The sequence below is a fragment of the Euphorbia lathyris genome, chromosome 7, assembly GCF_963576675.1.
Source record: "Euphorbia lathyris chromosome 7, ddEupLath1.1, whole genome shotgun sequence".
Lineage (NCBI taxonomy): Eukaryota > Viridiplantae > Streptophyta > Magnoliopsida > Malpighiales > Euphorbiaceae > Euphorbia > Euphorbia lathyris.
In genome coordinates, this window is record NC_088916.1 from 9,612,375 (window position 1) to 9,684,463 (window position 72,089).

Sequence of the window (72,089 nt, forward strand, 5' to 3'; positions counted from 1 at the left end):
AGAGTACCTCCTCGATGGCATCCGCCTTCTGGAGCTTGGCGATCTCTTCCTCTATCACCTTTTGCCTTTCCGGACCATGGTTTCTCCACTTCTGAGCCACAGGAACTGCATCTTTATCGATGTTGAGCTTATGGGTGATCACATCTGGGCTAATTCCTGGGAGAACTTCGTCCTTCCATGCAAAGACATCTTCAGCTTCACAAAGTACTTTGGTGATTGAATCTCTGATCTTGCCTTGTAGCCCCTTAGCTATTCGCACCTGTTTCTCCTCTGCCATAAAGTACATTTCGGTTTCGCCTAAGGCCATTGTGACACGCTCCTCTTCATCTTCTTCTTTAGATTGAGGGCGAATCATTAAGGATGCCGAATATGTTTCTTGGGCCACCTTTTGACAACCTTTGACCATCACACCTCCCTTGGCCGTGGGAATGTAAAGTGTCAAATGGCGAATAGAGATAAGAGCTGCAACTTCGGAGATAAAAGGTCGTCCGAGGATAATGTTATAAGCTAATTGTCCATCCAAGATCGAGAACTCCAAATCTCCTCTCCAAACTTGATCATTATCAACAAGCTCACAATCCAAAGTAACTTGGCCTTTCGTCTGAATGGTATGACCTGTCACTCCCAAAATGTCAACCACCGTCGGCTCCACCTGGATGGGATCAATCCGGAGTCTGGCGAATGCTCCTCGGGTAATGACATTACATGAACTTCCCATATCAATCATTACCCTCTTCATTTCCCAACCTTCAACCATCATGGTGACGACCAGTGCATCTGCATGGGGTGGAATCTCAGGACATGCGTCTGAGAAAGGGCGATTTAATGATGTCATATCAAGGGCGGTCGTCTTCGCCTTTTTCAATGCTGGCTGATAACCAGGTCCTCCTGCTACGACATTGATGGTACCCTTTCCTTTCTTCTTTGGGTCCTCCTTGGATCTATCATCTTCTTTTCCTTCAGCTTGGATGAACCGATCCAATTTACCTCTTTCAATGAGTCGTTCAATTTCTCGAGCTAACTCCCAGCAAGCATCCGTATCATGGCCATTTTTCCTGTGATACTTACAATAATTTTTAGGATTTTTACCTTTATTGGTGTACTCCCCCCCTTTTGGCTCGGGCTATGAAATGCTCCGCTTGTGCTGGCTGTTCTCAATCCACATAAGAACTTCACTTTTAGAGGCATTGAGAGGTGTGAAGGAGGTGACAAACGTTGATTTATTCCGAGAATCCCTTCGTTTGTTCCGAGAAGAAGAATCCTGACGTTTGTCCTTGTCCCGGTCCCGAGGACGAGATTCGCCTCTGTCCTTTTTTGGTGATGATGGCGGACCTCGGCGAATGTCATCTACTTCTATAAAGTCTTTACAACGCTCCATTAATTCTGCCATGCTGGTGGGCTTTTTGCGAATGAGATCCTATTGCAAACTTTTACAGGTAGTGTTTCTCACAAAACACTCCACGGCTACGGAGATATCTACGTCAACGATTTGTATACACAATTGGTTGAAAGTGTCCACATAGTCTCGGAGGGATTCATTCGCCTTCTGTTTTAATTCGAAAAGCCTTCCAGATTTCACCACTGCAGGAATACAACCAGCAAACTTAGCACAAAATTCCCTGCTTAATTGACCGAAGCTGTTTATTGATCCTGGGGGTAGAGATTGAAACCACAAATAAGCTGGACCTCCTAGCGTGGTGACAAACATTTTGTAGAGCACGGGCTCGGTGGCTCGATTGAGCCTAGCCAAGATTCGATACTTTCGAACATGAGCCTCCGGATTATCTTTGCCTGTGTATATTGCAAGATTAGGAATCTTGAAAGCTCTGTCGGTTTCCTCTGCCTCGATCCAGGCTGCAAAAGGCGAATCCCTATTGGCGAATGGATTGTGCCTAGCATTTTCTTCGTTCATTTGGAGTACTAGGGCCCTCACTCTATCATCAAAATTCTCCGGATCCGCCCTGGGGCGACCCCTTCGTGGCGATCTTCTTGGAGAAGAAGAAGAAGAAGAAGAACTTGACTCAGACGATGGATCTGATGGCGAATGTCTTCCTGCATTACCACGTCCGCTCCCTCCTCTTCCTCCACCATCTCCTCCACCACTTCCTCTGCCTGGGGGAGTTGGACCATTTCCTCCTTGCTGGCCTCCAGACGAGGTGTGTCCAACAGTTCCTAAAGATGGATGTGGCGGTGGTCCACCTATATGAGATGTTTTTTCTGGCCTTTTACTTCTTCTACGACCAGTAGATGGAGGTGATCTGCCACGGCGTGGGGATCCTGCTCGCTTATTTTTATCCTTTTTATGCTTTTTACGAATGGGCTCCTTAAATCCGCCAAGAGACGAATTTGTCCGCGGGCGTCTAGGTACATTTGGTCCATCAAGATTAAACCTTGGAATCTCCGATCCGCCAGGAGGGACCGTATCATTCCTTCGACTTCCCTCGCCAGGAAATAACTCCCTGATAACCTGTCGTCCGTCACCTGATGCCGTAGTAGTTATCATGGAATCAATATTATGAGCTTGAAGGAATGAAGAGCTATGGGCACCTGGTCCCAGACCAATGTTTAATGGAGGTAAGGATGAGACAGCTGATGTAGATACCGTACTCCAACGAGGAGGCAGAGTCATGAACGCCCGGAGGCGGTTCCCGATTTCAAGCCCATACCGTGCTTCGATGTCCTGAGCACACATATCGATGAAAGAAGCAGTGGGCATATTTCCATCGATATTTGTTGTAGGAGCAGTTGTGTTAGTGCGACCAACACTGGATGGTGTAATTATTGGTGATTCAATCCCAGAGGAGGGATTCTGTCCTCCATCGGTCATGATGTTTCAGTGTGAACGAAAAACCCTTTATTTGATCAAGGATTCCACGCTCACCGCACCAATTGATAACAAGGGAGAAACTTCTGATCGGAGCTCGTCCCTGTAGGGGGCGTCGTTGGGTTCGACGGGGGAAACTCCGATGCTAAAGTCAGTATAGAGTATGGAGAAATAATTGTATTGACAAAGCTTAGAGAATATAGGAATGTGTGTGTGTGTACCTTGGTAGCCCAGGATAGTAGGCTATATATAGTTGAGAAGTTCGTAACCTCTAGGTAGCTAGAGAGTCTCCATTAATGCTCATTTAATGGTGGTTACATGTTATTCTTAACCTGGCGGGTAAAACAATAAATGATTCATTTAATGATCCTTTATGGCCGAACCCGCGGCCAGCCGTTACCAAGGTGAATGGAGAGATTCGCCTTAGAGATCCGCCAGCGGATCTCCTAGAGCTAGTCCAGGGAGATCCGCCAGCTGACTTCCTTTGCTACGTGGCATACTTAAAGGCAAATATCTCTTTTGGTCCTCATGATAATATCTCGATGTTATCAGTGAGATTGTTACTCTTTAATTTAGAAATCTGAATTTCTATGAGCTGTTTGCATGTTTGTTAATCTATAAAATCAGACCATCATTGGAGGTTCAGGTGAAGGTTTGGCCAGACTTTTGCTTTTTTCATTCATTGAACAACGTTAGGAAATAGGATTTGTAATCATCTGAATATCTTAACAACGATTAAGCGCATGAACATGTGATTTGGTTTGAATCGGAATCGCTAAGAATTCGGTTAACTTAGATTGGGTCCTTCTAATTCCTAATGCTTTCGACGGATTAAATTCTAAGCGCTAAGCTAGAACTGTCTGATTGAATAGGAGCTTATCTTTAGGCGCTCTAGGATTTGCTTTACAATTAAGGAAGGATTAGGTCGGGAATGAATAAGGAACGGCTATAACCAATCCAGATCATGTTAATTAAGATAATGTCTCACCGTCAATGATCGATGGGAAATAATTGTTTGGCCTGCGGAATCTCCCTTAACTGAAATTCCAACATATAATTTTACATTCAATTTCAATTTGACTCTGCAATTTTTATTTATTCATTAATCAACAATTTCAATCCCCCCTATTTACTTTTTGTTAATTGCTTGGTTATATTTGTGATTAGATCAGTATTAATCCTTTGGGTACGACCTTTACTTGCTCTTTTACAATTTATTTTCGGCTAAGTGAAGTTATAATTATCTTTGGTGGATTCGACACCCATCAGGCTCCATTTTGATCAGCGGAAGCTGAGCTTGGTTCATCCTCATCGAGCTGAGTTGACTTTCCTGCAGGGTCAGCTTCATCGAACTCAATATGGACAGACTCTTCTACAACCTGAGTTCGTTTATTATACACCCTATATGATTTGCTGTTAGTTGAGTACCCTAAAAAGATCGCTTCGTCAGCTTTAGCATCAAATTTTGCAAGATTATCTTTTGTGTTGAGTATAAAACATTTACACCCAAAAGCACGAAAGTAGCCAATGTTGGGCTTTCGTCCTTTCCAAAGTTCATATGGGGTTTTCTTAAGAATATGTCTAACTAAAGCCCTATTGAGAATGTAGCATGCTGTGTGGACAGCTTCACCCCAGAAATACTTAGGAAGCCTATTTTCACTCAGCATTATCCTAGCAATTTCGACAATTGTTCTGTTCTTCCTTTCAACAACCCCATTTTGTTGTGGTGTTCTAAGAGCAGAGAAATTGTGGTCAATACCACCGGCTTCACAGAATTCATCAAACTGTTGGTTTTTTAATTCTCCACCATTGTCACTTCTAATATGAGCTACTTTTAGGTCTTTGTCATTTTCAAGTTTCTTAATCAATGTTGTGAACATCTCAAATGTTTCATCCTTGCTACTCAGCAAGATGATCCAAGTGTACCGAGAGAAATCGTCTACAATGACTAAGGAAAATTTCTTACCTCCCAAGCTGAGTGGCTGGACAGGTCCGAAAAGATCCAAGTGTAGTAATTCCAATGGTCTCTTGGTTGAGACAATATTTTTACTTTGAAATGACTTCTTAGTTTGTTTACCTTGCTGACAAGCATTAAACAATTGATCTTTTTCAAATTTAAGTTTGGGCAATCCCTCAACTAGTTGCTTTCTAGCTAATTTGGTAAGAAGGTCCATGCTTACATGACCAAGTCTTCTATGCCATAGCCAGGAGTTATCCTCTTTAGACACTAAGCATATATTTTTAGAAAACTGTTTTTCTAAACTCAGCATGTATACATTGTCTACACGAGGGGCAGTTAAAATCAATTCGTTTGTTTTTCCCTCGAGTATTTGACACTGAGTATCATCAAATACAACCTTTCTGCCACTCTTGCAAAGCTGAGCTACACTCAACAGATTGTATTTGAGACCTTTAACTAAGGAGACTGACTCAATAGTAGGGTTACCTCCGATAGTACCTGAGCCGACTATCTTACCCTTCTTATTGTCTCCAAAGCTTACACTTCCACCTCGTTTAAGCTCTAGTGTGATGAATTGAGTTTCATCACCAGTCATGTGCCTTGAGCATGCGCTGTCTATATACCACGGTTTTGATTTCTCCACGCATCTCAAGCTCACCTGCATTTTAGACTATTCATCTTTAGGTACCCAATTCTTTTTGGGTCCTCGTTTGTTAGCATAAACAGGTGCAAAGTCATATTTTAATTTGTGACGACATACTTTTATAGTGTGGCCACTTTTACCACAGAAGTCACAGTGAATTACCCTTTGAGGGTGATCTTGAGTGTGGTCAGCATTATTGTGCTGAGCATGCCAACATACCTTAGTGGTATGTCCTTTCTTTCCGCAGAAGTCACTTTGGACAATCCGCTTATTGTACCAACACACTTCTCTTGTGTGCCCCTTTTTCCCGCAACAGTCACACTGCGTGAACTGTTTATGCTGACTAGTACTTGAGTACTCAGCATGGGATTTATTTTTATTTGAGCCTCTTATTTGGCTCTGTAGGGTAGTGACATCCTTTTTCAGTTTCTTTGAATCTGATTGGACCTCCGAGACAAACTTATGCATAAGTTCTATGTTACTGTGCAAAGTTGAATTGTCTTAGAGAAGATATCGGAGGTCACTGAGCTTGACCTCTTCAATCTCATCACACTGCCTGCTGAGTGCCTTTACTTTCTTATTGCACTTTTTAGTTAGTGCATATAAATCACTCAGGGCGTTTATCATCTCATTTTTAAGCAAAAGTAAGGATGTTACCTCATTATTGTGTTCTTCCTGGTCAGTTTCATCAGAGAGGGTCAGCTTTCTCAGAATAAGTGCGGTCATCATCATCGGCCATTAAGTATATATTTGCTGTTTCATTTGCATCAGCTTCTGATGAGGTTGACTCATCACTATCACTCCATGTGGCTACCATAGCCTTTCTGCTGCCCTTCTTGTCTTTCTTCAGCATGGGACAACTTGACTTGATGTGCCCAGTTTGGTGGCACTCGAAACATGTGACAGGCTTTGAGTTGTCCTTCTTATATTTGTTGTCGCTGGGCTCAGCTTTGTATTTGTCATTTCTTTTGAATGGCCTTTTGCTGTTCCTATCATTCTTCCTGAACAGCTTCTTCATCTTCCTGGTGAACATTGCCATTTCCTCATCATCAGATGAGTCAGCTTCGGTGGAGTCAGTTTTCATGACAAGTGATTTTTGTTTCTTGTCTTCTGACTTCTCTTTTTCTTCAAAGTTTTTCATTGATATCTCATGAGTCAGCAACGATCCGATCAGCTCATCGTACTTATACGTAGTCAGGTCCCGAGCTTCCTCCACTGCAGTCTTTTTGGCCTGCCAGCTTTTGGGAAGACTTCTCAAGATCTTCTTCACCTGTTCTTCCTCGGTGAAGTTCTTTCCAAGTCTTTTCAGCTCATTTATAATGTTGGTAAATCTAGCCTTCATTCCCAAGATGTCCTCATTATCATTCATCTCGAACAACTCGTATAATCTTATATGCTGATTTACTTTTGATTCCTTGACCTTGCTTGTGCCTTCGTAGGTTACTTCAAGCTTTTTCCAAATCTCCTGTGCTGACTCGCAACCTAAAATCTTATTGTATTCTGCAGCATCTAAAGCACAGTGAAGCATATTGATAGCCGAAGCATTGTTTTGAAGTTTTCTAAGGTCATCTTCTGACCACTCAGTTTCACTCTTAACAACTTTCTTATTGTTAACCGTTTTATATGGCACGTATGGGCCTTGAACTATTGCAAGCCATGCACTCATATTTATGGCTTGGATAAAGTTCTTCATCCTATCCTTCCAGAATGTATAATTAGATCCAAAGAATAGGGGAGGCCGACTAATTGATAATCCCTCAGGGAGTATCTGTGTTGTTTGATTCCCGGGAAGGAAACGAGTGCTGTTCTCAGCCATTTATTCGAGATCAGCTCAAGATTGTTAGATCTTTGAGTTAGTGAGCTATTATGGCTCTGATACCACTTGTTGGTCCTGTGTGATTAGTTCCAAGGGGGGGGGGGTTAGGAACTAATGTAACTTTTTCGTTAACTAATCTTGCTGACTTGATAATTTTAGTGAGTTTATCAACTCAGCTTTGGTCAGCTTGGCCGATCTTAGTGTAAGACAACTTTAGTCAGATGTTGACTAAGACTGTTTCACTTGTGAGTTGGGAATTGACACTTTTGTGATCAGCTTCCAACTCAGCACTCTAATTTACTCAGTGTTAGCTTTAAACAGTTTATATGCTGAGTAAATATAACAAGCAACACAAGCACACACACACACACACACACACACACACACACACACACACACATATATATATATATATATATATATTAAGAGAGTTAGAAATTACTCAGTATGACTTATCCTGGTTCGGCCTCTTCGCCTACGTCCAGTCCCCAGACTCCTCCGGGCTTTTAGAATCCAATACTGAGCTCTTTAAAGGTAGATCACAAACCCTTTACAATCAATTGAGTATGCAAGAGTACCGTCCTCTATTCGTCTACTCAATCCTACTGAATGTTATAACCGAACACTCAGATTTTATCTACCACTGAGTACAAAGACCGAGCACTCAGCTTGACTCTCTCAATCTTAACAATTGATACAAAAACTGTTCTTTCTAGAAGAAGAAGAACACTTTAGATGAATACAAATTCACTCTAGCTTTTACACAGAATAAGAAAGTTGGTGTAAGATCTGTCTTTTGTATTTGTGTGCTTTGGCTTTAGCTCTTTTTGGCTTTCTATGATCGGCTGTCTATTGTACTTGTGCATTTGATCCAAAAGTGATCTTCGTCCTTTTATAGTTGAGATCAGAGGTTCAAATGATTTGAATTTGGATCTTTCCGTTGAATCCAAACGGCTCTATCTTCAGACAACGTTCTGGCTAGCTTCAGTGTGCAGGCCAATCATGTCGTCTGAATCAGGCAGATGTCAGGCTTGTCTTTTCTGCAGGTATGTCTTCTAGTGGCAGTTTATCTTTTAGCAACCTGCCATTTGACCCATGTCTCTCGAAACCGTTACCTTGCAAGATTCCAAGGTTTCTATTATTGGTGCAGACAGATGTCAGAATTTGTCTTTTAGTAAACGGACAAATCATGCTATCCTGAAGAACACTCAGCTTGACTCTGTCGTGGCTTCTTGTTCTTTCTTTCTTTCTGAGTTGCCTTTACTTAGCTTCTGTGGTCAGCTTGGTCTGCATGCCTTATTTGTATAGAAGACTTTATTCTTTTGATACTGAGTTGCGTTCCACTCAACTTCTTTATCTAGCTTTATCTTCAGACTTCTGTTCCGAAGGTGACTTATCTTCTACGATGCTGAGTTGCTCTTTACTCAGCTCGTGCTGTGCTGTTTGTGTTGACTGTGTCCTGTCTTACTTTTTATTTCTGTTTACATCTATATTTATACTCAACATTGAACAAACATATTAGTACAATTAAATCAAAGCACTTAAATTTAATTACCTCTTAATCATGGATTAAATAATTTTGTCAAATCAAAATCATGTGGAAAGGTGTTTCAACACTTTCTCCCAAGCAGCTTAATGATTAGGGCACTATTCCATTGAGTTGTTAATTGTTGTTTCAGGGATGAGTCAAGTGATACTTTGGGTATAAAGGATTCGCCTCATCAACAGTAATCACCACTTTCCTATTCTCACGAAGGTTTTCACGAACCTTGGAATAACACTTCTTTATTCGGCAATAGGTCTCTCCAGTTCCAGCGTGGTGGCTCCGCACTAGGATTCAATCTTGACCACGAAGGCCCCTGTGGATCAAAAGAAAACGGATTCGGGGGGTCAGCCGGTGGCCGGCCAAAGACGGGCAGCTGAAGGGTCTCCATTGGGAGACCGAATGATGATCGCAAGGTTAATCGCCAAGAGGATTTATCATAAGATCCTATTATTTCTCCAAGATCCTATTTTTTCTCCAAGATCCTATTTTTTCTCCAAGAGCTCTTTCCTTAAAGAAAGAAAGAAATCTATCAATATTAACACTACATAGTTTATGTTTGAAAATGACCCAAACCACATGGTTTATTTTGTACCTTTTCCTAATTTTAGTTAATGCATTAACATATCTCTTCTCATCTCCCCTACATACTTCTATTTATTTAATATTAAACAACTTACAGAGGATGTCTAAGTTTGATACGGATTGAAATCAAAATGAGGATTCTCTAGGAAGAGGATTCTAATCCACATGGAAGGGAAAATTGATGGAATAAAGGCTATGCGGGTCATCCTTGTTAGGACCTAACAAAAACCACCTCATCTTGAACCCTTTAAAACTATCTTTTTTCTTATTTAGTAAGGTGGCCAGTTTCTTATCCATATCCTAAATAATGAGGTAATCCACGACCCTTAACTTGGGCCTCTAGAGGCGATGAAATATGGCCCCATTCAACTCAATATTTAAGTCATGAGAAATCTTGGCAGAAGAAAGCAACTCCACCCAGGAGTTCGGGAGATCTAGGAAGGACAAAGGTCAAATTCCACCAGAATATCCTCCACGCTTCTCATTAGCGGAAATCACAGTCCGGTCTCCACATGCTGGGTATAAATACCAAAGTAACCTTAGCAGTCAGACCCTACTCGATAGGTTGTGGAGGGGGCACGAACGTCCATCCTTTGCAGATCGGGATAACCTTCAACGAGCGATTTAATATTCACTGGGGTCAGCGTAGACAGCTGCTCTTCAGCATGCAAATAAACCTTCTCCGCCTTCTTCTTCCTAGGAGACTTGTCGACTTTAAAGGCTTTCTTAGGATTTGATTTTTTAGGAGCCATATAACCAGAAAAGGAAAACAGAGAAAAAGAAGGAAGCAGAAGAAGCACTTACACTTAAAAGTCGAAATCATTAGGGAAAGTTCCAACAAAAAAACGAGGTAAGAAAGAAAGCTAGGAGTAAAAAGAAACCCTCAACAAAACCATACCATTTTATACTGTTCGAAAGACAGCCAAAGCGATATGTGTTATTATTACTTATTAGTAATGATTAAATAAGCATTAAATGCCTCTGACATACACCTTTACAAATCGTAATATCGCGTCGTGTGGAACACAAAGAGAAACCGCCAACAACTCAAAAAGCGCCCAAAAGTACAAGAAAAGATGCCCCAACAGTTGAATTTATGAGCGCAAGAAGAGGGGAAAATCAACCATTAAGAACCCGTATAACCTCCTTATTAGTTCCCCATTTCCCAAAAAAGTTCCAAAATTCAAATCCCCTCCATCAACTTATCAGGAAATCACAAGTACAACACTTTCCGAAGTCAATGCTTTCTTATCTTAAAGAACGATAAATTAGACCTGGGGGACATCTGATATCAAACAAATATAACTATGTTATGTGGCATCATAGAAGTCCGAACCTACTCTCAAAAGATAGAAGATGTAGCATCTCTTTAGCTAAATACAACACAACTACTGCGTGCTAGAAGCTTGACTTGGGAAGGGTCGTCAGACCCAGTTAAGAATCCAACTGTTGCCATAATCACATTCGATCCCGAGAATCACGGGCCAAGTGGACTTGAGGTATATCAAACCTCGATATCATGGCTCACCCACTCCACAATTTGTAACCGTATTCTACAACTCAACATCAATATAAATAGAGTAAAAGGTAAATAGATTCATTCACTTTTACATGAAACTTATGTTACAGCTTTTTTATTGATTGTGATCATTCTCTAGTTTTTTTCACAAACTGACTTAGGCATCAGAATGATTCATCGTACAAATGGCTCCCCTTTGATCTTGCTTCTGTACAATTGCAAGTTGACACGTGGACTTTCAGGCATCAAATATTAATTTAAAAAGATTGTACTATATGTAAGATTCTTTTTCTCCACCAAAATATAACCATAAATGTTCTCTCTCAAAAAAAAATTTAACCATAAATGTTTTTTGTTATGTAATGAGTGGTTTTAAAGTATAATGAGCAAATAAAATTGAAATTTCAAACAAAATATTAATAACAAATTTGAACATCCACCATAAATGAGATGGAAAATAATATATTTTTTAAATAATATATATATTTATTAATTAGTTGGTAGGTAAATACAACCAAAGAAAAGCAAAGAAAAGAAAATCCCAAGTCAAGAAAAGAAAAAAAAACTAGAAATTGTTAGAAATTCACAAAAATAATATAAAAATAATGAGGTGGAAAATGGAGCCCTATAAATAAATAGTTTATTCTCTCAAATTTCTTTGCAAGAGCCTTTTCTTCTTTGTTTCTTGTTTTCTTAGTTTCTTGGAATAATATCTTTCTTCTTCTTCTTCTTGTTTAGAGAGAGAAGATGGATAAAAATATTAGTGAGGAGAAGGCTCTTGGTTATATTAATTTTAATACCCATAATAATAATAAAAGATTAGATAGTCTTGAAGAGAGAGTTTCTGTATTTTTTGATGAAGAATATTATTTTTTTAATAATATTTCTTCTAAATTAAATTCTAATCATTTCAATGATTGGGATAATGATTCTGTTGATACCCAAAAAACTTTGTTCTGGGAATCACAACAAGCTTTGCTTCAGGTACATATTTCTTTTATTTTTATTATTTTCTTTGGGGATTAAGTTAATTAATTCATTTTTTTCAGAAATTAATTTCTGGGTTTGATCATATATACCTTCTTCAATCATAATCCAGAAAAAAAAGAAAAAATCTCAGTTTTCATCCATTCTTATTAATAAGATATCTAATCTTGATTTGGGGATTGTTATTATTATTTTGATTATGATTATTATTGTTTTTCTATATATTGGAGTAGGAAAAGATTGGTTAAAATGGAAATATTATTGAAAATTAAGGAAATATTAAAAAGAAAATTAAGGAAAAATTTGCAGCAATTAATTTTATTGGAATCTGAGAATAAAAAAAAAATATAATTTCCTAAGGGTTTTCTAATCTGATCAAGCCTGTATGAACTGGTGACATGTATAGTAATTTTAAATATTCATATGATTTTACACTTCTAAAAATTCATGTATTATTTGTTAGATTATTTTAATTTTTTTTTTGTTCAATTTGACACATTTATCACATTTAATTAATTATTTTTTTTTTTATTTTGTTAGCTAGAATTTTTTTAAATAATTGAGCATGATAACTAAAAGAAAACAAAATAAGGAAATTGACAAACAAATAGTTTATTTTTGGATGCTAATTGATAGGGAAAGATTTTTTTTAATGTATATTTTTGAGGTGAATATAATTAATTGCAAGAGCTTAATTTGGGGAAAATTTTATGCACCACAAACTTTGGTATATATAGTAATTGGACATAATTGAACCATGTGCATGGTTGCACACCACAATTAATGAATTTATTACCTTTTTTTTATATACCCAAAAAATTAAATAGAAATTACATATAGATTATATAATTAAATTGAAATAATTAATTAAATTTGAGGATACCAAATTTAAACGATTTATGGAGACAACTCAATTGAAATGATACTGTTATTTCTATTATCATTTTGTAATATAACATGATTTTGACATGAACTCGAATAATTGCAGGAAGTTTTGGAGCGTTACAGTATAACAGGTTCAAGATTGAGGCAAAAAATAAACAGAATAATAGAGATAGCAAAAGAAACAAATTTTTGTAGCTGCTTTAAACCCAATTTATCTAATGATTGCATTTCATGTTTGAGAAGAAATGTTGTTGATTTTCTCTGTCAAGGAGGTTTCAATGCTACTCTTTCCACTTCACTTTGGAAGCCAACTACCAAGTTTCCAGGAGGTAATAACTTTCTTTTTCTCTTCTCATAATTTCACCTTCATATATATACAACGGCGGAAGGAGGAGGTGCACGGTTCCAATGCATCCCGGGTTACCAGAATGCACCTTAAGTGGCGGCCTTTCGCCTAAAAAGAGGGTCTAGGGATGTTGGAATTACACCCCTTATTACTATTAAGCTTGTCAATAGAGGTAGATTGGGGATGGAGCGAGCTATTCTATCCTTATTTATATCGGAGATAAATTTCTCTTTATTCTCACCCCAACAAGTAGTAGTGAACCCATAGGGAACCCGAACGAGTATATTTAAATTTTTAAATAAAATAATGGACAACAATTATAATATAAAGTCATAGTAAAAATGAAAAATACAATTTTCTAATAAATATTCAATAGCTTATCTATTATTCTATATAAAATTTAAAGAGGAAATTCCCTATATTTTAAATTAAGTTTTTCTTTTAATGAAATTTCAAGTTTGGATATGTAAAAAGTATATTGGTATTTAAATTTGAATGTGCAATTAATATGTTAAATTAGAATTTAATTGGTATATAATACTTAAATTAGATATTAGTTGGTATATGTATGACTACTATCCTCATGGATTACCTTATTGGTAATGGATTGGAGATCCCCATAGAATTGGATAACTATTACCATCTCCGATCCATTATCAGATAATTGTTCTTTCTATTTCCGATCTTATAAAAATGGGTATAAGGGATCCCATGGGTTGAGGATAACTATTACATGATATCTTCGGAAATCAAATAATTTTTCTCTCCATCCCCGACCTTATAAAATTGAGTATTATGGATTTCCCAACCCTAATGGTGTGGGATTTAATGGTATGGGTATTGTCCGCCTCGTACCAAAGAGCTAGCAAGCCCAACTTTAGGAAGCAAAGTCACAGGACTTCATTGCACAAGTGTTAATTGCTAGCAACTACTTTCAATATCGTAGTACCAGCCAACTAGTCATTAGAACAATTTCGGAGAAGACAAAGCAACCACTGCTTTGAATTGCAAATTGAATACTCAAGTAAGATCACACATCAAATAATATGCATGTTTCATGAACTGGAACAAAAAGTGGCCATATCAGTAGTATTCTACGGTTGTTAATACCTACAAAAGGTATTAACAACCGTAAAATACTGTTGATATGACTGCTTTTCGTTGCGGTTCATGAAAAATGCATACTATTTGCTATGTGATCTTATTTCAATATTCCATTTGCAGTTCTAATCGGTGGTTGCTTTGTCTTCTCCAAAATTGTTCTAATGACTAGCTAGCTAGTACTACGATATTCGATATGGTTACTAAGAATTAACACTTATGCAATGAAGTTCCGTTTGGACTTTACTTTCTAAGGTTGTACTTGACAAGCCTAGTGTGACTAAAAATAAGACGGATATATTGAAATAAAAAACGAGTTCAATCTATCGAAATCGAAATAATACGGGATGCGATGAATTTGTTTTGCAGGAAAACATGATTACATAGAAGTGAAAGTGATGACAAGTGGAAAAAAGAAGCAAATAACATACATAATAGAATTGGAATTCAAGGGACAATTTGAGATAGCAAAAGCAAGTGATGAATACACAACATTAATATCCCAATTACCAAATTATTACATAGGAAAACCTGATTTTCTCAATGCAATTGTTGGTATAATATGTGATTCTGCTAAAAGATCAATGAAAGAGATGAAACTTCATATGGGTCCATGGAGAAAAAGAAGCTTTATGCAAATGAAATGGTCTTCGTCGTCATCATCTTCTTCGTCTTCTTCATCCGCCATTGATGAATCTTCTACTTCTTCTGCTTCTTCGTCTAAATTTTCTCTACTTCCAAACAATCACATCCCTACAGCTCCAATTGTAATTGTCACTTAACATTTAATCGGGGATCGAGCAACTATACGAGGTCACTGTTTCTAATGCACAAACCAATTTTGACTCTCTCAATGTAGGAATTACAAGTTTTATTTTGCTCTTTGTGCTTCACATTTTTATTCATTACTCGTCTCGATCTTTTATTTTGCGACGTTTGATCCTTATACTTTAATTATTGTGCAAGGATTTAATGTTACAAAATAAAAGTTTAGGGATACATTTGTTAAGTACATGGGCTAAATAGTTCATTTTCCTATATATTTTTTTTCAAGTATTTATAAGAGAATATACACAAGTAAAATGAGTGTTGTGATTTGCATTTTGCGGCTATTGAGTAATGTTATATAAGGTTTTGTACTTGATGTTATGTGTAATACTAATAAACTTATATCTAAACAAACACTATCAATTTTTTCTTTTCAAAATTTAATATGCATGTGTTAAATATATTATTGTGAGAATTATTAATGTAATGAAGCAAAATCTTTTCTTAAAACTTGTAGCTATTCATCTTTATAATGTGTTTGACTATGGGCTTTTTTTTTTAACTAAGAGCGTCTCTAACGGCCTCTTAGTTTGACTCTTAAGTTAAAATTTGAAAAGGAAATGTTAAAAATCGACTCCATCAGTCTCATCAAATCACTAAGAGCCTCTACATCATCTCTATTAATAGAGAAGATCTCTCCACTTTTAGTACCTCCTTATTTCATTTTTTATTAATAATTTATTATTGAGGAGTTTCTCTCGTCTCATTATTGGTAAATATAATACAACAACAACAACAAAGCCTTAGTCCCGAAATGATTCGGGGTCAGCTAACATGAACCATCATATAAAACCGTGAAATCAAGTCGTGTCAGCAACACAAATTCGCTCCCTCCACTCCGTCCTATCAACTACCATATTTTCCTCAATTCCCAGTAAACTCATATCACTCTCGATCACCCTCCAAGTTTGCTTAGGTCTTCCCCTACCCCTCACCACTACATCCCTTTGCTACTCTTCGGTTCTCCTAACCGGCGCATCAAGCGCTCTACGTCTCACATGGCCAAACCACCTTAGTCGGTTTTCTCTCATTTTATTCTCAATAGATGTGACCCCTACTTTTGTCCTAATTATTTCGTTACTCACCCGATCCTTTCTCGTATGACCACACATCCATCTCAACATACGCATCTCCGCCACCGACATCTTATGGATGTGGCAGTGTTTCACTGCCCAGCACTCCGTACCATATAACAATGCTGGTCTAATTGCCGTCCGATAGAATTTCCCCTTCAATCTATTAGGCATGCCGGGGTCACAAAGGAAACCCGTAGCACTCTTCCACTTCGACCAACCAGCTTTAATCCTATAAGCAACATCTCCATCTACTTCTCCATCCGTTTGGATAATAGATCCTAAATACCGGAAGCAATCCGAGGCCTGAACAACTCTCCCATCTAGGGTGATTGTCACTGCCTCCCTACTCCTATGGCCGCTAAACTTACACTCCAAATATTCCGTCTTACTTCGGCTCAACTTAAAGCCTCTAGATTCTAGAGTTTGTCTCCATAGTTCCAACTTTCTCTCCACTCCTTCTTTCGTCTCATCAACCAACACAATATCATCTGCAAACAGCATGCACCATGGTATACCATCTTGAAGTGAACTTGTTAGTTCATCCATAACGATGGAAAAAAGAAATGGGCTTAGTGCGGAACCTTGATGCACTCCAATCGTAATAGGAAACTCTTCAGTCTTTCCAACACTAGTACGTACACTCGTGCATGCTCCCTCATACATGTCCTTTATGATGTCAATATATTTTCGCGAAATGCCTTTCCTTATCAAGGCCCACCAAAGTACTTCCCTTGGTATCTTATCATATGCTTTCTCCAAGTCAATGAAAACCATATGCAAGTCTTTCTTCTTAGTTCGATAGTGCTCCATTAATTGTCTCATTAGATGGATGGCTTCCATAGTTGATCTTCCCGGCATAAAGCCAAACTGGTTTTCCGAGAACTTCACCGTCCTCCTTAGCCTTTGTTCGATCACTCGCTCCCAAAGTTTCATAGTGTGACTCATTAATTTGATTCCCCGATAGTTGGCACAATCTTGGACATCGCCTTTGTTCTTATACAAAGGGATTAAGATACTTTTCCTCCATTCTGATGGCATCTTATTGTTTCTCCAAATTTTGTTGAAGAACGTCGTCAACCATTTGATTCCTCTTTCTCCCAAACATCTCCAAATCTCAATAGGGATGCCATCAGGTCCTACTGCTTTCTTCAACTTCATCTTACTTAATGCCATTTTGACTTCACCTTTTTGAATTCTTCGCAAGCATTCATGATTTATCATATCGTGATGGATACTTATATCTCCCACATCTTGTCTGCGATCTCCATTAAATAAGTCATCAAAATAGGACCTCCATCGTTCATTGATATCCTTATCTCCAACTAGGACTTGCTGGTCCACATCCTTCACACATTTAACTTTTCCGAGATCTCGCGTCTTCCTATCTCTCATCCGAGCAATTCTATATATGTCTCTTTCCCCTTCTTTCGTATCCAATCTGGTATACAGATCCCGATTCACCTTTGCTCTAGCATCTCGTATGACCTTCTTTACTTCCCTTTTAGCCTCTTTGTATTTTTCGTAGTTCTCATCACTCCTACATTTCCCCAATATTTTATAGGATTCTCGCTTACTCTTTACTGCTTGTCGGACTTCTTCTATCCACCAAGATGTGTCCTTACCCGGTGGCATGCTACCTTTAGATTCCCCTAGAACTTCCTTCGCTACTTCCCTTATACTATGCTCCATCTTAGTCCATATCAAATCTATATCTAAATCCATATTACAAGTCCAAACATCTTTTTTGGTCATCTCATCCACAAATTTTTGTTGATTCTCTCCTTGCAATTTCCACCACTTAATCTTAGTCTCTACTTGTGGTGTTTGTTTTCTTATACATTTCCTACTTCGAAAATCAAGCACCACTACTCTATGATAAAATAATAAATATAATAACAAATAATAATTTTTATGATAAAATAATAAATAAGAAGCGAATAAAGAATAGTATTGTTAGAGATAATATGTATTAGTCACTCTTAAATTACCAAGAGTCAATTATTTATATTATTTTTAGAGAGTCGACTACAAGTCTCTTAGAGATGCTCTAAATCTAGTTAATTGGTTCAAGATTAGTCTAATACAAGTTTAGACGGCTCATCTTCTAATTAAAATCTACTACATATACTAAAATTCAAAATTGAAAATCCAATTTACATGACTTAATATCCTTAACCACTCAACATAGGTTTTTTTTTTTTTTTGTGTGAGTTTTATGACAATATATTATTAATTATAATTCAATTAAAAACTCCATAAATAGGCTGACAGGTTAGAACTGAGAAAATGAAAAGAACAAGAGATATTTGAAAAACAAGAAAAGACATTCAAAATATTCTGTTTTTCTGGTTGTAAATTAAAGACAGGTCAATTTGGATACTGATGGAGGAAAAGCAATTTGTCTATGTAGACTGATTCTAGAATTTGCTTTACAAGATTAAACAAAGTAATCATAATTACATGTAATGAGTATTGCATTAGTCAAAGTATAATTCATGGCGTAATACATCATTTGCCTGCTGAACTTGTCCAAAAAACTTGATTGACTCTTGAACTTTTAAAATGCCCGATAGCCCTCTTAACTTGCTTAAAATGTAATCTAACTCGGTTGCAAAGAAATAAGCTACAAACAAAAAGTATGTTTTATGCGCCTTGGGAAAAGTAAAACGATTGGTAAGAGGTTCTAATAGCAGAGAGGACAGATTTACAATTGAGCAAGTACGAACTTCATTTTTAATATATTTTAATCTATTATGTGAATTATGTAATACCATTCCAAGATGCGTACAACACACCTTCCGTATGCAGCTTACTTTTTTTGCAACCGAATGATTAATTGATTACATTTTAAGCTAGTTGAGAGGACTATCGGTACACTTTGAAAGTTCAGAGGGAAAATGATGTATTAAGCCATAATTCATTAAGAAAAGTTTTTCTATGCAACCACACAACAGAGACGGAGAATGTCATTTAAGTGAACACATACCTAACAAACATAACCTAAAGATAAAAACTCCCAATAGTACACATGATTTGCACCACTTCCTAAATTTGTGTTCAGCTATAAATGACATCAATTATGCAGAAATTTTTGCGTACCTAACTGGCAAAAGGTATCCTGAAAGGAATAATAATGTTATTATTGATTATAATAATAACATTAGTATTATTAGGGATAACATCCAAAGTTTCTTTTAATGTTTCCGGGGAAGTGCAACATAAGATATAGTAAAATCTCACCCTCAACGTTTCTAACGTGGAGCAATTTTAGACCAGAGTTGAAATGTAAAAAAAAACCAACCTATACGGGCGGGATTGGTGTAAAAAACAAACACACAAATTTTTGTCTATTAACTACCCCTTATATAGGTAGAAGGGTGGTCCCTGACGGCCGAGGGTGCTTCGGCACCTGTAACCCAAAAGTTAAGTTTTATAGGTTTCATTACTTAGGTCCAAAATTGCTCCATGTTAGACGGCCCGAAAGTGTTCCAAGTTGGAAACAAAGTATAAAATTTTACTATTTCTTATGTTAAGGGTACATCTGCACTTCCCCTGAAGTGTTAGGGGAAATTTTAGACATTATCCCTTAATATTAATAAAAGAAAGCGAGGAACACCTTTAGTTCAGGCTTTGAACCCCTGAAAAGACGATGAAAGAATCTTGAAGAGCCCATCTGGATTATCAGCATGTACCTATCAAAACAGTACTATCATTATCATCTGCACATGAAATGTGTAATAAAAGAATTCGAAAATTAAGATATTTATATGTCAATGTCATCAGCACCACATCATAAAATTATTAAGCAATCAATACCTCCCCTCCCACCTAAGCAAATAGAAGTCGTAAAACTAACTAAATCAGTTTCAGATTGCAGGAAGTTAGTTCAAGAGTTGATTTCTCCCCCTTAATGAAAAATCCACTTCTTATATTATCTCAACATGTAGTAAGGATAAAAAAATTTAAGGGATAAGGTCCAAATTTAACCTATCGTTTTTTGGGAAATGCAGCAGCAGATTTACTCATAATGAAATTGTACAAATTTACCCCTAACATTTCCAAACAATATCAAATTTATCCCTATCTAATGGAAAATTTACGGATTAGTTTGACAGTCATTTGACCATCATATCAGACCTTCCAAACAAGTTGTCGATAAAATAAAACAGTTTTGTGCATTTTTTATAAGTTTGTTTGTAACTGTGTTAACAACACATTATACATTTTTTTTTTTTTTTTTGTGATTAACTTATACTTAATTATTGACATTTTAGTATGTTATTTTGCATTAGTAACAGTAAAACCAGAGCCGGCTCAAATTTTTAATTACATAAGGGTAAAATTGATCTTGCTTGGAAACTATAGGGGTAAACCCTTAGGGGTAAATCTGAACTTCCCCAAAAACGATAGGGATAAATCTGGACTTTATCCCAAACTTTAAAGCCACTGAAGGGCATTCCAATCTCAGGAAAAATTTGACATTTTTCTTGTTTTAATCTCTAAAAGTCTTGGACTTCAAGCTATGACCCCCACAGCCCCACCTACTTTCTATTGGCAGGTGGTCTTAACTGAACTAAACCCATTTGGTAAAAAAATCGTATGAATGTAGGAAAATTTATATATTTGATGAGCAATGACTGTTATATCTTAAACAGATATAAGCCTTGATAGGACTATTAGTAATAAAGCATGTAACAGCAAAAATACCCAGTGGCCGGCATCTTCGAGGACATGCATTTCAACTCCACCTCCCTCCTCGGAAGCAATATCCTCAGCAGCGTGAATTCGCTGCAGATCTTCAAGTGCCCACCTATGCAAACTCCTCTCTGCCTTTAAAAAATTGACATGGACGCCTCGAGGCAAATTTTCAACAAATTTCCTACATTCATACAGTTGAAAGACCAAAGCAATCACAAACTTCAGCTAGAGTTTTGGACAAAAAAAACTACATGTGATACAAATAACACTATCCACTCAAGGTTACCATAAATTTGTTTCTTCATAAGATCTGTACATTTCTGAAATCCCCTCGAGGTCAAACACCCATGAAAAGCCTGATGATGGACCACCAGATGCAATTGGTTGAAGATTAGTTACCACCCACTGAAACACAAGTACAAGGAATATAATTCAAATTAAGAATTTGATTGATAACACTGCATTAACATAAGAAAATTATAAAATAGCTCAAAGTAAAAAAAATAGCTACTAGAGGTGAGCATCTTTTTGGTAGTACTAGTACTTAATGAATTGCCGGATTTTGGCAGCCTGTCACTGCAGAGAATGTTACTAATCTATCAATGTTGCCAGGAAAATGGATTTATGGTCATGGTAGAAGATCATCTTTGAACTCGGTTAATGTCTGTCAAGTACTCAGTGGACTATGTTTCATGCAAGTCTAGGTTGTTTTACTATCTATCTTGCGAAATTTTTGTGCATGCTTATACCAACATTATTGAGTTTTTAGTCCCCATTTTTTGCCATTTGATGGGAATTTTATTGGTTTGAACTTGGATGGAGAAATTGGAAATTGATGTGCATTTCCTAGCAAATGAGTCACTTGTGAAGAAAAAGCCTCAGGTGGCCCATCCCTAGGAGCCAGACCAAGGTGCTCAGTCAAGCTGTATGTATGCATACTAAAATCGGGAATTCTCAAGCCTCTCAGTTCCAATGGCATACTAATGGGCAGCCAATACGAATAATCTAACTCTCCAAAATTCAGGCCGGACTGCTATAAGTGCAAGCTGAGCAACCCACACCTCTCTAAGCCCTAATTTTTGCAATTCACTGTTAGATGGCCGTAACCTCCAGCCCCTTCAATGGACTTCTGCAAGTCAATACTTTTTTCAATGCACTTTCACTTTCTCACCAATCTATGGTTAATGCAAGCTCCAAGCGAAATATTACGAGAAAGACAACAAAACAAGCATTTGATCCTCACGTACCAAATGAACAGGCTTGTATTTTTGTGTTGAGCACACAAACAAGTGATTGTATGAGGTAGGGTTCATAAATCACTAGAAAGAATTAACGTTGGTTTCTAGTGTACCTTATCATTTAAAGAGGTGAAGATGTAGCCTAATTAAATATATATTTACATACACATTCAGTAGAAGTAATAAGCTATAACAATTTGACATTTAATTGTTAAGCATTTTTAGTAAAAATTTAAAATATATTAAATATAAATTGACAAGAAATCCTACTTGTATAAGGTTTTATCAACTGAAAAGAAATTATGAATTCAAGTTAAAAGAAAAAAGTGCATGCATATGACTAAATGCCTATATACAACAACAACAACAACTAAATGCCTATATATGAGAAATTATACTATGCTATGAGAGTTCCAAGTAGGCATCCTACTTGGAATTAACAACCAGTGAGAATACATCATTTGTGGGCCCCACAATAAGATAAGTAGGGCCTACACATTATTTTTAAAATGTGTTACAGGGCCCACAAGTATGATGTCTACGTCGAACTCTCGTAGCATAGTATAGTTTCTCCCTATATAGACCTAGTACTTCAACCAGCCTCATTCTGTTCAGACCAAATAAAACAGGCCCCTTAGACAGTAGGGAGTAAAGAGAAACACAAAATCATTAGAACTATTCAACTCTATTTTTTTCCAGGCCATTACAGCTATTACATACTGTGTCACCGTAGGCGAAATTTGTCATGGATGTTCCATGACATGAGCCACTGCACAATTGAATGTATACTACAGCATGGAAATAAGGGAAGGAATATGTCTTTGATAAGAGTCTCTAGACTTGGGTTTGTGACTTGATTGTAGGACCCAGCCTTGCGTAAGGCTAATTAAATGTTTAAGGAGTGAATCAAGCACTTAAATAAAATCAAATATAAATTGCTGGGTTTGGAACTCCATAGCAACTTACATAATCCCGATTTTTTAAAGAAAGAAAGAAAGAAAGTGATCAAGTCATTGTAAAATTTAAAGCAAGAAGAGAGTAGCCCCCCAGGAATCTCCATTCATGTTGACATGCAAAAATAACCTTTTTATCTTTTATATAATCTTTTATTTCAGCTTTGCTAATTTAGCTTCTTTAATGTTAGCTTTGGTAGAAGCAAGGCAGTTATTATGCAATAATTGAAATAAAAGATTATATAAAAGATAAAAGTTTTACAACATACCTGAGCAACATCATTAGAAAAGCCTGCTTGAAGAAGAGCATTCACAACCTCTCGCTTTGAGGAGACCTTCCTTAAAGAAATACATACATGCATATAAATATGCAAAATCATGTTTGAGCATAAAAATAATGACAGAGAAGAGAGACAGATTACTTTTACATTTAAAGATGAATCACATCTATGCCTATAAGATAAATACAAGCCAACAAATGAGAAAAGTAATGTAACTTGCTTGGCAACAGCACATCTAATGCAAACATTCACACACATGAGCTGAACTCCTTCCACACCACCAGTATATTAAATTTGTGGGAACCTAGCCTACCATGTACATCCTTACGGAAGGTAGTAAAACATAGCTATATAACTCTATAATCCCTCCATCCAAAATCCATCCAAATTTCTGTTAACTTTTTTTTTAATGGTCAAAACCTAAGGAATGGTGGATTCATTTGTCACTGGATTTGTGTGTATTAAACTAGTTAGCCCTTCTATTTTAAAAAATCAGGTAAATATTTTTAATTATTAGTATATTTATAATAAATATTCTCTCAAATAATCAACCATCAAACATTATTTCTAACATGTACCAGAGTTATTATTAAAAAAAAAAAACTCCAAATAGACATCCATAACAATTTATTGATAAAAGTTCATATTGCACAATTATATTTATAGCATGTGTAATTAAAATTAAAAAAAAGCAGCTAATAACATAAAAAGTAGTTCAAAATAGTAATATATATATATATATATATATATATGAATTGTTATCTTTTATGGTATTTTTATATAAGTAAATTAACTAATTTATATTTTTTGAAATAAAAAAAAATGCTATTAACATGTATCATAAATATAAATGTGCAATATGAATTTTTCATAATAAAATATTACATATGCCTATTTTTGGAGATATTTATTTTTTATAACAATGAGGGGGCGTTTGGTTTGGGGGTTTCAGGAAAGGGTAAGGGAAAGGGGAGGCTTCATTCCCTTTGTTGGTGTTTGTTTTGCTAATTACTCCCTCCGTTTTTTATTATATGACGTTTTGGACTTTTCAATTTGTTCATTTTTATATGTCGTTTTGTATTACCAATGCACTTTTTACAATACTTTCTCTAATTTGCCCCTATTTATTGTAAGAGAGATATAGTTATTAATGCAAATTATCTTAATTAAGTCATAAAAATTAATAAGAGAGAGAAATTTTGCATAGAAAGTAGAGATCCAGGAGAAAAGTATTAAGGGTACATTAGTCATTTTAATAGTCTCATTAATATTGCATTGGTCTTGATGAAAAACCTTAAACGACATATAAAAAAGAATGGAGGGAGTAAATGATTCCCTTTGCCCTTTTTTAGTTTTGGATTTACCCCTAACTCCTCTAACCCATTCCCCACTCCCCTCTAAGGTTTTCTATTCCCTTTCCCCTCTCTTTCTAACCTACACTCTTTATAAAATTCTACTTTACTCCCTATTTTATTTTTTATTTTTATTTTGGTCTCTATATTTTTTTATTTTTACATTTCTTTATCTTTGGATTAATTTCTTTTGTTATATATTTTTAATTTTTTTACTCAAAAAATATTTTTTGACTAAATTTTACTTTTTTTTATTTTTGTTTAATCCTTATATTTTTTTATCACTAGATTAATTTCACTTTTGATCCTTATAATTATTTATTTTTACCTTTTTACCCTGAAAAATAATTTTGACCAATTTTTTTTTCTTTTATCATATTATTCAGTTTTAATATTTATTTTTAATTATTTTAAAATAATTATTTTCTTTTTAAATATAATATTTATGTATTTTCTTTGATTAATTTTAACTTTTATGAACTTTATATTATTATCAATAAGGGTAGCAAGTGAATGACGTTTTGGATTGTTTGGGATTATATATGAAGTTATTTCACGTTTTATAGAAACTATAGTAAAAGAGTTGAATTTTTTTTGATTATATATGAAATTAAAAAAAAAATAGTTTTGATTCCCTATTTGAACCAAACATCCACAAAGGGAATAGGGTGGAATTGCATTCCCTTTCCTAAACATATCCAAACACATAGGGGTATGAATGCTCATTCCTTTCCTTTCCTTTAGTTTCCCTTTCTTGATTCATTTTCCCTTACCCATTGTGAACCAAACGCCCCCTGATAGGTTAGAAAAAATATTTGATAGTTGGTAGTTGAGGGAAAAATTATTATAATATACTAATAACTCAGAGACAAATTAATTATTAGATGTCTTAAATTACAAGGACTAATTGTCATATCCTATCTTTTGATCATAAAAAATAGTTGATTAACATATTTCTGAATGGGTTTTGGATTGAGGGATTAAAGAGGTTACAGAGACAAAAGTTAGGGACTATATAAATATTATGAGGAATAGCTAGTATAATATGTACAAACATAGCTAATGCTTATTTACACTATATACATATATAATCTTTATATAAGTTTCTTCTTTGGATATTAATTTTTTAATAATGCTTTCTCTATTACTTTATATATTTAACATTTTTTATTAACAGAAGAAGCCAACATTTTAGTAGCAAATTCTTCTGTTGTATACGGAAATTACATGTACTTAAAAAAGTTGCTACGTGTACAATTAAAAAGGAAGTTCATAATTACGACCCTAAGTTTTAATCTTCAACTTGAATTCAATCTATATGTAGTATTCTCTTCTTCTCCGTGCTTGATAGGTAATAAAATCATGTATGCTGAAGCATAAAACTAGACTAATATAAATATAATAGGACTCAACTTAATAGATTAGACAAAATAAATAAAGTCAGCCATCATTGACTCAATATCCTAATCAAAACCATTACTACGAATGACCCCTATGCGACACACATTATAGCATCAAGATCCAATGAAATGGCTCATAAAAAACAAAGCAAATGATACATCCAAAGAAGGATGATCTAGATTCTGAAAACACACCTCCTTTGGCAGTTTGCTAAGGAAAGATATCAATTCTGCTGGATGATCCTCTCCATCTCCACCAGCTCGAACTTTGCCAGGAGTAGCATCGAGAACCCAAGCCTGCAGTGCGTTAAAAATGATAAGGAAAAAATGAAAATCAATGGAAACATAAATCTTGAACATTCTTCAATTGTTAACAATGTAAAATCATGAGTTCCAGCAACCACAAAAACTTTCGACCTAAACCAACTTAAGTTTGCATTCCTGATACGCCAAACTATGCCTTATCTAAAGGAAGTTGGGTGGGTTTTACAGATCCATTTCCTACATTTCCCCAATCATCTGTCCCTTGCATAGTGAAAGAAAAAATATAAAATTGTTAAAGCAACCTTCTACAATTTTCTTGATTTTCGATACATTAACACACCTACAAAAGAATAAGAATCTTGATGGGTCCTCTCCCAATATGGGCTCAAGGCTCAAATAAAACTTCACAATTGAAGGTGGAGTTAAGGCTATAATTTCTACCAGCAAACAGTTTTTGCATGCAACAGAGGTTTCAGAATCTCAGTCTCCCGCATCAAAATTTAAAACCCTCAAGTTGACTGTAGGTTTCCACTAACATCCATAAAGTAAATAAAATCCATTAACTGACAATTCAAAGCAACCCCCAAACTCTAAAACCTTTAGGTATCAGGCATAACAATCTTACTCTAACTGGACGTGCAAGAGGCTTAGCAGCTTGTTCCACCATGCTCAAGGCAACTACATAAGGAGCCAAATAAGAAGTTTCATAATATTAAATGTGTAAACTAACATACAATTTTCTGCTACTTCTAAATGACAAGTCTCTTTACAAGATGAAATACCTTTTCCTCCAAAGCTGTGGCCAATCAGAATCCGGGGAGTTAATCTAAGTCGTGCTACCTATTGCAACCAAAAATAAAAGGGAAAAAAATTAAGAAAGCAAGAATATTAATCTCAAGTTCATAACCACTTATTTATCATTAAATATGTTTAAAAATCTAGACAGTGCAACTGCCAAAGGATCAATTGTCTATAAAATGAAATTGTTTCAGCACCAGACAATGGTAGCAAACCAGTTACCTACAGCAAATCACCACATGAATGAAATCCACAGAAAAATAAATTATATATGTAATTCAAACATTTACTTTGATAAAGGGCGGCCCGGTGCACTACGCATCCCTGCTAAGCAAGGGTCCGGGGAGGGGTCCCACCACAAGGGTGTATTGGGGGCAAGCCTTCCCCTGCCATTTTTTTGGCAAGATAATCAAAAGAAATTCCAGAGTTGAAAAAAGTTCTCTTTTATAAAAACTGTACGTCATTTAAATAGAACAAAAATAAATTTAAAAAATTATTGTATTAGGTTTTGGCGCAACGGTAAACGTTGTTGTCGTATGACCGAGAGGTCACGGGTTTGAGTCTTAGGAGCGGCCTCTTGCCACAAAAAAATTGGCAGGGGAAGGCTTGCCCGGACCCTCACTTAGCAGGGACGCGTAGTGCACCCCCCCCCCCCCCCCCCCCCCCAAATTGTATTAGGTTTTGGATTATCTCTCGTATAAAGGGGAAGCATTTCAATAAAAATTATTATGAATTTTCAGTCAAAAAGAGAATTAAGGGAGTTTGGTGATCTCTCACAAAAGGATCAAGGATTTTCTTGTGAATAGACATGTGAGATCCTATTTGCGGCCCATGGTGCTTAAGGTACTAAGAAATAACTCTCATAACCAAACACAAAACTATTGTAATAGCTTGCCAGCAAATCCCTACATAAATAAGTTCTCTGCCAGATATTTCTACAATGGTTATTGTCTAATGCACCACATTTGTGGCATTTTCAGTTTCCTGTGAAGTAATTAGCATGCCCAGTCTACTAACATATTGCAAAAAAAAAAATAAAAAATAAAAAGCGTATAATGCCCTGACAAGAAACTCAAAAACTTGCATTGGAGGTCACATAACTCGTCAAATTTCGTACAAGCTATTGAGAAGATTCATCACAGCAAAACTTAAATATCCTAAAATGATTGGGTAGACTTCGGCTTTATCAATCTTGCATTAACAACTATTTCTAGATTTTTGTGCAAGCATTGATAGTTCATGAATTTTATTTGCAGCCATATGCATATCCAATGTATAAACCCAATCAAATGGGAAAAAAGATGTGACAAGACCTCTAGGACGGATAATCAACATTACTAGGTTAACACACAGATAAATTGGTCTCAGGACATATCAGATCTCATTTTTTATCCAACACAAAATGACAGGAAAAAGTAACATATTCAAGCATAAAAATTGATAAGAGATATAACGGTTACATACTAGCTTTAAGACATCAAAAGCTGTTGAGGCCACAGTATGGGGCCCCCTCTTCTTCAGTGCTGCCGAATCACCATGACATCGCAGGTCTACTAAAAGAAACTACATCAACACATAGGCCAACAATTAAAAACACACTTGTGATAGGCAAAACAACGAGAGATTAGATGATTTAATGTCCAACTTAAGTACTTCTATTGATCAATAGACATGTCAAAACTAACTTGAGCACAAAATAGTCACTGAACTGAAACATTTTTTTTTTCCAAACTGTTCTTGATCTATGAAGCACCAATACGGGTATGGGTATGGGTACGGCAAAAGGCATTTTTTCTAAATATGAGATACCGGTACGGCAGGGATACACCAAATTTTATATATATATAACCATAAATAATATTCATAAGTAATTATAAACCTCAGATCACATTCATAAGTCATTATAATCATTTTCACGATCTTCATCTACAAACATTTAATATTGATTAGGTTTTTTTTTTTTTTTTTTTTTTTTTTTGCAAATACAAAGGCGAGTGCAGGCTGGTTTAGTTAGTTACTTTTTTTTTTTTTGGTTCGTAAGTGTAACCACCGCCGACAGCAGTGGCTATTCACTTTCACAGATGGTTTGCACCTCTATGGGTGGGACTGCTGGCCACGGAAATTCTTATATTAGGGATTTATATTTAATTTTTTTATATATTAATCCCTATTTTCCTGAAGTTATCTTAAAAAACCTAAAATTTCTCTAATTAACTCTGAAACGTATCCCCATAATTCAAATTCAAATAAAAAAATAAAAAGGGGATACTTGTTTTTCCGTATCCCGTACGTATCCCCATTTTCCAGGCGTATCCATATCCCCGGAGTATCCGATACGCATATGTCAACTTCTTCGAAGTATCAGTATTTCATAGTTCTTGATGTATATGGCATTTTGACATTGGAAAGCATGATAAACGTTGTTCAAGACTTCAATAGTATATCCATGCACATACTCTTATTTCTATCAAGAAATAGGGGAAAGCATGTAATACCAAAATTGAATTGCAACAAACAGACTGAAAATAATTTCATGCTGAATTATTGAATTTGGCTCAATATTTCAGTTATTACTAAAAAAATTTGTGAAGTTCAATTTGTGTATTAATAATCTTGGCATTACTAACAATGTTACTGTATTCATAGATTACTTTGACTAATATATTGATTAATATGTATGGCTTAGAAGGAAGCCAAAATGTTACATGATTTGTTAATATTCTCTTATAATCTTTTCAATTTCAGCCTAACCTAGAATATTTTTGACTTTAAGAATTAAGTAAGGAGATAAGAAAACCTATATAAGCCTTCAATTGTTACATCAATTCTCAAAATGAATAGTTTGTTTTGCTTACCTTTAATGCTGGCAGGAACACTAATTTCTTTAATTTTTCCAAAATAGTTACACTAATATTTCAATAAAAACTATTACTTTTTACATTGTATAAGAATCTTAAAAGTTATACTTTTGAGGTCAGTACTAGAAAAAATAAGAATAATGTTTTTCATACAAACCCACCCAGGTAAGTTTTGTAGGTTTACACATAAAATTTGATTCTGAATCACCAAATTGTCAGGAATCCTTGCCCATGTCATAGGTTAGCTAAAATTCATAACATAAAAAAATCTTTTGAAAAAAAGGTACGCAATTAAGAGGGTTTTTTAAGGTCCTAATATATTAATAAATTAGTAGAATCTGGTTATTTTGCTTTCCATTTTTGAGACAATAAATCTGAAAAACTAAAACTGACGTTTTACCAATCAACCAAAAATGATTAAAATAAGTGAATTTAATTGGTTTAGATTGATCATTTGGTTGAACCATATTGCATACACGTACACCCCTATGAAACATCGATTGGCAGGACACAGCCTGTCAACTCAACCAAGCTTAGCAATAGAAAATGCATACATCATAAATGTCAGAAAATTCAATTTCACTAAAATAGAACCTGCCACATTGGAAATTCCTGTGCTAATCTTCGAGTAAATGTTCCTGTAAAATTTAAAATTTGTTATAGCACATTGCAAACTAGTTATTTTACAAGAGATGTAAGCACACACTGTCACAAATAAATTGTTTCAAACAAATCAATGTGCACATGAGAAACTATGAACAGCTCCGAACATATTTATACAATACTAACCCCAGTTCTTCCGACTACCCAGAATCCCATGCAGAAGCACAGCTGTTGGTGGATCTGGCATTGACTTGTCCATTGCAGAACTCCATTGTACCTGCATACTAAATCATATCAGGTTAACAGTTTTGTTCCATGGAAATCACAAAAGATAACTAAAAGAAATTTCTGTATTATGAATAGATAAATCCATCATCCACAATCCCATGCCTGATTCCAATGAATCTAGAATACTTGTGATCTGCTAGGCATAAATCCTGATTTTTAACACTATCTTTTGCCATTCCAAGACATTAAGATGGCATAATAAGATGTGTCACGTTTTACATATTTTTACTTCATCTAATTGACTAATTTGAATTAGGTCACTGTTATAAGTACTAAAATTTCCATTAAATTGTTCTTGTCGGCTTAAACACCAGACGGCTAGAGTAAGAATCTTTCAGAAAATTTGTCATCAGGAAATACATTATTAGACCCCAACACATGAAATCAAATATTTCAAAATTATTAGTATATAGAATGCGGAACAGAATGTCAAGGTATTACATAATGAGAAAATCGGCCAAACTTACAAGTGCTCCTTGCACAAGATCATAAGCCTGCAAATGAAAACACATTAAGCAGGTACAAGTGTTAGACCAAACCTTGTGCTATATATAGCTTCTTATGAGCATAAACTATTATGTCAATAATTTCATAGATTATGCTATAAATTACAAATAACTATATCTTTTACCAAGAAACCTGATCGCTGAGCAACATTGCTGCCAGGAGCTAGCTTCTCATCTACCAATGCCATACGTATACTTCCATTTTTAGTAGCTCTGCTTGAGTGACCAATAGTTAACTGAAATGCGCTACTCTACAATTATAAAAAATACTGTTTCTTAAGAAAAATAGCCGAGATTGACATGCATTATTATCATCAGACACCTAAATATGAAATTAATCTAACCAAGGACCAAATTTAACTCAAAGAAAGAATAATAACAAAGTAAACCTGGTGAGGCATGGAAATTCTGGTGATGGCTCTCCAATTTAAGCCGGGAGTCAAAATCCGGTCGTCAAAATTGACGGCCGTACCACCGCAAATGCAGGCTGTAAAATTGGCGATCGCGGACATTGCTGTTGTATATATGCAGCAATAACAACGGAATGCGATATGCGAAGGACGAGAATGGAGAAGTTGTAGGATCCCCCAGACGAGTAATTGAGAAGAATTAGGGTTGAGTTACGATCGAAAGAAGAAAAAAGAAGAAGAAAATGCAGAATGATGATGAAAAGGAGAGAAAACGTGGAGGCGGAGACAGCGAGGTTGAGAATTGGTGGCGTTTGAGAAGTTTCACCAGCTCTCCCCTGTGGTGGTCAGCTCAGCTGCGACAGTTTTGAGTGTCAACCTCTAGTTTCTTACGTGGGACTCGGTTAAATGCACAATTGGTCACTAAATATAAATATGTTATCTCAAAATCATCGCTCAATTTTAATTTGTGTCAATAAAATCATTTAACTTTGATTTGATTTTATCGTAATTAGGTTTTTTTGACGATTTCACTGATTAAAATGGACCAGAATACTGACATGAATGATACATCCACGTGAGTAAACTCAAATCTCTAATTGAAACAACACATGATATCCACATGTACACTAGCTAACAGCCGCATATCAGTTATTTTTATGTAAAAAACACAAAATTAGTTTTTTCATAAAAATAACCCACCCGAGGTTACAACATGTCGTTTTGGTTAGAAATTTAAATTGACTCACACTGGCGTGTCAGCTATGGTATCATTATAATGCATTTTAACCACTAAAATCGTCGGAGTGGTCTAATTAGGATAAGATTTAAAACTAAGTAGTTTTATCAAGACAAATTGAAGTTGAGTGAAAACCGAGTGATTTTATCAAGACAAATTGTAGTTGAGTCATGCTAACGTGTCAGCTATGATATCATTATGATGTATTCTAACTATTAAAATCGTTGAAGTGGTCTAATCAGGAAAAAAATTCAAAATTAAGTGATTTTATGGAGACAAATTGAAGTTGAGCGACACTTTTGAAACAACATATAAGTTTAGTGACCAAACATTCATTTAACCACGGGACTTTCATCATTCAACTGAAATTACTATACCGTCCCCGCTAATAGAGTTCTCTTTTTCCCGTCTCTTTCCCCTTGCGTTTTACTTTATCTCTTTTGCCGTTTTGCGTTTGGCTCTCCCATCTGCATTCCTTCTCTTTGCTCTTCTTCTCCCTTCTTCTTCAACCTCGACTCTGTTGGTCTCGGCCTCTAATTCGAAATATAACCAATTCCTTTGTTCCTCTCTTGCTCCAACCCTTGTTTTACCTACTCCCTCAACTTTGTATCAATGAATTTATGAAGATAATATGGGAAGAAGAAATTAGAAAATCTGTTAACTCTCGGAGAGGCCATGAACAGCAGAGATAAATGAATCCGGTTTAGCCGCTGTCCTAGAAGGAATTAACTTGCTTCTGCCATCAATTGAGTAGTAATTAGAAGGATTTGACTGCTTGTAGCTTCTTCTATTCGCTGTTAAAGTAATTTTGCCTTGGCATTGAACCTGGTATGTTTTTACTTCTGTTTATTCGGTTTTGAGTTTTACGTGCTTTTGGATGCATCATTTTCTTTTCTTTGTGCACTCGTTTAACTTCTACGGTTTTCTCAGCACTTTGTTTTGGTTGTTTTTTTTTTTTTTTTTTGAAATTGAGTATTTCTAGTAGAAACCTAGCTGATAATTTGTTTTTATTTCTTTGTTTTCTTTAGTGGTGCTTCAATGGAGCTGCATCGTATCCTTCATTTCATTTCATTTTGTTGTTTTATCAGATACCAATTTTGTTTTCTTTGATTTTCTGTTTTACTTTTTATTTTATTTATTCAATTTTTAAAGATGATGGTTAAATTCTATACTATACTATAGTGTTGTCTTACTGTTGATTTGTTTGAAACAATTATAGAGTTTAATTTTGTTGCTCATGGGTTCAGTTTAGCAATTGATGCATGCATAATTGTTTGTGGTGATGATTTGATTTGTCAGTTGTGCTAAATTTAATTGTTCCTTAAAAAGATAATTCTGTAATGAAGGAAGGAGTTCAATTGGGCATTAATTTAGACATATTTTGAACATCTTGGAGAAAACTGGATGATTGTGATAATAATCAATAAAAGCTTAAGAATTTTTCTATAGGGTGTCATGTTGCATAAAATTTTGGTAGCTGAATTCACTTTATTAAAATATTTTTAAGCATATTTGGAACATGTTCAGCAGTCAGAACTGCTTCTGAGAAAGATTAAAACTGAACTTGGTCATGCTGATTTTGCTCATTTGTTTTATTTGTTGCTGCGAATATACTTATATATATATACTGGCTTATTTTAGAAGTTGTTCTTTTGAATGTTTTCCAAATTTGATTTGTCATTGGTATTATTTTAATATTTTCAGGTTGTAGAAGTAATGCAGAAGATTGGTGCCTAAGATAAGTTTATTGAGTTATACTTGATTGGTTTTAAGAAAAAGAAACCGAGTAATCTGTTATCTATTTTCTTCCTTCCCTACGTGCGTGATGCAAATGTGTGCAAGCCATGCGTTCAACTCACTTACTATGCCATCATACACAACCTATACATTTATAGTGTATGCCATCTTCATCTCGTTTTGTACTAAATGTTCTTTCTATTAGTCAAATCCAAAGGTTCATTCCTCGAAAATGGAAACAAAGTACCAAAGAGGTATTTCCTCAAAGCAATATTCCCATTCCTGGGAATTGTGTTACTGTCAATGAACCAATGATAGATAGCCTTGTAAATTCTCTCAAGAACTTTGCACGAGAGGGCCATTTATTAAAAGCATTTGAATCCTTTGCTCTTATCCAGCGCCATGTCTCCTGCGATACTGCCTCCAGTGTCGTTCTACCGTCCGTCTCTTTTCTTCTCTTATCCTGCGTCAACAATAAATCCTTACCACAGGGTAAACAGCTCCATGCTCTTATTATCTCTATGGGATTTGAGCAACACCCAGTTTTGGTACCCAAGCTTATTACTTTTTATTCAAAGTTCAATATGCTAGTTGATGCTCATACTGTAACTGAGAATTCAGACATCTTAGATCCTCTTCCTTGGAATATTCTCATCTCGTCCTACGTTAGAAATGCACTGTATGGAGAGGCTCTTTCTGCTTATAAACAGATGAAAAGTAAAGGTATCAGACCTGATAATTTCACTTATCCATCTGTTCTTAAGGCCTGCGGTGAAACAATGGATCTAGCCTTTGGAAGAGAGGTTCACACGTCTATTATTGCTAGCAATCAACTGTGGAGCTTGTTTGTGCATAATTCCTTGGTTTCCATGTATGCAAAAACTGGTGAATTAGATACTGCTCGTTGCTTGTTTGACAATATGCTAGAAAGAGATGCTGTCTCTTGGAATGCTATGATCTCTGGTTATGCCTCCAACAGAATGTGGAATGAAGCATTTGATTTGTTTGAAAAAATGCGGGTTGAAGGTGTTGAATTCAATGCTATAACTTGGAACACCATAGTTGGAGGGTGCTTGCAGTTGGGAAACTTTAAAGGGGCACTTCATTTGCTTGCTCAGATGAGAAGTTGTGGTATTCATTTAGATTCAGTGGCAATGATTATTGGTTTGAGTGCATGCTCCTACATGGGGGCCATTAAATTAGGTAAAGAGATTCATGGTTCAGCAATTCGTAGCGATCGTGATAGTGCTGATAATGTTAAAAATGCACTGATCACTATGTATTCTAGATGCAAAGATCTTGAACATGCTTATATTATGTTTCAATCAATTGAGACTAAGAATATAATCACTTGGAACTCTATGCTTTCTGGTTTTGCCCACATGGACCGATCTGAGGAAGTCTCCTTCTTATTCAGAGAGATGTTGCAGTCTGGCATTCGGCCAAATTATGTGACTATAGCAGGTATTCTTCCCCTCTGTGCTCGGGTAGCTAACTTACAACATGGGAAGGAGTTCCATTGTTACATTTTGAGGCGTGCAGAATTTAAGGACTACTTGCTGCTATGGAATTCACTTGTTGACATGTATGCAAGATCTGGAAAGGTTTTAGAAGCCAAACGGTTGTTTGATTGGATGAGCATGAAGGATGAAGTTACATATACTTCCTTGATTGCTGGATATGGAATACAGGGAGACGGACGAGCAGCACTAAAACTATTTGATGAAATGAACAGATATCATATTAAACCAGATCATGTAACTATGGTGGCAGTTCTATCAGCTTGTAGTCATTCAGGTTTAGTAACAGAAGGAATTAGGTTATTTGAAAGGATGTATATTGTGTACGAGATAGCTCCTTGTTTGGACCATTTTGCCTGCATAGTAGATCTGTATGGGAGGGCTGGATTGTTGTATAAAGCAACAGAAATTATCAAAAGGATGCCTTACGAGCCAAGCCCTGCCATGTGGGCTACTCTTTTAGGAGCCTGTCTTATACATAGAAATACTGAGATAGGCGAATGGGCTGCCGAGAAATTGTTGCAAATGAGGCCTGAAAAACCGGGTTATTATGTGTTAATTGCTAATATGTATGCTGCTGCTGGTTGTTGGAGCAAGCTAGCAATGGTTAGGACGTATATGAGGGATTTAGGTGTGAGGAAGGATCCTGGCTGTGCCTGGGTTGATGTGGGCTCTGGGGTTTCGCCTTTTCTGGTGGCAGACACGTCAAAATCATGTGGAGATGAGCTTTACCCATTGTTGGATAGGTTATCCGAACTAATGAAAGATGACGAATATGTTGACAGAGGAAATTTTGAGTTGGTTGATGATGTGCTAGAGGCAACAGGATGAGGCTAGATCATGGATTATCAATCTACTTTTCATATGTGAATTAAGATTGTTGATCTCGTTCGTAGCAGCAATTAGTTGGGTGATTTTAGAGAGCCCTTATGAATACATAGGTTCACATTTTGCCTCAAAATGCAGCATAGGAAGGAAGAAAAAGAAGGTTAGAAAGATGATGTTTCCCTTTTGATGTATACTGTTGAAATTTCAATTCACATGTGTACATGAATAAACGGGCTTCATAATCTGTACAAATTGTTTGTTTACCTTTTTCTGTCTCTCTTCCTGCATTTCCTTCTCATGGTGAGTATTTAATTATTTATCCAATTTCTGTAAAAATGCTTTGGTTTCTTGAATTCTCTTTGCTGTTGCCTTTATTTTGCAATTTGCTTCTCTCTGTCATCCAAATTTACAAAGTGAGTTGCAAATATCAGAACAATGGTAGGGTGAGATATTCAGATTTGTTTACATAATTTCTTGAGAGCAACTTGGTGTTATTTTGGATTATCTGAGCCTTGGCGCAACGGTAAACGTTGTTGTCGTGTGACTGAGAGGTCACGGGTTCGAGTCTTAGGACCGGCCTCTTGCCAAAAAATTGGCAGGGGAAGGCTTGCCCCCAGTACACCCTTGTGGTGGGACCCCTCCCCGGACCCTCGCTTAAGCGGGGACGCGTAGTGCACCGTGCCGCCCCTTTTATGTATACAATAAAGTAATGAAACAACAGTTTATCTGCTAGACGTAAGGGGAGGAGTCGGCCCGTAGGTGAACTCAAAGGCATGACATTGAGCAGACTTCAGTAAGCAGTGGTGAATGGAACATATTAGTGATTGTTGGAGATAGACCCCAAGTCGGTATAAGGATTATTAGGAGACACAACATATTCAAATTTCACAACTGCTTCCCAAATCCCTCAATCTCCGCCCTATTCTCCGTTTCACTCCCTCTAGACATCTACCTGGACTGTTTCTTCTTTGCCCATTCCATGAATTGTTTCCTACTTCGTTAGGGAATATTTAAAAAAGCTGCATTCCAGCTTCGTCTTCTGCTCCGGTGTTGAAGATCGAAGCTTAGGGAATCTTGCCTCCTGCAATTAAAGTTAAAGGTCAGCAAAGATAACATCTTTTTCAAATTTTGAGTCAAGCATTTGATGATTTGAGGAACAAAAACAATTCAATGGACATGCTTTTTTTTAATTGTTTTCATCATCACCTGCACATAAGGAGGATCCCTGTGTGCTGGTATCAGCCGGGACACAAAGTATCGAGCTTGAGAACCTCCTTCCTGTTATATTTACTAAAACCGATCAGTTCTATAATTTAGGCATCAATAATAAACAATTACATAGACAATTATGGGCAAGAACCTTGGATGCAAGGATCCTAGGAGCCAGAAATCTCAACTCAGCGAGCTCTTCCGCTAATGTTCTGCAAGCAGCTAAGCTGCTTGCACTTCTAACTTCATCCGCAGCAAGTTCAGTGCCCTTTCAGTACAATAAGGCAAGGACACATGCAGTTCAAAGATCCATAAATGGTAGGGGTAACCTCACTATTCAAATTGAGAATCCACTTGCACATCATTGTATTATATTTCGAGTTTCTATTACTTGGGATTTTTCTTAATATCGGAGATTTGTTGTTCTTAGGAGTAGCAGTGACAAATATGATGGCCCAAAAATCCAATTCAATATGTTTGCTGGAATCCAGTCTGTTCCGCTGGTGCACTTGCTTAGTAAGAGTTCTCTTAATAGTGAGTTTTCTTACTTATTAGCTTTAAGATTTTAGGTTAACATTCAATTTCCCTGTCTGTTTATTTTCTGTAATCTTTTATGGGTATTAGTTTTGAGAACGGAGATATATCATATTTAATCTGTTTGATTTGATGAGGTTCCCAAGATTTGCGGTCTTTGTGTTGAGTTTTCTACTTCTCTTATTTCTTTTTTTTCTTTTTTTTTGAACAGATACTTCTCTTATTTCAAATGTCCATCTATTGGTAGTAAAAGCTGAAAGTTGAAATACTTTAATAAATCATATTTCAGTCTTGATTATGGATAAATTAAACACAGAATAGAGCTCAATTGGATTAAATTGAACACGCAACGAGATGAAAATGCTATCAATGGGTACCCCTCTAAACTCACCCAGTTTGAAATGTATTCATTTACCTTTTGAAAGATTATTTCAGTTTTTGAAAGGCAAAATGAAATTAGGTAACTCAACTTAATGAGGTGTATTACTAATACCTATTCCCTAGCAGTAAATTAAGAGCTTTCGGACCCGTTTGGTTTAACTGTTGTTTGTTGTTTTGCTTGATGTTTGCTGTTTTGAAAAAGCTGTTTTTGTAAAAAGCTACTTTTTATGTAGAAAAGGCAAACAGGAGTTCCTAACGAAACACCTAAAACTCTCCCTTTTCGTGTCCTTAGGAAGTAACTATATGGTTTGCATTGTACCCTAAACACACTTATCCTCACGCCAGAACCTGGGGAACCGAGAAAACTCGAGATTCAGATGGACAGAAAATTCATCTGAGTGGATGGAGATTTTTGTTTCTACTTGATGAGTTTGTAATTAAGGTGAGTTGTGATTTCTTTTCATTTGAATCTGTTTGATTTGGTAGATGGCCTTCTGATTTCTGATGCACCATTTCAACTTTCAACTATTTTGATTCTTCACATTGTTTCTCGGATAACCACTGCTGTATTTTTGGGTTAATTGGAGAGTTTAATTATGTGAACAGCATCAACGACTGGGGACTGGTTCGCTAGAGGACTAAGTTGGCAGATCAGAGGAGGGTTCAGCCATGAGAATGGGCATGACTTGGCGCTAATGGTCAGTGATTTTCTTGGAAACGGAGGAAACAATGGCCCTGCTTCCTGGTGTAGTAGCCACATCGGATCTGGTCTCTCTAATCTCCATCATCTTGCTCATAAAATTTTGGTATCTTTACTTTTAAAAATATTATATGGTGGTATATAAAATCATTGCAATTCAAAATATTCAGATACTTCTGGAAAATTGACATCTCGTTGATGCTTTGTTTGTGTGTAGGTTTATTCAAAATAAATATTTTTATTTACAGGCTTTGATCAAAATGATGATATGTTATGTTTTCGGGTAGAAAGGATTTTTAAAGCATAATGAAAGAAAAAAAAAAAAAAAAAGACATTCCAATTTATATACGCTCTACTCCCTACCCTTGGTTCATGATTTTTCTTTCATTTTCATGTCACTCTTCGGATTTATACTCTAGATTATTTAATGATAATAGAGGTTTACTTTGTTTCAATTGTCTGTGTATACTTTCGTTAACAACATGCATTGATCTGTATGTATTCTTTCTTTACGCTTTGATTAGTAAAGGAAAGATTTGAAAGGGTTAACGAAAAACTTAATAAAATAGAACTAAGTATGTGTTAACCCTTTCAAAATCCTTCATCCAATCAAACCATTAAACTGTAAATGGTAATATTCTTTTCGGTTTTTGTCAAATTATATGGCTCCTTGCAAATCATACTTTCTTTGTCATCATAATTTACAAAATACTATGCCAAATAATTTTTTACCATAATTTTAATGCTTATATATTTTTTGTACTCTTAAGATAATGTATCCCTTCCATATTCCCACTATCTCCGGAGTATCCGATACATGTACGTCAACCTCTTAGAAGTATTAATGCTTCATAAGTTAGAACTGTCTGATGACACTACACAAGGCGTTATAGAGTGACAAAAACTAGTCTATGTTGTTATTAACTATCGAAAACTAATGGTTTCAGCTTTCTAAAAATAGCATATTTGTTGAAGATTTGTACATGTTTTATGTTTTCTGCTTGTCCAGTGAAATAAAATATACGTTAACTGTACACATATAGATTCGATAAATGTTGCTTTCTATGCATAACATAACATTTGTACAGAGTCGAATAAAATCAACATCTAATGCACAAAATTTCAATGTATAACAAGAACTTTCAAACTTCAATTCAATATCAAAAACTTCCCTTCTGGTTGATTTTGGCTAAAAGTATCATCATTTGACATCAATTTGAGGTATGCGGAGAGAATTTGTTGATCCGCTAGCTGAGGAATTCACCTATGGAGTAATATATATTAACACATTTGTTGCAGAGATTTCTTCCTATAACTGATCTTCTAGCTGAGGAAAGCGTTCCAGTAGCCAAGCTACGCCCCTGATGATACCCTGTTATCATCACAGAGGTGTCAAAATAGGTTATCATGTCATAATCGTATTATATTTTTCTTGTGTGAGTACGGAATATGACGGAAAGAAGGAAAGCAGATATTTACCAAAGCTGCCTCTCCAGGTTTGATTGCAGGCTCAACACTATCTCTTCCATAACTGTTTCAAAATGAAATATCAATAACTACTTGTCAAGTTTCCAAACTTCCACTTATAGAGTATAAAATTAAGGGTAAAGTGCCAAAAAAAAACGTCGTGCTTTCACGTATTATCAAACTAGTATCTGAAAAAAAAAAAAAATTGTCCAAACAGTGACAGAGCTTTTTTGTTTCACTAAAAACAAAAAATCTTTTAGTTTGACACTATAAGAATGACTGTTAACGGCCTCAAAATGGAAAATTCCAAGAATTAAAGTTGTTTAGTACCAAATTTACTATGGAAACAAATTTTTTATTTTTCAAAACCATCATTTTCAGAGCTCTCTCTAAGACATTCATTTTATCTCTCCTCACCAAACGTCACCTAAATGACCTCAAAATAAAAAAGTTTAAGAATTAAAGTTGCTTATAATATCATCAAAAGTCTTTGAATTTTTTAATTTTGAGGTCGTCAATATTCATTTTATTTTTAAGATCCTTGGTTTTAGTAAAATAAAAAGCCGAAAGAACTCAGTCACCGTTTGGACAATTTTTTTTAGGTACCAATTTGATAATATGTGGAAACAGAGTGTTTGACTTACATTATCTGTTTTGTGCCATTGATTACTTCTAATCTATAAAAGCTGCATCCTTTGCTGAATGGAAATGGCTTGCCCTTCCATTCTGTTACAGTTTAATAATTTAGAGTGTAAAATCTTGAGCAAGAAAATAAATTTGTGATACTTTGTTCAAATGTACCTAAATGCCAAGTAACTCCGACGGCTAAGGAATCCTCCGCAGATATATCATCGACAACGAACCGGAGATCCGTGCTGATTGAATCAGTGAACTTGTTGAAGAATTCTAGTATTGCCTGCATTGTTAGTCCAGTTAGAAAAAAGTAGCAATGTTCTCCATTTTGATTGGATCTTTTGCTTTCATTTCAACTGATTATAGATTTGATCTCTTAGGAATATGAATTTACTAGCTAAACTATTTTGTTCCTCACAATAATCTTGTTAGGGTGCATACTGCTAGTGCTCTATTTTGATTTCTGAACATGTTGTGATGTTCATAACAACTTCTAACAACAAAAATATACTCTTAACTGTCTATTATGACCTCAAAATTAAAAATGATCTCGAAATTAAAACGTTGAAGATTTAAAGTTAGATTGTTTTTTTAAAATGAAAAACCTCGGTCATCTCCTTTAGCAAAACGAAAAAGTTCGATCACTGTTTAGACAAATTTTTTTAGGTACCAGTTTAACAATACGTGAAAGCACATGGGTTTCTTCTGGACTTTACCCAAATTAACATTGACTTACATGATTTGTTTAGTGTCGTTGATTACTTCTAACCTATAGAGTTCAGGTATATTGATTTGATCATGGATTAATTTGATCATTCACACCAACTTTAACTTTAAGGACTGATTTCATATCCAAAAGATTGATTTGTGTTAAATTGACACTTCATTCCTGCCAACTTTAAGGCCCAATTTCACCTCTATGAGAAAAGATCACACCTCAAATTGCTTAAATCTTTTCTTATAGCATTAATCATGTCATATTAAATAAATTTAAGGGCTAATTACAAATCTAGTCCAACTAAAAGGGGTCATTTACATATCTAACCCATTTTGCTTCTGTCTTACCAAATTAGACACTTTCAACCACTTTGGACAAAATTACCCTTAGTTCTTTTGGGATGAAGAAGAAGAAGCAGGAGTAGATCGATCGATCGAATAGAACTAAGGGTAATTTTGTCCAAAGTGGTTGAAAGTGTCTAATTTGGTAAGACGGAAGCAAGGTGAGTTAAATATGTAAATGGCCCCTCTTAGTTGGGCTAGATTTGTAATTAGCCCTAAATTTAAAATATTAATGAAATATTCTTAAACTTAAAGGACAATTGGCTTTTTAAATCAAATTCATGAACTCTTAAGCATTGTCTTCAATTTTACTTTTCATATGTGAAAAAAAAAGTACTCCTCTAACCAAGTTTGGTCTAATTTAATTAATCAATGTTGGTTTGAATGGTTAAAGGTCTTAAATTGTTTAAGTTTGATCTAATTTTTTAGATTCTTGACTAGGGAAGAGAAAGTAAAAAATAAAATTACAAAAATCGATTTTCATTAGATTCTTTCAAGTTGGAAATCGAGTTTGAAAGAATATGCTAGAAATGGATTTCCGTGTTAGGGAAAAGATCGATTTGGCGATTCTAATGCTGGAAATCGCGAAATGGGAGATGAGAAATCGAGCTTGGAAGAACCTAATCAATAAACTCTCTATCTATCCTAGTCAGTAAACTCTTACTTTATTGTGCACATTAATATGCCGAATCACCCTAACAATGCGTAGAAGTGAGTATCGGTTCGGTTCAACTATTAACCGAACTGAATGCTGGTTAACCGAACCGTACCAAATAACCGAAATTGATTGAACCGAAAATTCGGTCCAGTTCAGTTACCAACCAAATAACTAAAATTTTTATATTTTTAATTTAAATGTTTAAAATGTTATAAATTATGAAATTTTAGCTTCATTAATTTTGGAATTTGAAATTTCAAATTTAATTAACCAAACACTTATACATTACAAATTAATTCAATAATATTTAAAATTAAAATTTTAGGTCTTATACAAATTGAAGTATGAAGAATAAATAAATAAGTAAAACTATATTTTTTATTTAAACATAAATTATGTTCGGTTATTGGTTACACCGATATTGTTTTGGAATTATGTTCGGTTATTGGTTAGACCAATATTGTTTTGGAATAACCGAACCGAATACTAAACAAGGAAAATTTGACGAACCGAACCAAACGATAATTTCGGTTTGGTTATCGATTCGGTCATCGGTTTTTGGACTTTTTACTCACCCCTAACAATGCGTGCCACATAAAAGTTAAATAAGGACGGAATTTATAACAAAATTAATGATCAAGACTCAATGTGAACAAATAAAATCGACCGACTTAATTATGTTTTTTTGCCTTTTTATTATTATTTAATGCAAATCTGCATGTAATTAGGATAATTAAAATTGAATGGTTATAAAACAATTGAAGAGCGAAAGAAAAAGAAGAATACCTTGCGACCAACGAAGGGACGAGGAAAGATAAGGTCCTCATAAACACATTTATCTGCGATGAGCTCTTCCACCGACGCAAGATCATGCTCGTTGATTCCATTATAAAACTTCATCACTATTTCCGATGCAGACTCCGCCGCTTCTCTGCTTCTTGCTGTTGCCGGAACCATAACCGTCGGATTTTCCGACGATGCTGATACCGTCATTATTGCACTTCTTTGTCTCCCTTTCCTCCTATAAAAACTTTCCGATCTCCTACGACTCAGGCGAGTTGGAGTTTTCCGGCAGGTAACTGTCGGAGGAGGAGGAGAAATTTGGATCGGAGTAAGGAGATGAGAGATAGTGGATCTGATTAGCATGATTGATGATGGAAGCTTTGAAGAAGAAGAAGGGGTAATGGAAGGGGAATTTATCATTTAATGGAGTTATGTTAGATATTTTTAATTTTAACACAATTAAAGAGAATATGCAAATATTCATTTTTAAGATTTTTATTTAACTTCAAAATATTACATTTTATTTGCATTGAAATTATAATTAATGGGGAATTATAATGTGATTTGTGCTAAAATTGTTATGCTTGTAAAAAATTATTGTTTGTATTTGCTCGTGTTAATTTCAAATAAAATTCATGTAGTTTACACATGAATTTCTTTATAGTATTTCGCGTTATGAGATCGTGTAATTTTTAGAAACTCTCTCATTTTAGAGGGTTCGACTCTTATACTAGTAATTTTATTGACAAATCTTAATTTAATAAAAATAAAATTTAGTATTATTTTTGAAATAATAAATGTCATTCTTTTATATAATTAATTCGGTTACTTGATCTGAGACTTATATGGTGAATACTAAGATTTTAACGAGCCTAGATTTAATGAGTTTGGTCATTCATTCTTAGATCTATGTGAATATTATTGATCGTCTGTTATCTATTAGATGCATCATCTTCCAATTAAAATTTTTTATCTATCAAAAGTGCTATCTTTAGGTCTTGAACTCAATATCTCTAACTAAAACGAGCTGAGGCCCAAATATTAGACAATTAAATGATGTATACTATTAACTACAATTTCATAATTATATACTACACTTTATATACCAATTAAAATTAATAATAATGATGATAATAAGCTAAAAGTAAGAAGCTTTTTATGTGCAAAATATCTAGTCATTGTAATCTAATTCAGCTCACTTTTCTCTTCTCCATAGATAACATTGTCAAACTGTTTGCTGCCATGGCATACAGTGTAGCATCCACCTTGAGATTACAGATCTAGATAGCTAACTTTTCGAACCTCTCGACCTATTCCGAAAGGGATTCTATTGGCTCTTAAACTAGATAATTGTGAGATAGTACTTTGTTGCCTGAAGAGATCTTTCTGATACATGAGATAAGACAGAAAGATGATTCGCACGAGGTCGTTGATCGATGATCCCACTCTGATGCCTAAATTACTAGAGTTTTAGACAAAGTTTCAATCAATTAGGAGTAATTGCAATAGATGTGTGCATGCACCTTGATTATAGTGTTATCTCATGGGTTAAATGCACACTGAACTTACATGGTTGTCTCAAAATAAATGGTCACTCAACTTCAATTTGTCTCAATAAAATCACTCAACTTTGAGTTTTATCTCAATTAGGTCACTCCGTCGATTTTAGTGGTTAAAATGCATCAAAATAATGACATAGATGACACGTCAATATGAGTTAACTCAAATCTCTGATTGAAACGAAATGTGACAGCCGCATGTCGGGTATTTTTATGAAAAAAACTAAATTTTAGTTTTTTTCCATAAAAATAATCGACATGTGATAGCCATGTGATGCATATGTGGATGTCATATGTCATTTCGGTTAGAAATATGAGTTGTCTTATATTGACGTATCAATTATTTCATCATTTCGATGATTTTTAATCATTAAAATTGTTATAGTGACTTAATTGAGACAAAACTCAAAGTTGAGTATTTTATTGAGACAAATTGAAGTTGAGTGGCCATTTTGAGATAACCATGTAAGTTTAGTGACTAATGGTGCATTTAACCCGTTATCTCATATTTATAAAATGTTTAGGGGTATTGTAACACTCTGGTCCAATACCATGTAGATATTGTCCGTTCTGGCCCAATTCCAACACATTGGGCCTCACGGCTTTAAAACGCGTCTTCATGTATTGGATTCACATCTTACTAATAAGCTACAATCACTCCCTCTCCATTTCCGATTTGGGATTCAGTTCATTCCTGGCCCCATAGATATCCCTTAGAACCGCTCCTTGCTCAGGCCTTCTTATCCTGGTGCCACCCACTCCGGACCGGGTCATTACTGTTGGGGTTTAGTGTCCTATAGACAATTGTTCTAGGATACAAACGTAATGTAAATGAATTGTTCTTTATATCATTTGTTTTAATGAGATATATGTTTTATAACTATATAAAAGGCAATCTCTTTTAAGCACTAAATAAAGTCTAATAAAAGGAAATCCGTAAGTTTGTTTAAAGTGATTATAAAGTGTTCATACAAGCATGAAGTGAGACAAAACTTTATAATAAACTAATAAACTTAAAACCACCCCAAGTCAAGTGATATGTTTAGGATTGATATATCACTGTTGAGACTTGCATGTAACAATGTCTTCTGTCCGACAGAAAGCTGATCTCACAAGCTTCATATATAAAGATATCTGGACAGTTACATGGATCCAATGAAAAGTAGTTCATTAGGATTGGGGATCCGATTTGAGATAACAGGATGGGTAGATTCGTCCTTGTCACCTGTTCATCTCATTGGTATTAATAGGTATAACTAATCCTCAGACTCAAAGGAATATTAATTGGTATTCTGGATTACGGAATGTGACGCTTTGACTCTGGTGTAACACGATCCTTAACAGAGATGACTCTGGGGTGTGAACAGTAGACGTTGGGTATCATAGGAAGTGATTGCGGGATCATTATATATTGGATTGAGCATTTATCACTCCCGATGAATGGGAGATACATCCAAGGATCGCTTGTGGAAGACTCGACTCTAAATCCTTGCAAGGTGATAGCTTAAGACTTGAAATACAGATTTCACTTAACCTATCTATTTGAGTTGACTCGGCCTGTACAAGTAAAACGAACTTCTCGCTATATGTGACTTGACATCATCCATAGTCATAAGATTCAGTTCAAGGATGTAGTTGATAAAGGATTGAATTATACTGTAACTAATACGGAAAGGTTAACGACAGAATCAACCTGTCTTCTTATAGCTCTGGGGGAATGATTACGGACTTGCTAATCACATACTCTGTACATCATTCCGTTATGCAAAGATTAAATATAATTCTTTGAAAATTATTTAATAACGTTGCATACGGCTAGATGCAATAAGAACCTAATGGGTCACACATAAGACTTGGAACCTAAAAGAGAGATAGATGTTAATTAATTGATGGAAGCCTAATTGAGCCCAATAAGGCCCATAGACCAAGGGTGGGTCGAAATTCATGTAGATAAAATACATGAATGATTAATTTGATTTTATTAATTCTAATTAGATTAGGATTATGAATTAAATTAATTAAGAGATAAATAAGTTAGGAGTTTTAATTAGATTATAATACTCCTATTATTATCCAATAAGGTTATTATTATTATCCTTAATATATTAGATATATAATAAGATAATAATTAAGGAATTCTATTCCGAATTGAATTCCTATTCAGTAACCTAATTCTATCTAACTAGGGATTAGATACAAGAGATTATAAATACCCCCCCTAGGATTTTCGAAATCCACTAGTGCAAACCCTATTGAGATTTTCGAAATACTCAGTGCAACCGGGAGAGAGAAAATTTCGACACCCCTAGTTCGAAGACGAGATTTTCTACGGCTTCCTTCCGATCAATTGATTTCATCTATTTCTTTTATCCTTGATCTTGTGTTGATTAGTTAGAAGCAATCTACTTTGGTTGCTATTCAACGGTTGATTCTGAATTAATCTTCCCGTGTTTTATTTCGTGTTTGGGAACTCGGAGAAGAGTTGTGGGCACTTCATTAACAACGGTAGATTGATCATCAAAAGGTAATTCTTCTTATCCTTCTTTATATGAAATAACGATTAACGGATCCTAGGGTTAAATGGAAATAGGTTAAAATTTTATATTTCCGCTGCTATACCTTAGCCTAATTTCCAACAGTTACAGGCCCACCAGCTTCCGCCTGGTTCTTCCACGAACCACACATCGTACGTGGAGAGTCGGCTCTGGTACCAATTGTAACACCGTGGTCCAATACCATGTAGATATTGTCCGCTCTGGCCCAATTCCAACACATTGGGACTCACGGCTTTAAAACACGTATTCATGTATTGGATTCACATCTTATTAATAAGCCCCAATCACCCCCTTTCCATTTCCGATGTGGGATTTTGTTGAAACACCTTTCCACAAGATTTTGATTTGACAAAATCATCCATGATTAAGAGACAATTAAATTTAAGTGCTTTATTTTAATTGTACTAATCCGTTTGTTCAATGTTGAGTATAAATATAAATAAAGATAAATATAAAAAGTAAGACAGGAAGAGGTCAGCATAGAAGCCTAAAGTATCAAGCTGAGTGGAATCAAACTTAGCATCAAAAGACAAAGACATACACGCCCACAACAAATGTCTCACGAAGATGAGCTGACTAAAAATATACTCAGCTTGGAAATTGCCGATGACAATGATTTACGCAGTAGAAGCTGAGTAATTCTTCAGGACAGCATGAAAAAGTCGTTTGCTAAAAGACAATGATTACCGCCCCTCTGCACCAATAATTGAATCCTTGGAAAATACACAGAAGACACATTCCGAGATGTATGGGTCAATGGATTATTGGTAAAGGACAACTGACATAAAAAGACAAGCCAGGCGCAAGAAGACAAGCCTGACGTCTGAAGGAATGCAGAAGAAGGGAATGGCCAGGACAGTCTGAAGCTGACCAGAATCTGTCCCCTAAAAGAGCCGTTTTAACATTAACGGCTACATCATTTCAAAATGATCCATCACAGATTTTCCCTATTTAAGGACAATCAAACTTCTTGGATCATTGCCGAATCACAAGAAGAAAAATACAAGAGAGAAAAGATACAAAAGCACTTAGATACAAAAAGAGATCTTACACCCATCTTCTATTCCTTGTGTAAATGCTAGAGTGATTACTTGTAATCTTCTAAAGTGTTCTTTATTTGAAAAGGAACAAGTGTTTATCAATTGAGAAATTGAGAGTGTAGTGCTGAGTGTTTGGTTGTAAATATTCAGTGGTAGAGAAATCTAGGTGCTGGGCTGTAGCACTTAGTAGGAGTTGAGTAGACGAATAGAGGAAGGTACTCTTGCATATTCAACTGCCTTGTAATTGGTTTGTGCTCTACCTTTAAAGAGCTCAGTATTGGATTCTAAAAGCCCGGAGGACTCTGGGGACTGGACGTAGGTAGAGAGGCCGAACCAGGATAAGAGATACTGAGTAATCTCTAAACTCTCTCTCAATATATATATGTGCATGTGTTATGTGTGAAGTTTACTCAGCATATAAAATTGTTTAAAGTTGACTCTGAGTAATTTCAAGTGCTAAGTTAGAAGCTGACCTCCAAGAGTGTCAATATCTAACTTATAAATAAAACAACTTTAGTCAATATCCGGCCAAAGCTGTCTTATAGCATATCTGGCCAAGCTGACCAAAAGCTGAGTTGACAAACTCGCAAAATAACTAAGTCAGCATACAATAAAGCGAAAAAGTTATATTAGTTCCTAACCCCCCCTTTGGAACTAATCACACGGGACCAACAAGTGGTATCAGAGCCTAAGCTCACTACTCAAAGATATAACTATCTTGAGCGGATCCCATAAATGGGTGAGAACAGCACTCGTTTCCTTCCAGGGAACCAAACAACACAGATACTCCCTGAGGGATTATCAATCACTAGACCTCCCCTATTCTTTGGATCTAATTATACATTCTGGAAGAATAGGATGAAAAACTTTATTCAAGCCACAAACATGAGTGCATGGCTTGCAATTGTTCAAGGTCCACATGTGCCCTATAAAACTGTTAACAATGAGAAAATTGTTAAGAGCGAAGCTGAGTGGACAGAGGATGACCTCAGAAAATTACAAAACAATGCTTCGGCTATAAATATGTTTCACTGTGCTTTAGATGCTGCAGAATACAATAAGATTTCAGGTTGTGAGTCAGCACAGGAGACTTGGAAAAAGCTTGAAGTGACCTATGAAGGCACCAGTAAGGTTAAGGAGTCCAAAGTCAATCAGCATATGAGACTCTACGAGCTGTTTGAGATGAACGAAAATGAAGACATCTCAGAAATGAACTCAAGATTCACCAACATCATAAATGAGCTCAAAAGACTTGGAAAGAGCTTCACTGAAGAAGAACAAGTGAAGAAGATCTTGAGAAGTTTACCTAAGAGTTGGCAAGCAAAGAAAACAGCTGTAGAAGAAGCTCAGGACTTGACTACCTACAAATATGATGAGCTAATCGGATCCTTGCTGACCCACGAAATCTCTATGAAGAATTTTGAGGCAAAAGAAAAGTCTGAGGATAAGAAACAAAAATCTCTAGTGATGAAAGCTGACTCCACAGAAGCTGAGTCAACTGATGATGAGGAAATAGCCATGTTCACTAGAAAGATGAAGAAGCTGTTCAGAAGAAATGACAGGAACAGCAAAAGGCCATACAAAAGATGTGACATGTATAAAGCTGAGCCAAGTGACAACAGATATTAGAAAGATAGCTCCAAGTCTATCACTTGCTTCGAGTGCCACCAAACTGGGCACATCAAGTCAAGCTGCCCAAACCTAAAAAGAGATACGAAGGGAAACAAAAAGGCAATGGTAGCAATATGGAGTGACAGTGACGTGTCAACATCATCCGAAACTGAGCAAAATGAAACTGCCAATATATGCTTCATGGCAGATGATGGAGCTGACCAATCTCAATCTGAGCAAGCTGACCTCTCTGATGAAACTGACCAGGAGGAACACAACAATGAGGTAACATCCTTACTTTTACTTAGAAATGAAATGGTAAATGCCTTGAGTGATTTATATGCACTAACTAAAAAGTGCAACAAGAAAATCAAATCACTCAGCAGGCGGTGTGACGAGATTGAAGAGGTCAAGCTAAGTGACCTCCGATATCTTCTCCAGGACAACTCAGATTTACATACCAACATGCAAATAATGCATAAGCTTGTCACGGAGGTTCAATCTGAGTCAAAGAAACTTAGAAAGGATGTTGCAATCTTACAGAGTCAAACAAAAGGCTCAAAAAGAAATAAACCCCATACTGAGTACGCAAGTACTAGTCAGCATAAGCAATTCACTCAATGTGAATGTTGTGGAAAAAGGGGGCACACAAAAGAAGTGTGTTGGCATAACAAGCGAGTTGTCCAATGTGACTTCTGCGGAAGAAAAGGACATTCCACAAAGGTATGCTGGCATGCTCAGCACAACAATGCTGACCGCACTCAGTACAACCCCCAAAGGGTAAAATTTTATGACTTTTGTGGTAAGCCAGGCCACACTATAAAAGTATGTCGTCACAAATTAAAGTATGATTTTGCACCTGTTTACACTAACAAGAAAGGACCCAAAAAGAATTGGGTACCTAAAAATGAATAGTTTAAAATGCAGGTTAGCTTGACATGCGTAGAGAAGTCAAAGCTGTGGTATATAGACAGCGCATGCTCAAGACACATGACAGGTGATGAAACACAATTCATCACACTAGAACTTAAACGAGGTGGAAGTGTAAGCTTTGGAGACAATAAGAAGGGTAAGATAGTCGGCTCAGGTACTATCGGAGGTAACCCAACTATTGAGTTTGTCTCCTTAGTCAAAGGTCTCAAATACAACCTACTGAGTGTAGCTCAGCTTTGCATGAGCGGCAGAAAGCTTGTATTCAATGATACTAAGTGTCAAATACTCGAAGGGAACACAAATGAATTGATTTTAACTGCCCCTCGTGTAGATAATGTTTAAATGCTAAATTTAGAAAAACAGTTTTCCAAAAACATATGCTTAGTGTCTAAAGAGGATAACTCCTGGCTATGGCATAGAAGACTTGGGCATGTCAGCGTGGATCTTCTTGCCAAATTAGCTAGAAAGCAATTAGTTGAGGGATTACCCAAATTAAAATTTGAGAAAGATCAATTATGTAAAGCTTGTCAGCAAGGGAAACAAACCAAAAAGTCATTTCAAAGTAAAAATATTGTCTCAACCAAGAGACCATTAGAATTACTACACTTGGATCTTTTCGGACCTATCCAGCCACTCAGCTTGGGAGGTAAGAAATTTTCCTTGGTCATTGTAGATGATTTCTCTTGGTACACTTGGATCAGCTTGCTGAGTAGCAAGGATGAAACTTTTGAGATGTTCACTACACTCATTAGAAAGCTTGAAATTGACAAAGACCTAAAAGTAGCTCATATTAGAAGCGACAATGGTGGAGAATTAAAAAACCAACAGTTTGATGAATTCTGTGAAACCAGTGGTATTGACCATAATTTCTCTGCTCCTAGAACACCTCAACAGAATGGGGTTGTTGAAAGGAAGAACAGAACAATTGTCGAAATTGCTAGAACTATGCTGAGTGAAAATAGGCTTCCAAAGTACTTCTGGGGTGAAGCTGTCCACACAGCATGCTATATACTGAATAGGGCTCTAGTAAGACCTATACTTAAGAAAACCCCATATGAACTTTGGAAAGGATGAAAGCCCAACATTGGTTACTTTCGTGCTTTTGGGTGTAAATGTTTCATACTCAATACAAAGGACAATCTTGCAAAATTTGATGCTAAAGCTGACGAAACGATCTTCTTAGGGTACTCAACAAACAGTAAAGCATATAGAGTCTATAATAAACGAACTCAGATTGTAGAAGAGTCTGTTCATGTTGAGTTCGATGAAGCTGACCCAACAGGAAAGACAACTCAGCTCACTGAAGATGAACCAAGCTCAGCTTCCGCTGACCAGAATGGAGCCTCTGAATCATCAATACAAGGGCTGACCAAAGGTAAGCAAGAAGTTGAAATAACATTTACTGACCAATCTATCCCTGTAGAGATTGTAGAAACACCTATTCCAAACGACTCAATACATGAACCAAAAAACTTTGCTGATGCTGAGCACGATGAATATTGGATCAATGCCATGCAAGAAGAACTTGACCAATTCACCAGAAATGAGGTATTGGATTTAGTGCCTAAACTTAGGAATCAAAAGCCTATAGGAACTAAGTGGGTTTTTAGAAACAAACTAGATGAGCATGGAAATGTAATAAGAAACAAAGCTCGACTTGTAGCCCAAGGGTATAGTCAGCAAGAGGGTATTGACTATGGGGAAACATTTGCACCTGTTGCTAGGTTAGAAGCAATACGTATATTATGTGCATATGCCAGTTTCATGAACTTTAAGTTATACGAAATGGATGTCAAAAGTGCATTTCTTAATGGTTTCATAAACGAAGAGGTATATGTTAATCAACCTCCTGGGTTTGAAGATCCAAAATTTCCAAACCACGTTTATAAACTCAAAAAGGCCCTGTACGGTCTGAAACAAGCTCCAAGAGCTTGGTATGAGAGGTTGACCAACTTCCTGCTGACCAGGAACTATGTCAGGGGAAAAGCTGACACAACCTTGTTCATTAAGAAAAAGGGGAAACATACCCTACTTGCACAAATATATGTAGATGATATAATATTTGGTGCTACTGACGAATCTTTATACAAAGAATTTAGCAAACAGATGCAAACTGAGTTCGAGATGTCCATGATGGGGGAACTCAACTTCTTCCTTGGACTCCAAATCCAGCAAGGTAAGAATGGCATCTCAAGGAAATGTTAAAGAAATTCAATATGATGGACTGCAAACCCATATCAACCCCTATGAGTACTGATACTGTCCTATGCAAAGATGAGAAAAGTAAGTCAGTAGATACTAAACTCTATCGAGGTATGATAGGTTCGTTACTTTATCTCACAGCTAGTAGACCGGATATACAGTACTCAGTATGTTATTGTGCGAGATATCAAGCTGACCCCAGAGAATCTCATCTAACAACTGTAAAAAGAATTTTTAGATATTTGCAGAGTTCAGTTGATGCAGGTCTATGGTATCCAACTTCAAATGACTTCACACTCATTGGATATACTGATGCTGACTATGGACGAGATAAGCTAGAACGTAAGAGCACTTCAGGAGGATGTCATTTCCTTGGAAGCTGTCTAGTATCTTGGTTCAGCAAGAAGCAATCATCTGTGGCCCTGTCTACAACTGAAGCTGAGTACGTGGCTGCTGGAAGCTGTGTTGCTCAAGTCCTCTGGATAAAGCAACAGCTTGAGGATTATGGAGTGAAGACTGAAACAATAGAGATCAAATGTGACAACAAGAGTGCCATTGATCTGTCCAAAAATCCAATCCAACATAGCAGGATGAAGCATGTCAGCATAAGGCATCACTTCATCAGAGATCACGTACTAAAAGATGAGATCAAGCTGACCTATGTGCCAACAAATGAACAGCTTGCAGATATCTTCACCAAGCCCTTGGCACGTGAACAATTCAACATACTAAGGGAAGCTATCGGTATGTCTAATCCCCTTCAATAAATTTCTAAGTAAATGTTGTATGATTGCCATGCTGAGTGAAAATTTGAACGTTGTGCAAATGCCATGCTGAGTAAAATAAACTACTACTGAGCTCAAAATGTAGAAAAATCACCTCATACTGAGTTGACATACATGTGGTGTGATTATCCTGAGTAGGTACATATACTGAGCAACTATCATATACAAGGTAGGAATTCACCTCGATAAGAACTAGGTTCTCAGTATCACAAACGGTTCATTTTCTAGGAAAACTGCGCTAAAACCCACTTGCACCATTAAATGCCAACACGTGTAATAAAAAGCACCTAGGAGAGGCAAACAATTATGAGACAACCCATGCGCCGGAAATGTCATAAATGACAGAATCTCTGTCGGTTGAACGCCCCAAGGAAAAACGGCTAGTTCAATTAATAGGACCATTTTAGGTATATATAAATAATGGATAAATTACTCCTCAAATCTCTTCACACGTAAATCCTTTAGTATTCAGAATCTCTCTCTCTCAAATCTTCCACAAAATCTCTGAAAATGACCAACACTCAGAAAATCTCCGGTGAAAATTCTGGAAAATTGATCACCGATGAAAGCCCCAAATCTACTCCTCAGTCTAATCTAACTCCGAGCAAACGCCGACAAACGGACCCGGCAAGTTCCTCAAAACAGAAGAAACCCAAGGCCAGAATCATGGTAAAGGTTCACACGAAAGTCCACAACCTGGAAGTCCTAAAATGCCGCTGGTTCTCTCCCAGCTTCGTTATCGCCGAAAAGTCATTCTGTGAATGGATTGAGAAAAACGAATGGGCAGGCCTCTTCTCTCTCCCCGGAACCACCTATCCTCGGTTGGTTAGGGAATTCTACTCCGGTCTCCATGTTGACAAGGACGATGCTGACTATTTGGAGACGCACGTTAAAAGTCACAAGATTGTAATCACTCCGTCCTACTTGGCAACCTTACTCAACTTGCATAACAAAGGAACCGAGTTTAGAACAACAAAAGAAAAGGTATCAACGGAAAAGCTTGACCAGATGAAGGGATTTTGCAAACCCAAAAATTACAAAGGAGAAATCCCCAGCACCAGTATGGGGCAAAACCAGAAGATGGCGCACTACCTATTCACTAACTTCATCTTCCCTAAACTCAACTCAGTCTCGTCTGCCTCCAACTTTAAGCAGTGCTTTATATGGCACATGCTAACCTATTGCCCACTCAATATGCCTGTATTTTTGGTAGGAGCACTTCAACGTGGGGGTAAGAAACTTCGACTAGGTTCTCTAATCACCAAGATCCTTGAAGATCACAAGATTGAGACTATAACTGAAACTAAAAGCTTGGGAACAGAAATAACCGCGGCTCTGCTATTTGGGTTATTGTTCAACCAACCTCTAAAGGGAGGTGAAGATGTTGAGGAAGATGAGGAAGAAAATGATGCTGAACAAGAAACTGAAACTGAGCTTGCAGCAGATGATGTTGAGCCAGAAGTTGAACCAGAGGAAGTTCCTGCTGATTCCCCCAAGGCAAAGAAGAAGAGAAAGACACTTGCCACTTGTGCAAAGGATATTGAAACTGTGCCCAGAAAGAAGAGGGCTATGACCAGAGGAAAGAATGATGATGCTGACCCACCCCAGGTTACACCTAAGTCAGCAGAGAAAAGGAAAGGGCAAGCTGAGCCCGAGGAAGAAAGTGAAGAATCCCCAGAACAACCTCTGAGGAAGAAAAGTCGAAGTTCTGGATTGAAAGTTGTTGAAGCGGATCCAATTGATTGGGTTGTGACACCCAAATCTCACTGCACTCAGAACATTGGGATTGATCTTGAGAAAACTCCAGTTGAGCAAGCTGATGAAGGATAAGAACAAAGACAGGTTGATACTCAGCCTAATGCTGAAGAAACCGATCATGCTGAGCCGGATAATGTTGAGCAAAATCAGGAGGCACATGTTGAACAAGAAGAAGAGGAACATCAAAGAGAGGATCTGAATGTTGAAGCCGAGGTTGAGGATGAAAATGTTCAAACTGACCCTTCACCTCTAAAAACTAAGTCCCTCAAAAGATTGAAAAATAAAGCTGGCAAGACTCCTCTTATTGATCTTTTGGCTGAGTCTCCATCTTTGGAGCAAATTACGGATCCATCCACTATCCAGTTCGAATATTTTTCCCACCATGTTGAGTCTCCTCCTAAGGAATCAGAGCAAAATCAAGCCTCTGTTACTCGCACTGAGGAACATGCCAAGACTCCAGAGAATCCAAATCCTGCCGAGCCAGAGCTCGAAGATCCAGCCACTCAACACGGGGAGAAAGCTATGGATCCACCTGTTCAAACTCAACCAATTACTCAAGCTAGTAAGCAGCCAACTTTACCACCATCCAGCTCCACCTCCATTCCTGCGTCTGAGCCAACTTCCACTGAGCAACATACATATCTTAGTGCAACTCAGTCTGGCCGTCACATCATTGAAACGGCTCAATCTCTTCTCCAGGAGTTCACCACTTCTGATGCTGCTAGGTTTGCTCATCCTGAGTCAACAAATATCTCTGCCATCACTCAACTTCTCACGGAAATTAAGGGACTCAAGGATCTTATCAGTATTGTGACCACCGTCCAATCACAGCAACCTAAGCAAGATCACATTGCCAAGCTGACTGAGCTATTCCTTCTGATGATAAACCACATGAACTCCCTTGAAGGTAAAATCAACAATCTCTCTGTCCCTAATCCAGGATATGCAACTTCGGCTGAGTTAGATCAACAATTTGCCAAACTGAGAACAGAACTACACAACCTTGGGACAACGGCCAATCCTGAGTATGCCACATCTGCTGAGTTGCAGGGATGCTTTGCCAAGATGACTGTTGATCTCACTTGTACACGTGAGCTCGTTTCCTCCACTTCTCAATGTAAAATTGATCAATTGAGTGAAGCCGTGAGTCTCCTCAATGTCAACAAAGCTCAGATGGATGTTGAACCCAACACCAATGATAAACTTTCATAAGGTATTCTGCAGGCCATTCGCTATGACAATGCTCAACGCATCTTCTATGACTCTGCCCTATTGAAGATGTATCATCAATCCTTTGCTCAGATTACCAGCTCTCTTACTTGGCTCAGTAAGTCCCATGAGTGTATTATCAACCTGATCACTGGGTCCATCCCTGTTCCTCGAAACGTTCGAGATGATTGTGTTCCTGTCATAGATGGCTTGAGTGAGAGCACGAAGCGTTTACAACGCTATTCCAATGTTCTATATCCTCAGCTGCAAGAAATGACACCTTTGTCTATAAACCCGATGTTGGCAAAACGGGGGAGAGAACTCAAGATGGAATTCAACAAAAGACAGGTGCATCAGGGAGCAATGTGAAAGGAAAGGGTAAGGCCTTAGAGTAAGAAAAGAAAGGGTTAAGGCTGTACTTGAAGCACAAGTAAAACTTAAGTTTGTTTCTGTTTCAAAATCTATTTTGTGGGCACAAGTATTGTGTATGTGTATGTTTCATTCTATCCAATGAACTTTTTAATTCTGTTCAAATGCCATGCTTGTCAATACACATTAACGTAAGCAAATTGAACAAACAAATACTCAGTATACCAAATAACGAGTAAATCAAACTGAGTATTCAAGCATTTCTGAAAGCTGACCTAAACTCAAAGTAAATTAAAACTAAATCTAGCCAGTACACAAATCCTTAGTTTGTCTCAAAATAAATCTTGGAAGGTTTAAGAGGTAAATTAACAGATGCAACCCTTACGGGGGAGAAATCTCAGAAATATGAAAAATAAATCAATCATGGGGAATTTCAAAACTGAGTTCCATAATTATGCATTTTGCCAACATCAAAATGGGGGAGTTTGTTGAAACACCTTTCCACAAGATTTTGATTTGACAAAATCATCCATGATTAAGAGACAATTAAATTTAAGTGCTTTATTTTAATTGTACTAATCCGTTTGTTCAATGTTGAGTATAAATATAAATAAAGATAAATATAAAAAGTAAGACAAGAAGAGGTCAGCATAGAAGCCTAAAGTATCAAGCTGAGTGGAATCAAACTTAGCATCAAAAGACAAAGACATACACGCCCACAACAAATGTCTCACGAAGATGAGCTGACTAAAAATATACTCAGCTTGGAAATTGCCGATGACAATGATTTACGCAGTAGAAGCTGAGTAATTCTTCAGGGCAGCATGAAAAAGTCGTTTGCTAAAAGACAATGATTACTGCCCCTCTGCACCAATAATTGAATCCTTGGAAAATACACAGAAGACACATTCCGAGATGTATGGGTCAATGGATTATTGGTAAAGGACAACTGACACAAAAAGACAAGCCAGACGCAAGAAGACAAGCCTGACGTCTGAAGGAATGCAGAAGAAGGGAATGGCCGGAACAGTCTGAAGCTGACCAGAATCTGTCCCCTAAAAGAGCCGTTTTAACATTAACGGCTACATCATTTCAAAATGATCCATCACAGATTTTCCCTATTTAAGGACAATCAAACTTCTTGGATCATTGCCGAATCACAAGAAGAAAAATACAAGAGAGAAAAGATACAAAAGCACTTAGATACAAAAAGAGATCTTACACCCATCTTCTATTCCTTGTGTAAATGCTAGAGTGATTACTTGTAATCTTCTAAAGTGTTCTTTATTTGAAAAGGAACAAGTGTTTATCAATTGAGAAATTGAGAGTGTAGTGCTGAGTGTTTGGTTGTAAACATTCAGTGGTAGAGAAATCTAGGTGCTGGGTTGTAGCACTTAGTAGGAGTTGAGTAGACGAATAGAGAAAGGTACTCTTGCATATTCAACTGCCTTGTAATTGGTTTGTGCTCTACCTTTAAAGAGCTCAGTATTGGATTCTAAAAGCCCGGAGGACTCTGGGGACTGCACGTAGGCAGAGAGGCCAAACCAGGATAAGAGATACTGAGTAATCTCTAAACTCTCTCTCAATATATATATGTGCATGTGTTATGTGTGAAGTTTACTCAGCATATAAAATTGTTTAAAGTTGACTCTGAGTAATTTCAAGTGCTAAGTTAGAAGCTGACCTCCAAGAGTGTCAATATCTAACTTATAAATAAAACAGCTTTAGTCAATATCCGGCCAAAGCTGTCTTATAGCATATCTGGCCAAAGCTGTCTTATAGCATATCTGGCCAAGCTGACCAAAAGCTGAGTTGACAAACTCGCAAAATAACTAAGTCAGCATACAATAAAGCGAAAAAGTTATATTAGTTCCTAACCCCCCCCTTTGGAACTAATCACACGGGACCAACAGGATTCAATTCATTCCTGCCCCCATCGCCATCCCTTAGGCCGCTTCTTGCTCAGGCCTTCTTATCCCGGCGCCACCCACTCCGGATCGGGTCGTTACAGGTAATCTGTAAGTCAATGTTTTCCTTAGATTTCTCAGAAGACATCTAGATGATGGGCGTATTTTAGGCAGTTTGTATTATACCCGGTTTGAGATTCCTTAATCTTAGGTGAGATTAATGGATTATAATTAGAGGAAGATTCAAATGTCTTCTCATTAGTCCATGTGTTAAAGAAAAGGTTTTATTTCTGTTTAGTTTAATCTAACGGCTCTCACTGGTCTAGACATCCTTGTTAATCTAAGATGAGTACACTGTGTACATTAATATTATTTATAAGATATCATAATTTTAACCACTTAACAACTAGTATTCTTACGAAATGAATAACTAGACGGTCGCGTTTAATTCCTTGTAAATATTTTTTTTAGAAATATTGGATAAGAGAAAAAAATTATTGGAAAATAAAGATTTTTCGGTGTTTAGCTATAACACCAAAAAATATGAAGAAGTGACGAGTGATTTCTGTTTTCAAAATAGTAAGAAAAAATGAAGTATGATTCCAAAATATTAAAAAATGTTCTATTAGGTAAAGTATTTTCCACAATTACTTCATTTTTTTTTTCTGTTGACAAATATAAAATTTTTTGTTAACTTAAAAACAAATACTAAAAAAAAATTAGAAAAATATTTTTGGACAAATAAATATAGCATTATCATTTATAGTAGTTACATATATAATTGGTATCATCATTTGTATAATTGTTGTTGGGCATCCGTTAAATATAATATTTCATAGCAACAGTTACATTATATAGAAGTAAATTAGGGACTATGTAGATAGCAGTAGTGTTATATGGATCTAAAATGATCAAACTGGAAATCTAACCTTATTAAATCTAAGTATGTTTTGAATCTTGATCAAATACTAATAAGATATATGTGATGATCAAAATTGATGTATATAATAGGGGTGTTCATCGGTCGGTTCAGTCTGAAAACCGAACCGAACCGATAACCAAAAACCGAATAGACTCAAAAATAAAAACATAACCTAACCGAATAATAATAAATAACCGAACCAAACCGATCGAATTATTTCGGTTGGTTCGGTTCGGTTATTCGGTTTTTTTAAATTAAATTTTTTATTAACAATTAGTTTTATGTAAGGTTAATATTACACTGTTAATGATATTATTTATTTTTCTTTTTGGATTGAAAGAAAAAAAATAAAAATTTTATATAGAAATGAAATCAATCTTAATTCCAAATATAAATTAGTGTACAATGGTACTAAATTGGTAGACAAACATTAAATAGACTAATAACATAATTAGTTACGGACAATCCAAAAAATATCATACTTAAAAAAGATTCTAATAATATAATAAATCAAATATAACTTAGAACAATAAACGATATACACCAATTATATAATAAATCTAACTTCTAATTATATTTAATTTATTTCGGTCCGTTCGGTTAATTCGGTAATTTTGATTTAAAAACCGAACCGACCGAAATTACCGAAATATTATAAAAAATAAAACCGAAACTAATAGACCAAAAATCGAACCGAAAATACCAAAATTCATCGGTTCGGTCGGTTATTTCGGTCCGGTTCGGGTTTTTAACACCCCTAATGTCAAACAATTGATATTAATATATAGGGTTAAGGTGCAAAAATACCCCTAACGTTTTGGGTCAGGAGCAATTTTACCCCTAACGTCTAAAATGGTGCAATTTTACCCATAATGTTTGTAGCCAAGAGCAATTTTCTGCTAACGTTGATAAATTGGGTCAATTTCAAAAATAATTCATCAAACTGTCTTCTCGCTCATGAATCTTATCATGTACACTTCACATGTGCGTCATTTTATCAGTAACAAATATAAACACATGTTGGGATGTGAAAAAAAATAAAAAAAAATAAAAAAAATATACTATCTTTTGTACGAATTAGACAAAAAAAAAATTCAAAAAATTCACCGAATTTATAAATATTAATCTTCAATTCTATTATTAAATTACAAAAAAACATGAAATCCTTTTTTTTTAAGAATGAATTGATATGCAATTGGTGCAAAATAATGAACAACAATATCCGTGTTTTATAATAGTGTCTGAAATTGACACAAATTACCAACATTAGGGGTAAAATTGCTCTTGGCTACAAATGTTAAGGGCAAAATTGCACCATTTTAGACGTTAGGGATAAAATTGCTCCTGACCCAAAACGTTAGGGGTATTTTTGCACCTTAACCCTAATATGTAATTTTCTATTGCTAAGCCCAAAGTCAATATAATCCAGCTCAATAATCGGGCTTGAGTTTACCTGGCCTTGAGAGTTACATTCAAAGCCCAATCCAACTTATCTAACATGGGGAAATTACATCAAAAAGTTAGATTTCAACTAATATTTACATTTATCAAAATCTTGTTTATGTAATTTTAAATCCTAACATACCAAAATAGATTTTTAAAAACCCAACAGATATATCTAGGGATGTAAACGGGACGGGGCGGGATGGAGAATGTATTTTCCATCTTCGTCCCCGACTAGTTGGGGATTCTTTATTTCCGTCCCCATGAGTTAAACGAGGACAAATTTGTCCCCATCCCCATCTCACGGGGAATCCTCGTGCCCATGGGGATCCCTATTCTCCGTTTACAGATGTTCCAAAACTTTTTTCATTATTTCTCATTCCTCGTTCCCCGCGGGGAATCACTGTTTATGTTTAAAAAAATAGTGATGCCTACCACTTTTATAATCAATAGCCAATAATATCAAGCATTAACGCTCATTCTTAAATTTTCCAAATTATACAACACTAAAAATTGAAAACAACTAATCACCTAATTAAAATGTACTTAAATCATCCAAAAAAATCAATTATTACGAGAAATAGTTTGGAATCCCCCAACGGAGATTAACGGGGCAGGGGTGGGGATCCCCACAGGTAGGGATGGCAATGGGTAGTATACCCGCGGGTACCCGACACTACCCGATCCTAATGGGACTATTTGTATCCTGTATAAAAAGGTATGAGACGGGTATGAGATCAAAACCATTACCCATGAGGGTAATGGGACGGGTATGGGAATACCCCTAGGGTACTCGGTACCCGTTACCCGTCATAAATTTTTTATATATTAATAAATATAATTGTTTTTTAGATGTAAGACGTGAGATTTGAACTCCAATCTTTTATTTTTTAACCATTAAATGATACTACTAAGCTATTTTATTCTAATTAATTAAGGTTCAATTTGTTCAATTTTTAAATAGATGATTTATTAAATTTATATTTTGTTAAATTTGTAATATTTTTGTTTTATTTATTGATTTTTAATGGGTAAGGATACTCGCGGGTATCCGCGAATTAAATGGAACGGGTATGGGATGCAAAAAGTATACTCGTTAGGGTAATGGGACGGATACGGGTAATTAAAAAATAAAAGGGTAAAGGTTTGGAATTGACATTACCCGCAGATACCCTACCCGTTGCCATCCCTACCCACAGGGCAAGAATACCTTTCCCCATCCCCACCACATGGGACAAAACATCTCCATCCCATAGGGATTCTTATCGGAGATTCTTCGTCCTTGTCGGGACGTGTCACAAAAGGGGATGGGGATCCCCGCTCTATTTACATCCCTAGATATGTTATTTAGATAAATTTGTTTGATGCTATAAAACACTTGTAAATAATTTCCCAATCCTAACTATTGTAAAAGTGACCCGACAAAACAATCTTGTATTCCCCACTATATATATATAACACGTAATATAAAAGCAGTTTTGTTTTGGGGCTAGAAATTGGGTTAATTGCAAAAAAAAACCCCACGTGGTTATACTGAGTTACAGATGAAAAACTATGGGTGTTGTTTTGTTAAAACGAGAATTGTGTTTGTTACTATTTACAAAACCAATGACGTTTACTACTAATTTTACTATTAATGCCCTCAAAATAGAAAATTAAAAAAAAATTGATTATATTTTAAACAATTTTAATTCGTCAACCTTTTAGTTTTAGAGTCATTTAAGTGTTGTTTGGTAACAATGAAAAAGTTAATATTCAGAGAGAAAATTCCAAAAAAAAATGACGATTTTGGAAAAATAACGTGGTTTCATAATAAATATGATACTAAACAACTTTAATTCTTAAAACTTTTATTTTGATGTTGTGCACGTCTAAATTGACAATGTCACTTCTAAAAATCCTTGATTTTACAAATAGCACAAACATAGTCATTGTTTTAACAATCATAGTTATTAATATGCAAATCAATGTAATCACTAAGAGAGTGTTTGTTTCACCTTTTCGGAGGAGCGTTTAACGTTTCATTTCAAACCGCATGAAATATAACGTTTGGTTAGATTTATATAACGCAGCGTTTAGTATTTTCTCTAGAAACTGCAGCGTTCTGGAGCGTTTCACGAAAAACTCATATTTGGAGTTTTTCATAAACAGTTGTTTGTAGTTATTTATTATTGACAAAATTATCCTTCTTATTTCCGCAAAATATGTTTATTCTTTAACATTATTTATATTTCTACAACATAACTACCGGAAGAACAAAGTTTCATTGCGTCCAATAAACTTTTTATTTTTTTATATAGATTATTTTCATTAGTTTGTGTAACACATTTTTTTTATTTTATAATAGGATAAAGTGCAAAAATACCCCTAATATTTATAGTCAAGAGCAATTTTACCTTTAATGTCTAAAATTGTGCAATTGTACCTCTAATATTGGCAGACAAAAACAATATTACCCCTAACAATTGCACCATTTTAGACGTTAAGAGTAAAATTATTCCTAGTTGTAAACGTAATGAGCATTTTTTCACATTTTCCCTTTTATAATTTCATCGTTGATTAATTTAAAACATGTTCATTTTAGACATTTTAAATCCGAACAGCAACAGTTCAATATAATTTTACCAAACACTAGTAATTAAACATCTAACATCTACAGTTAACAGCTTACTGCAATTGCGAACAGCTAACAACAACCGAAACAGCTTTTAGCTAACAGCTGAACCAAGCATGCCCTAAGTTTTGTTAATTAAGCCTTAGAAATTTTGAAAATATAGTTGTAATTATCTCAAAAATTAAATTAGGCTTAATACATCATTTGCACCTTAAACTTGTCCAAAAAGGTTAATTGGCTCTCTAAACTTTCAAAATATCCCGATAGCCCCCTCAATATGCATAACATGTAAAGTTAGTCTCTTGAATTTGTATAAAATGTAATCAATTAATCAGTCAGTTGTTTAAAAAAAAGTTAGATGCATGTGGGAGATGTGTTGCATGTATCTTAGAATGTTATTACATAATTCACAGAATAGATTAAAACATATTAAAAATAAAGTTCTTACTTGCTCAACTGCAGAACGTGTCTTCTCTAATATTAGAACTGTATACCCCGACCTTACTCATTTTACTTTTTTTTTAAAAGACGTATGCAATACGCCTTCTGCATTTAACATACATTTTTGCAATTGAGTAATTAATTGATTACATTTTATACAAGTTCATTAAACTAATTGAACATTTTATATAAATTGATGGGACTATCGAGACACTTTAAAAGTTCAGGAGGCTAATTAAATTTTTTAGAATGATGTATTAAGGGTCCGTTTATTTTACTTATTGTTTGTTGTTGCTGTTACTGCTTTTGTAAAAATGTTATTTTTCAAGAGTAAAATGCAAATATGAACTCACTAATAAAACATCTAAAACTTTCCTTTTAAAAGTGAAAAGATAAATAAGACCATGAAAATGAGTTACCAAACACTCGTAAGCGTTAAATTAAATTAATGTAGTTCATAAATAAGGCACCGGCTTTCCATCATGCTGGATCACCCACAAAATAGGAAACATTGTGGGGTTGAATCTGGGAAATATATATTTAGAATATTTTGATTAATCTTATGATTAATGGTGTCAAAAGCAGCATAATGTCGTTTCTATAGAAATTAAAGTAATTGTGTTGCAGCTGTTTCCCTTGTTCTTCTAATAATATAATTGTAGAAAAGTTTGTCTTAATTAAAACATGATTACTTCATTAGATTCATCCATTCTTTTCTAAAGAGTTTACAAGTGTTTCAAACACCTAAACTCCATCATGATATTCTCTTAATTTTTAAAAGGCTTAATACATCATTTGCCCCTCTCAATTTATCCAAAAAGGTTGATTGGCCCTCTGAACTTTCAAAGTGTTCCAATAGCACCCTAAACTTGCATAAAATATTCAATTAGCCTCCTGAACTTGAGTAAAATATAATCAATTGATCACGCGGTCGTAAAAAAATAAGTTAAATGCGGAAGATGTATTCCACGAGTCTTAAAAAAAAGTAAAACGACCAAAATCGGAGTATACTATTCTAATATTAGAGAAGACAAATTGTATAGTTGAGCAAGCAATAACTTCATTTTTAATCTATTTTTTATTTATGTAATAACATTCTAAGATAAGTGGAATATATCTTTCGCATTTAACTTACTTTTTTTTTTACGACCGAGTGATCAATTGATTACATTTTACGCAAGTTCAGGAGGCTAACTGAACATTTTATGCAAGTTCAGGAGGGCTGTCGAAACACTTTGAAAGTTCAGGGGGACCAATCAAGCTTTTTGGACAAGTTCAAGGGGCAAATAATGTATTAAGCTTTTTTAAAAAGGAACACTTTCAGGGTTTTATTTTATAATTAGGACTAAATTAATTTCTAAAAAGAAACACTTCTATTTTTTTCGTATTTTTCACGTTTTTCCCTTGTTTTTCACATTTTCTGAATTTTCGAATTTGTTTACGTTTTAGCACATTTTCGTGTTATTCACGTTTTTTTTTCGTTTTTCCACGTTTTCACGGTTTTCATGTTTTGTTTTTTTCCGTTTTTTCACGTTCTTGTTTTTTTTTTATCAGTTTTTCATGTTTTCGTGTTTTTTCTTTTTTGTGTTTTTCGCATATTCATGCTTATCGCGTTTTTTGTGTTTTACGCATTTTCACGTTTTTCACATTTTTTCATTTTTTAGTGTTATTCACGTTTTTGCATGTTTTCGCGTTTGTTCACGCTTTCATCTTTTTCACATTTTTTCGTGTTTTTGTGTAACATTTTTCGTGTTTTCATATTTTTCGCAATTGTTAACATTTTTCCCATTTTTTATTTTCGTTTTTAGAACATAAATTATGAATTTGCCAAAATTTATACGATTTGAGAAATTGGCTAGAGGATAATTTTGGAAATGATGGATGTTATTGATTAGAAATAGTTATTTCTACGTTGAATCAATGAATCTCTATTCTTTAATTTATGAAATACACATTCTATAGAATAGTTATTCCACATACAAAAAAAGTTAAACCAAATATCGGAATGAGAATTCCACATGAATAACTATTCTATTCTCTCCTTATTCCCTTAATCAAACGAGCCCTTCGTGTTTTAAATTGGTAGAAGAAACTCTTTTAATTATGAGATAAAGTGTCAAAATACGTTATGAAAACTTCATTATAGAATTAAAGATAAATACTTTTTAAATTTCGATAAAATATTTGGATTTTTTGTCCACATCGTACAAAACAAAACATAGTTTTTTTTATTGTTTTTATTCAAAAGCACAGTTCACGTGTATACATATGTTTGAGATCTTTTACTGATGAGTGATAAAATGTCGTATGTATGCAGTAGAGATGACAAAATTCAGGACTAAAAAGACTCGAGTAATAAATGTATAACTTTTACCTATGCCATATTTTGGTATACAACATTCATTTTTTCATATAAGAGTATATCACTTTATGGCTGACATCTCACTAAAGTATACAGCCATGAAAAATGGTTGATCAACTTTGATAACGACTTGGTCAATGTGACATATCATCAACTTTCGCTCTTTAAAAACTAAATATCACCCTGTCTATTATTAAATTATTTTTATACCCTTAATCAAAATATTTCCCCCCTAATTCTCTCTCAAACCTTTTCTCCCATTTTATGTCTCCTCAAATTTATTTGTTTAATTAATTCTCTCTCCTCAAATTTATTCTCTTTAACTCTCTTCTCTAATTTTGTTTCCCTAGTTTAGATCACGTTGACCAAGTTATTATCAGATCATGTTGACCAAGTTGTTATCATGATTGATCGGTTATTTTTTCCGGCTGTACACTTTAGTGGGTCACCTATAAAATGGTATACTTTTATGTGCAAAAATGAAGGTTGTACACTTAAGTGTGATATGAGGTAAAAGTTGTACAACTCGTATGTAATTTACCCGAGAAGACACAAATGGTGAATTATTTCTCAAATTTACCCAACCTATCAATATTAATGGTAAAATTGCTCTTGGTTACTAACATTAGAGGTATTTGCACCTTATCTTTTTTATTTAGGCTTAATACATCATTTGCCCCTTGAACTTGTCTAAAAAGCTTGATTAGGTTTCTGAACTTTCAAAGTGTCCCCATAGCTCCTTCAACTTGCATAAAATATTCAATTAGCCCTCTAAACTTAAGAAAAATGTAATCAATTGATCACTCGATTGTAAAAAAAAAAAGTAAGTTAAATGCGAAAGATGTATTACACGAGTCTTAAAAAAAGTAAAACGACCAAATTTGAAGTATACGATTCTAATATTAGAGAAGATAAGTTGTATAGTTTTTTTTTTTTTTTTGAACCTAATAAGTTGTATAGTTGAGCAAGCCATAACTTCATTTTTAATCTATTTTTGAATTATGTAATAACATTCTAAGATTGCGACCGAGTGATCAATTGATTACATTTTATGCAAGTTCAGTGGGCTAATTGAATATTTTATACAAATTGAGAGAACTATCGGGATACTTTAAAAATTCAGAGGGACAATCAAACTTTTTGAACAAGTTCAGAGGGGAAATGATATATTAAGCCTTTTATTTATTAAAATATCAACATCGTAGCATGTTTTCTTCTTCCAATATTTTAACAAGCAAAAAAAAAAATATATTAGGTTTGAAAGCTATTAGCGAAAGAAAATAGTAAACATAATTAGACATAAATATAGGTGGAAAATTCCAAACAAATTAGGCTAAAAAAACTATACGGGCAAGGTGAAAATTACACAGAAATTCATCTTTTAAAAACAATTTACAACTATATCAAGTTATAATTTTGAATTATATTAAATTAGTAAAATCAGTACTTTTAATATATTTTAAGGATTGGAATTTATAAATTAGAAGTCTAAAATATATTTTCTATGATCTATGAATTGGAGTCTAGAATTTTTAAATTATGGTGTAAAATCATAATATATAAAGAATAATTACATATTAAGAATTAAGTTTGGTTATATGATTTAATTGTAATTTTGTACTTTTTTTTTTTTTGACAACAATTGTAATTTTGTACTTAATTATGATATTCATGTATTTGATCCAAAATTTTACTATGAGAAAGTCAGGGCCGGCTCTAGGGGCATCCGGTACAGGAGGCCGCCTAGGATCTCCGATTTATGGGGGTCTCTGATCAGAAACTTTTTTTAAAATTTGATAATTATTAAGATTGCGTAGACTTGAATTTATAACAAAATACAGTGGTAGCTTGAACGGTAAATATATAGTGAAGTTGTTTGAGAGGGTGAAAGTTCGATCTTTATATTTTGGTTTTCATTTTCTTTAATTCCTGATTTTCTTTCTTATTATTATATAAAGTCAGTTTCTCTTTATTTTTTATATATGTTTTGTTTTTGTTTTCATTATTTTCATTATTATGGTTATTAATATTATATAATTTTAATAATTATCTTTTTATAATCTTAATTTTTCCTTAAACCAAAATATTAATATATATTCAATCTAAATTGACTAATATATATTGATTTACTTGTTATAATATATTTTATAACACAATTAATTTTCACTAAATTGCTTATACTATTGAGTGTATATTTTGGTTCTCATTTTCTTTTATTCCTGATTTTCTTTCTGATTATTATATAAAATTTGTTTTTTTTTTTTTTTTTTTTTTTGTAAGAAGGGAAGAAAAAAAACAAACAAACAAAAACCTAACCCGGGATCAGTCTATGAAGACTGACCCCAATCCTATCCTCAAGAAGAGAAGGTAACAGAAAAGAAGGAGGAACGGAAAGGGTAGAAACACCTAACATCCCCCCATGCCCAGCAGCTGCCAAGCGATCCGCCACACGGTTTTGCTCCCTATAAATATGGGAGAAGGTAAGAGAATCGAAGGCAGGACGAAGTCTCAAGATGGCTTTAATGAGATTCTGACTCTTAAGACAAACATCATGTCTATCCGAAATCCTGTTGATAGCCTCCAAATTGTCAGACTCCACCGAAAGTCTTTTAACACCCATGCGAATGGCGAGTTTAATGCCAGACAAGATCCCCCAGAGCTCCGCAGTAAAGGAGGAGCCCGTAAAATTTGTTTCTCTTTATTTTTCATATATGTTTTGTTTTTATTTTTATTTTTATTATTATGATTATTAATATTAAATAATTTTAATAATTATTTTTTATATAATCTTAATTTTTTCCTTAAACCAAAATATTAATATATATATACAGTCTAAAATGACTAATATATATTGATTTACTTGTTACAATGTATTTTAGAACACAATTAATTTTCACTAATTTACTTATATTATTGAGTTAATTACATACCAACATGTATCGATCAAATTTTTTTATGGTGAGTATTTTTACAAAATCAAAATGAAAATTATAATTTAGTAGGACAACAATTTATAAGAAGGCCTAAATATTTATAGACCACTGCAAATCATTTCTCATCCTTAAAAATAATATGTGTATTTTTTGTAGTCTTATATGGGTTGGGCTCGGTATTTGAGTTTTTTGACGTGATTTAATAAAAAATGATTTTTTTTCTAATATAATATATTGAGTTAATTACGTAACACATCAACCTGTATGGATAAAAAAAAATTATGCTGAGTATTTTTACATATTCAAAATGAAAATTATAATCTAGTAGGATAATAATTCAGCCCAAATGTTTATGGACCGGCTCTGAGCATATGTCAGGAGTGCGACCGCCTAGGGCCTCAACCAAAAGGGGGCCAAATTGTTTTTTACTGTATATATAGTAATTTTTTTAAATGTACTTATAATACTCATTCATATCTAGAAAATGATCAAATTATATGATATTTTAGGTCTAAAATAGGTCCAAATTTCTATTTTAAACTTTTAAGTATAAGTTTTTTTTTTTATTAAGAGATTCTTTATCTCTTTTTCCACCTAAGGCCATAAAAATATTACAACCGACCCTACCTAGAGCTTCTAAAATACTGGAGCCGGTCCTGGAGAAAGTTACAGGAGTTGCAATCTCTTTCTAATTTATAAGGAAATAACAATGACAATCTCTCTTGAAATATAAGTGAAACAATATTTTAACAATGTTTCTTCCTTTTATGTTAAAAAAAACAAATGATTATGCATGAATGTCTACATAAACTAATTAATCCACCCATCTCTCACTCCCATTTAAAGATTTGATTAAGGATCCTTCAATTTTCACACCATTGTTCTTCTTTCCCATTCATGATGCTTATCCATGTGCTAGGATATTAGAAGATCCACGTCAAATAAACTTCATAGTGTTGACCAAATTTGTTAAGTTTTCTTTGGGTGTCGTTAAACATAGCTCTAATTTCCCACCTTTAGCCATCCGAAAGGACGAAAATGCTCTTTCAAGTGTTGGGGGTGAGAAAAGAGGTTATTTTTTCCTCTCCCGGTACACGGGCGTGAGGCTATTACGCCTCACCACAAGGTGAGGCGTATGTATATTACGCTTCACCTTGTGGTGAGGCGTAATAGCCTCACGCACCTCGTTTTTTTAACAGCATAATTTGAATTAAAACACGTAACAATAATATAAGTGGATAAATAAATTAACTACTCTAGAAAGATTCATAAAGTATTTAATATTGTCAATTAAAACACATAAATTCATTAACATCAATGTAATCTATTCCAAGCTCCTCTCCTGTCAGCATAAATATTGTTCAAGTGTTGAACACTCGGATCACGATACCTATGCCAATGGACGGGAATGGGTGGGACTGGAAAATCAGGTCGCAAAT

General features: G+C 35.2%; 4 protein-coding genes and 1 long non-coding RNA gene across 11 annotated transcripts; 2 read left to right on the top strand and 3 right to left on the bottom strand.

Annotated features, from left to right (window-relative positions):
- The first annotated feature begins 11,560 nt into the window (after nt 1-11,560).
- Nucleotides 11,561-15,090, top strand: LOC136235850 (uncharacterized). The gene is made up of 3 exons (XM_066025920.1): nt 11,561-11,874; nt 12,866-13,091; nt 14,579-15,090. The coding sequence occupies exons 1-3, from the start codon at nt 11,638-11,640 to the stop codon at nt 14,989-14,991; spliced, it is 876 nt and encodes a 291-aa protein (XP_065881992.1). The 5' UTR covers nt 11,561-11,637; the 3' UTR covers nt 14,992-15,090.
- LOC136235849 (uncharacterized) lies at nt 14,616-32,165 on the bottom strand. Of its 5 annotated transcripts, XM_066025917.1 has the most exons (15): nt 31,742-32,160; nt 31,478-31,603; nt 31,314-31,340; nt 30,745-30,835; nt 30,550-30,593; nt 28,562-28,660; nt 27,082-27,139; nt 26,925-26,977; nt 26,231-26,332; nt 23,272-23,337; nt 21,098-21,216; nt 20,821-20,992; nt 19,730-19,805; nt 19,213-19,231; nt 14,616-14,962 (listed from the first exon to the last, which is right to left on the bottom strand). In XM_066025917.1, the coding sequence occupies exons 1-13, from the start codon at nt 31,862-31,864 to the stop codon at nt 19,737-19,739; spliced, it is 1,149 nt and encodes a 382-aa protein (XP_065881989.1). In that variant the 5' UTR covers nt 31,865-32,160; the 3' UTR covers nt 14,616-14,962; nt 19,213-19,231; nt 19,730-19,736. The 5 variants fall into 5 exon arrangements, with proteins under 5 accessions (XP_065881989.1, XP_065881988.1, XP_065881986.1 ...); XM_066025916.1 differs by lacking the exon at nt 19,213-19,231; XM_066025919.1 differs by lacking the exon at nt 14,616-14,962 and having other exon boundaries at nt 18,440-19,231; nt 30,745-30,842; nt 31,742-32,165.
- Nucleotides 32,166-32,894: 729 nt separating this feature from the next.
- On the top strand, nt 32,895-39,933 carry LOC136235847 (pentatricopeptide repeat-containing protein At1g71490). Of its 3 annotated transcripts, XR_010691964.1 has the most exons (5): nt 32,895-33,326; nt 34,203-36,743; nt 37,901-38,110; nt 38,223-39,149; nt 39,314-39,933. XR_010691964.1 is itself a non-coding variant. In XM_066025913.1 (2 exons), exon 2 carries the CDS (start codon nt 34,397-34,399, stop codon nt 36,584-36,586), a length of 2,190 nt encoding a protein of 729 aa, XP_065881985.1. In that variant the 5' UTR covers nt 32,895-33,326; nt 34,203-34,396; the 3' UTR covers nt 36,587-36,938. The 3 variants fall into 3 exon arrangements, 1 of the variants encoding a protein (XP_065881985.1); XR_010691965.1 differs by lacking the exons at nt 37,901-38,110; nt 38,223-39,149 and having other exon boundaries at nt 39,314-39,918; XM_066025913.1 differs by lacking the exons at nt 37,901-38,110; nt 38,223-39,149; nt 39,314-39,933 and having other exon boundaries at nt 34,203-36,938.
- Nucleotides 36,842-38,365, bottom strand: LOC136235851 (uncharacterized). The gene is made up of 4 exons (XR_010691966.1): nt 37,944-38,365; nt 37,790-37,861; nt 37,536-37,664; nt 36,842-36,976 (listed from the first exon to the last, which is right to left on the bottom strand). It is a non-coding gene; the product is annotated as an uncharacterized lncRNA (long non-coding RNA).
- Nucleotides 39,934-40,451: 518 nt separating the features above from the next.
- LOC136234760 (uncharacterized) lies at nt 40,452-44,457 on the bottom strand. Its single transcript, XM_066024230.1, has 5 exons — nt 44,011-44,457; nt 41,676-41,790; nt 41,519-41,600; nt 40,887-40,938; nt 40,452-40,779 (listed from the first exon to the last, which is right to left on the bottom strand). Exons 1-5 carry the CDS (start codon nt 44,425-44,427, stop codon nt 40,717-40,719), a joined length of 729 nt encoding a protein of 242 aa, XP_065880302.1. The 5' UTR covers nt 44,428-44,457; the 3' UTR covers nt 40,452-40,716.
- Nucleotides 44,458-72,089: the final 27,632 nt, after the last annotated feature.

Bases quoted from the DNA above. Each gene is read 5' to 3' on its own strand.
- LOC136235850 (XM_066025920.1), top strand. From the start codon at position 11,638: ATGGATAAAAATATTAGTGAGGAGAAGGCTCTTGGTTATATTAATTTT. The intron at 11,875-12,865 runs GTACATATTTCT...GAATAATTGCAG, and splicing joins CACAACAAGCTTTGCTTCAG to GAAGTTTTGGAGCGTTACAG. The intron at 13,092-14,578 runs GTAATAACTTTC...TTTGTTTTGCAG, and splicing joins AACTACCAAGTTTCCAGGAG to GAAAACATGATTACATAGAA.
- LOC136235849 (XM_066025914.1), bottom strand. From the start codon at position 17,865: ATGACCAAAAAAGATGTTTGGACTTGTAATATGGATTTAGATATAGAT.
- LOC136235847 (XM_066025913.1), top strand. From the start codon at position 34,397: ATGCCATCTTCATCTCGTTTTGTACTAAATGTTCTTTCTATTAGTCAA.
- LOC136234760 (XM_066024230.1), bottom strand. From the start codon at position 44,427: ATGATAAATTCCCCTTCCATTACCCCTTCTTCTTCTTCAAAGCTTCCA. The intron at 40,939-41,518 runs GTAAGTCAAACA...ATTTTGAAACAG, and splicing joins AATGGCACAAAACAGATAAT to TTATGGAAGAGATAGTGTTG. The intron at 40,780-40,886 runs GTAAATATCTGC...TGATGATAACAG, and splicing joins AACCTGGAGAGGCAGCTTTG to GGTATCATCAGGGGCGTAGC.